The sequence below is a fragment of the Entelurus aequoreus genome, unplaced genomic scaffold (genome assembly GCF_033978785.1).
Source record: "Entelurus aequoreus isolate RoL-2023_Sb unplaced genomic scaffold, RoL_Eaeq_v1.1 HiC_scaffold_40, whole genome shotgun sequence".
Taxonomy (NCBI): Eukaryota; Metazoa; Chordata; class Actinopteri; order Syngnathiformes; family Syngnathidae; genus Entelurus; species Entelurus aequoreus.
Window position 1 is genome coordinate 158,817 of NW_026907972.1, and position 72,089 is coordinate 230,905.

Consider the following 72,089-nt stretch of genomic DNA (forward strand, 5'->3'; position numbering starts at 1 on the left):
CAAAAAATGTTTTTCGTAAAAAATGCATTTTCTTACATTTACGGGTTTAGTCGGGACTCCTGATGACGTTTTGAGACATCTCCTACAACTACAGCACCAGAATTGTGCTGCTGAAGCAAGTCTGTTTTTTGAATTTTTTTTTGCAAAAAAAAAGTTTTCCCAAAAAAAGCATTTCATGCCATTTTTAGGTTTTGTAGGGACTCCTGATGATGTTTTGAGACATCTCCTACAACTACAGCACCAGAATTGTACTGCTGAAGCAAGTCCGTTTTTTGGCATTTTTACGACAGGGTCCCCCCTTACGACATTTTAGCAAAAAATGTTTTTCGTAAAAAATGCATTTTCTTACATTTTCTTACATTTACGGGTTTAGTCGGGACTCCTGATGACGTTTTGAGACATCTCCTACAACTACAGCACCAGAATTGTGCTGCTGAAGCAAGTCTGTTTTTTGAATTTTTTTTTTGTAAAAAAAAAGTTTTCCCAAAAAAAGCATTTTATGCCATTTTTAGGTTTTGTAGGGACTCCTGATGACGTTTTGAGACATCTCCTACAACTACAGCACCAGAATTGTGCTGCTGAAGCAAGTCAGTTTTTTGGAATTTTTACGACAGGGTCCCCCCTTACGACATTTTAGCAAAAAATTTTTTTCTTAAAAAATGCATTTTCTTACATTTACGGGTTTAGTCGGGACTCCTGATGACGTTTTGAGACATCTCCTACAACTACAGCACCAGAATTGTGCTGCTGAAGCAAGTCCGTTTTTTGGAATTTTTTTTTGCAAAAAAAAAGTTTTCCCAAAAAAAGCATTTCATGCCATTTTTAGGTTTTGTAGGGACTCCTGATGACGTTTTGAGACATCTCCTACAACTACAGCACCAGAATTGTACTGCTGAAGCAAGTCGGTTTTTTGGCATTTTTACGACAGGGCCCCCCTTACGACATTTTAGCAAAAAATGTTTTTCGTAAAAAATGCATTTTCTTACATTTACGGGTTTAGTCGGGACTCCTGATGACGTTTTGAGACATCTCCTACAACTACAGCACCAGAATTGTGCTGCTGAAGCAAGTCTGTTTTTTGAATTTTTTTTTGTAAAAAAAAAGTTTTCCCAAAAAAAGCATTTCATGCCATTTTTAGGTTTTGTAGGGACTCCTGATGACGTTTTGAGACATCTCCTACAACTACAGCACCAGAATTGTACTGCTGAAGCAAGTCGGTTTTTTGGCATTTTTACGACAGGGTCCCCCCTTACGACGTTTTAGCAAAAAATGTTTTTCGTAAAAAATGCACTTTCTTACATTTTCTTACATTTAGGGGTTTAGTCGGGACTCCTGATGACGTTTTGAGACATCTCCTACAACTACAGCACCAGAATTGTGCTGCTGAAGCAAGTCTGATTTTTGAATTTTTTTTTGTAAAAAAAAAGTTTTCCCAAAAAAAGCATTTTATGCCATTTTTAGGTTTTGTAGGGACTCCTGATGACGTTTTGAGACATCTCCTACAACTACAGCACCAGAATTGTACTGCTGAAGCAAGTCGTTTTTTTGGCATTTTTACGACAGGGTCCCCCCTTACGACATTTTAGCAAAAAATGTTTTTCGTAAAAAATGCATTTTCTTACATTTACGGGTTTAGTCGGGACTCCTGATGACGTTTTGAGACATCTCCTACAACTACAGCACCAGAATTGTGCTGCTGAAGCAAGTCTGTTTTTTGAATTTTTTTTTGCAAAAAAAAAGTTTTCCCAAAAAAAGCATTTCATGCCATTTTTAGGTTTTGTAGGGACTCCTGATGATGTTTTGAGACATCTCCTACAACTACAGCACCAGAATTGTACTGCTGAAGCAAGTCCGTTTTTTGGCATTTTTACGACAGGGTCCCCCCTTACGACATTTTAGCAAAAAATGTTTTTCGTAAAAAATGCATTTTCTTACATTTTCTTACATTTACGGGTTTAGTCGGGACTCCTGATGACGTTTTGAGACATCTCCTACAACTACAGCACCAGAATTGTGCTGCTGAAGCAAGTCTGTTTTTTGAATTTTTTTTTTGTAAAAAAAAAGTTTTCCCAAAAAAAGCATTTTATGCCATTTTTAGGTTTTGTAGGGACTCCTGATGACGTTTTGAGACATCTCCTACAACTACAGCACCAGAATTGTGCTGCTGAAGCAAGTCAGTTTTTTGGAATTTTTACGACAGGGTCCCCCCTTACGACATTTTAGCAAAAAATTTTTTTCTTAAAAAATGCATTTTCTTACATTTACGGGTTTAGTCGGGACTCCTGATGACGTTTTGAGACATCTCCTACAACTACAGCACCAGAATTGTGCTGCTGAAGCAAGTCCGTTTTTTGGAATTTTTTTTTGCAAAAAAAAAGTTTTCCCAAAAAAAGCATTTCATGCCATTTTTAGGTTTTGTAGGGACTCCTGATGACGTTTTGAGACATCTCCTACAACTACAGCACCAGAATTGTACTGCTGAAGCAAGTCGGTTTTTTGGCATTTTTACGACAGGGCCCCCCTTACGACATTTTAGCAAAAAATGTTTTTCGTAAAAAATGCATTTTCTTACATTTACGGGTTTAGTCGGGACTCCTGATGACGTTTTGAGACATCTCCTACAACTACAGCACCAGAATTGTGCTGCTGAAGCAAGTCTGTTTTTTGAATTTTTTTTTGTAAAAAAAAAGTTTTCCCAAAAAAAGCATTTCATGCCATTTTTAGGTTTTGTAGGGACTCCTGATGACGTTTTGAGACATCTCCTACAACTACAGCACCAGAATTGTACTGCTGAAGCAAGTCGGTTTTTTGGCATTTTTACGACAGGGTCCCCCCTTACGACGTTTTAGCAAAAAATGTTTTTCGTAAAAAATGCACTTTCTTACATTTTCTTACATTTAGGGGTTTAGTCGGGACTCCTGATGACGTTTTGAGACATCTCCTACAACTACAGCACCAGAATTGTGCTGCTGAAGCAAGTCTGATTTTTGAATTTTTTTTTGTAAAAAAAAAGTTTTCCCAAAAAAAGCATTTTATGCCATTTTTAGGTTTTGTAGGGACTCCTGATGACGTTTTGAGACATCTCCTACAACTACAGCACCAGAATTGTACTGCTGAAGCAAGTCGTTTTTTTGGCATTTTTACGACAGGGTCCCCCCTTACGACATTTTAGCAAAAAATGTTTTTCGTAAAAAATGCATTTTCTTACATTTACGGGTTTAGTCGGGACTCCTGATGACGTTTTGAGACATCTCCTACAACTACAGCACCAGAATTGTGCTGCTGAAGCAAGTCTGATTTTTGAATTTTTTTTTGTAAAAAAAAAGTTTTCCCAAAAAAAGCATTTTATGCCATTTTTAGGTTTTGTAGGGACTCCTGATGACGTTTTGAGACATCTCCTACAACTACAGCACCAGAATTGTACTGCTGAAGCAAGTCCGTTTTTTGGCATTTTTACGACAGGGTCCCCCCTTACGACATTTTAGCAAAAAATGTTTTTCGTAAAAAATGCATTTTCTTACATTTTCTTACATTTACGGGTTTAGTCGGGACTCCTGATGACGTTTTGAGACATCTCCTACAACTACAGCACCAGAATTGTGCTGCTGAAGCAAGTCTGTTTTTTGGAAAAAAATTTTGTAAAAAAAAAGTTTTCCCAAAAAAAGCATTTTATGCCATTTTTAGGTTTTGTAGGGACTCCTGATGACGTTTTGAGACATCTCCTACAACTACAGCACCAGAATTGTACTGCTGAAGCAAGTCGGTTTTTTGGCATTTTTACGACAGGGTCTCCCCCCTTACGACATTTTAGCAAAAAATGTTTTTCGTAAAAAATGCATTTTCTTACATTTACGGGTTTAGTCGGGACTCCTGATGACGTTTTGAGACATCTCCTACAACTACAGCACCAGAATTGTGCTGCTGAAGCAAGTCTGTTTTTTGAACTTTTTTGTAAAAAAAAAGTTTTCCCAAAAAAAGCATTTTATGCCATTTTTAGGTTTTGTAGGGACTCCTGATGACGTTTTAAAGGCCTACTGAAACCCACTACTACCGACCACGCAGTCTGATAGTTTATATATCAATGATGAAATCTTAACATTATAACACATGCCAATACGGCCGGGTTAACTTATAAAGTGACATTTTAAATTTGCCGCTAAACTTCCGGTTCGAAACGCCTCTGCGGATGACGTATGCGCGTGACGTAGCCCGGCGAACACGGGTATGCCTTCCACATTGAAGCCGATACGAAAAAGCTCTGTTTTCATTTCATAATTCCACAGTATTCTGGACATCTGTGTTCGTGAATCTGTTTCAATCATGTTCATTGCATTATGGAGAAGGAAGCCAAGCAAGCAAAGAAGAAAGTTGTCGGTGCGAAATGGACGTATTTTTCGAACGTAGTCAGCCACAACAGTACACAGCCGGCGCTTCTTTGTTTACATTCCCGAAAGATGCAGTCAAGATGGAAGAACTCGGATAACAGAGACTCTAACCAGGAGGAATTTTGACTTCGATACACAGACGCCTGTAGAGAACTGGGACAACACAGACTCTTACCAGGATTACTTTGATTTGGATGACAAAGACGCAGACGTGCTACTGTGAGTATGCAGCTTTGGCTTTTTTTTGCGTATGTACGTAACTTTTTTAAAATATATAAGCTTTATGAACCTTGGGTTAGGTGAACGGTCTTTTGGGCTGAGTGATTGTGTGTGTTGATCATGTGTTTGAATTGTATTGGCGTGTTCTATGGAGCTAGGAGCTAGCAGAGGAGCTAGGAGCTAGCATAACACGTACCGTACCGTACGTGCGCGTCACGTACGTAACTTTTTAAAAATATATAAGCTTTATGAACCTTGGGTTAGGTGAACGGTCTTTTGGGCTGAGTGATTGTGTGTGTTGATCAGGTGTTTGAATTGTATTGGCGTGTTCTATGGAGCTAGGAGCTAGCAGAGGAGCTAGGAGCTAGCATAACAAACACGCAGGTGTTATTATGCAGGATTAATTTGTGGCATATTAAATATAAGCCTGGTTGTGTTGTGGCTAATAGAGTATATATATGTCTTGTGTTTATTTACTGTTGTAGTCATTCCCAGCTGAATATCAGGTACCGTGAGTATGCAGCCTTGGCTGCTAAACATTCGATAACTTGACCGTATGTGCGCGTCACGTACGTAACTTTTTAAAAATATATAAGCTTTATGAACCTTGGGTTAGGTAAACTGTCTTTTGGGCTGAGTGATTGTGTGTGTTGATCAGGTGTTTGAATTGTATTGGCGTGTTCTATGGAGCTAGGAGCTAGCAGAGGAGCTAGGAGCTAGCATAACAAACACGCAGGTGTTTTTATGCAGGATTAATTTGTGGCATATTAAATATAAGCCTGGTTGTGTTGTGGCTAATAGAGTATATATATGTCTTGTGTTTATTTACTGTTGTAGTCATTCCCAGCTGAATATCAGGTCACCCCCGGCTCTCACAGCATCTTCCCTATCTGAATAGCTTCAACTCCCCACTAGTCCTTCACTTGCACTTTACTCATCCACAAATCTTTCATCCTCGCTCAAATTAATGGGGAAATTGTCGCTTTCTCGGTCCGAATCTCTCTCACTTCATGCGGCCATCATTGTAAACAATAGGGAACTTTGCGTATATGTTCAACTGACTACGTCACGCTACTTCCGGTAGGTGCAAGCCTTTTTTTTATCAGATACCAAAAGTTGCAATCTTTATCGTCGTTGTTCTATACTAAATCCTTTCAGCAAAAATATGGCAATATCGCGAAATGATCAAGTATGACACATAGAATAGATCTGCTATCCCCGTTTAAATAAAAAAAATTCATTTCAGTAGGCCTTTAAGACATCTCCTACAACTACAGCACCAGAATTGTGCTGCTGAAGCAAGTCAATTTTTTGGAATTTTTACGACAGGGTCCCCCCTTACGACATTTTAGCAAAAAATGTTTTTCTTAAAAAATGCATTTTCTTACATTTTCTTACATTTACGGGTTTAGTCGGGACTCCTGATGACGTTTTGAGACATCTCCTACAACTACAGCACCAGAATTGTGCTGCTGAAGCAAGTCGGATTTTTGGCATTTTTACGACAGGGTCCCCCCTTACGACATTTTAGCAAAAAATGTTTTTCGTAAAAAATGCATTTTCTTACATTTACGGGTTTAGTCGGGACTCCTGATGACGTTTTGAGACATCTCCTACAACTACAGCACCAGAATTGTGCTGCTGAAGCAAGTCTGTTTTTTGAATTTTTTTTTGTAAAAAAAAAGTTTTCCCAAAAAAAGCATTTTATGCTATTTTTAGGTTTTGTAGGGACTCCTGGTGACGTTTTAAGACATCTCCTACAACTACAGCACCAGAATTGTGCTGCTGAAGCAAGTCAGTTTTTTGGCATTTTTACGACAGGGTCCCCCCTTACGACATTTTAGCAAAACATGTTTTTCTTAAAAAATGCATTTTCTTACATTTTCTTACATTTACGGGTTTAGTCGGGACTCCTGATGACGTTTTGAGACATCTCCTACAACTACAGCACCAGAATTGTGCTGCTGAAGCAAGTCTGTTTTTTGAATTTTTTTTTGTAAAAAAAAAGTTTTCCCAAAAAAAGCATTTTATGCCATTTTTAGGTTTTGTAGGGACTCCTGATGACGTTTTGAGACATCTCCTACAACTACAGCACCAGAATTGTGCTGCTGAAGAAAGTCCGTTTTTTGGCATTTTTACGACAGGGTCCCCCCTTACGACATTTTAGCAAAAAATGTTTTTCTTAAAAAATGCATTTTCTTACATTTACGGGTTTAGTCGGGACTCCTGATGACGTTTTGAGACATCTCCTACAACTACAGCACCAGAATTGGGCTGCTGAAGCATGTCCGGTTTTTGGAAAAAAATTTTGTAAAAAAAAAGTTTTCCCAAAAAAAGCATTTTATGCCATTTTTAGGTTTTGTAGGGACTCCTGATGACGTTTTGAGACATCTCCTACAACTACAGCACCAGAATTGTACTGCTGAAGCAAGTCGGTTTTTTGGCATTTTTACGACAGGGTCCCCCCTTACGACATTTTAGCAAAAAATGTTTTTCGTAAAAAATGCATTTTCTTACATTTACGGGTTTAGTCGGGACTCCTGATGACGTTTTGAGACATCTCCTACAACTACAGCACCAGAATTGTGCTGCTGAAGCAAGTCTGTTTTTTGAAAAAATTTTTGTAAAAAAAAAGTTTTCCCAAAAAAAGCATTTCATGCCATTTTTAGGTTTTGTAGGGACTCCTGATGACGTTTTGAGACATCTCCTACAACTACAGCACCAGAATTGTACTGCTGAAGCAAGTCGGTTTTTTGGCATTTTTACGACAGGGTCCCCCCTTACGACGTTTTAGCAAAAAATGTTTTTCGTAAAAAATGCATTTTCTTACATTTTCTCACATTTAGGGGTTTAGTCGGGACTCCTGATGACGTTTTGAGACATCTCCTACAACTACAGCACCAGAATTGTGCTGCTGAAGCAAGTCTGATTTTTGAATTTTTTTTTGTAAAAAAAAAGTTTTCCCAAAAAAAGCATTTTATGCCATTTTTAGGTTTTGTAGGGACTCCTGATGACATTTTGAGACATCTCCTACAACTACAGCACCAGAATTGTACTGCTGAAGCAAGTCCGTTTTTTGGCATTTTTACGACAGGGTCCCCCCTTACGACATTTTAGCCAAAAATGTTTTTCGTAAAAAATGCATTTTCTTACATTTTCTTACATTTACGGGTTTAGTCGGGACTCCTGATGACGTTTTGAGACATCTCCTACAACTACAGCACCAGAATTGTGCTGCTGAAGCATGTCCGTTTTTTGGAAAAAAAAATTTGTAAAAAAAAAGTTTTCCCAAAAAAAGCATTTTATGCCATTTTTAGGTTTTGTAGGGACTCCTGATGACGTTTTGAGACATCTCCTACAACTACAGCACCAGAATTGTACTGCTGAAGCAAGTCGGTTTTTTGGCATTTTTACGACAGGGTCCCCCCTTACGACATTTTAGCAAAAAATGTTTTTCTTAAAAAATGCATTTTCTTACATTTTCTTACATTTAGGGGTTTAGTCGGGACTCCTGATGACGTTTTGAGACATCTCCTACAACTACAGCACCAGAATTGTGCTGCTGAAGCAAGTCTGATTTTTGAATTTTTTTTTGTAAAAAAAAAGTTTTCCCAAAAAAAGCATTTTATGCCATTTTTAGGTTTTGTAGGGACTCCTGATGACGTTTTGAGACATCTCCTACAACTACAGCACCAGAATTGTACTGCTGAAGCAAGTCCGTTTTTTGGCATTTTTACGACAGGGTCCCCCCTTACGACATTTTAGCAAAAAATGTTTTTCTTAAAAAATGCATTTTCTTACATTTTCTTACATTTACGGGTTTAGTCGGGACTCCTGATGACGTTTTGAGACATCTCCTACAACTACAGCACCAGAATTGTGCTGCTGAAGCAAGTCTGTTTTTTGAAAATTTTTTTGTAAAAAAAAAGTTTTCCCAAAAAAAGCATTTTATGCCATTTGTAGGTTTTGTAGGGACTCCTGATGACATTTTGAGACATCTCCTACAACTACAGCACCAGAATTGTACTGCTGAAGCAAGTCCGTTTTTTGGCATTTTTACGACAGGGTCCCCCCTTACGACATTTTAGCCAAAAATGTTTTTCGTAAAAAATGCATTTTCTTACATTTTCTTACATTTACGGGTTTAGTCGGGACTCCTGATGACGTTTTGAGACATCTCCTACAACTACAGCACCAGAATTGTGCTGCTGAAGCATGTCCGTTTTTTGGAAAAAAAATTTGTAAAAAAAAAATTTTCCCAAAAAAAGCATTTTATGCCATTTTTAGGTTTTGTAGGGACTCCTGATGACGTTTTGAGACATCTCCTACAACTACAGCACCAGAATTGTACTGCTGAAGCAAGTCCGTTTTTTGGCATTTTTACGACAGGGTCCCCCCTTACGACATTTTAGCAAAAAATGTTTTTCTTAAAAAATGCATTTTCTTACATTTTCTTACATTTACGGGTTTAGTCGGGACTCCTGATGACGTTTTGAGACATCTCCTACAACTACAGCACCAGAATTGTGCTGCTGAAGCAAGTCTGTTTTTTGAAATTTTTTTTGTAAAAAAAAAGTTTTCCCAAAAAAAGCATTTTATGCCATTTTTAGGTTTTGTAGGGACTCCTGATGATGTTTTGAGACATCTCCTACAACTACAGCACCAGAATTGTACTGCTGAAGCAAGTCCGTTTTTTGGCATTTTTACGACAGGGTCCCCCCTTACGACGTTTTAGCAAAAAATGTTTTTCGTAAAAAATGCATTTTCTTACATTTTCTTACATTTAAGGGTTTAGTCGGGACTCCTGATGACGTTTTGAGACATCTCCTACAACTACAGCACCAGAATTGTGCTGCTGAAGCAAGTCTGATTTTTGAATTTTTTTTTGTAAAAAAAAAGTTTTCCCAAAAAAAGCATTTTATGCCATTTTTAGGTTTTGTAGGGACTCCTGATGACGTTTTGAGACATCTCCTACAACTACAGCACCAGAATTGTACTGCTGAAGCAAGTCCGTTTTTTGGCATTTTTACGACAGGGTCCCCCCTTACGACATTTTAGCAAAAAATGTTTTTTGTAAAAAATGCATTTTCTTACATTTTCTTACATTTACGGGTTTAGTCGGGACTCCTGATGACGTTTTGAGACATCTCCTACAACTACAGCACCAGAATTGTGCTGCTGAAGCAAGTCTGTTTTTTGGAAAAAAAATTTGTAAAAAAAAAGTTTTCCCAAAAAAAGCATTTTATGCCATTTTTAGGTTTTGTAGGGACTCCTGATGACGTTTTGAGACATCTCCTACAACTACAGCACCAGAATTGTACTGCTGAAGCAAGTCGGTTTTTTGGCATTTTTACGACAGGGTCCCCCCTTACGACATTTTAGCAAAAAATGTTTTTCGTAAAAAATGCATTTTCTTACATTTACGGGTTTAGTCGGGACTCCTGATGACGTTTTGAGGACATCTCCTACAACTACAGCACCAGAATTGTGCTGCTGAAGCAAGTCTGTTTTTTGAATTTTTTTTTGTAAAAAAAAAAGTTTTCCCAAAAAAAGCATTTCATGCCATTTTTAGGTTTTGTATGGACTCCTGATGACGTTTTGAGACATCTCCTACAACTACAGCACCAGAATTGTACTGCTGAAGCAAGTCAGTTTTTTGGCATTTTTACGACAGGGTCCCCCCTTACGACATTTTAGCAAAACATGTTTTTCTTAAAAAATGCATTTTCTTACATTTTCTTACATTTACGGGTTTAGTCGGGACTCCTGATGACGTTTTGAGACATCTCCTACAACTACAGCACCAGAATTGTGCTGCTGAAGCAAGTCTGTTTTTTGAATTTTTTTTTGTAAAAAAAAAGTTTTCCCAAAAAAAGCATTTTATGCCATTTTTAGGTTTTGTAGGGACTCCTGATGACGTTTTGAGACATTTCCTACAACTACAGCACCAGAATTGTGCTGCTGAAGCAAGTCAGTTTTTTGGAATTTTTACGACAGGGTCCCCCCTTACGACATTTTAGCAAAAAATGTTTTTTGTAAAAAATGCATTTTCTTACATTTTCTTACATTTAGGGGTTTAGTCGGGACTCCTGATGACGTTTTGAGACATCTCCTACAACTACAGCACCAGAATTGTGCTGCTGAAGCAAGTCTGTTTTTTGGAAAAAAAATTTGTAAAAAAAAAGTTTTCCCAAAAAAAGCATTTTATGCCATTTTTAGGTTTTGTAGGGACTCCTGATGACGTTTTGAGACATCTCCTACAACTACAGCACCAGAATTGTACTGCTGAAGCAAGTCGGTTTTTTGGCATTTTTACGACAGGGTCCCCCCTTACGACATTTTAGCAAAAAATGTTTTTCGTAAAAAATGCATTTTCTTACATTTACGGGTTTAGTCGGGACTCCTGATGACGTTTTGAGGACATCTCCTACAACTACAGCACCAGAATTGTGCTGCTGAAGCAAGTCTGTTTTTTGAATTTTTTTTTGTAAAAAAAAAAGTTTTCCCAAAAAAAGCATTTCATGCCATTTTTAGGTTTTGTATGGACTCCTGATGACGTTTTGAGACATCTCCTACAACTACAGCACCAGAATTGTACTGCTGAAGCAAGTCAGTTTTTTGGCATTTTTACGACAGGGTCCCCCCTTACGACATTTTAGCAAAACATGTTTTTCTTAAAAAATGCATTTTCTTACATTTTCTTACATTTACGGGTTTAGTCGGGACTCCTGATGACGTTTTGAGACATCTCCTACAACTACAGCACCAGAATTGTGCTGCTGAAGCAAGTCTGATTTTTGAATTTTTTTTTGTAAAAAAAAAGTTTTCCCAAAAAAAGCATTTTATGCCATTTTTAGGTTTTGTAGGGACTCCTGATGACATTTTGAGACATCTCCTACAACTACAGCACCAGAATTGTGCTGCTGAAGCAAGTATGATTTTTGAATTTTTTTTTGTAAAAAAAAAGTTTTCCCAAAAAAAGCATTTTATGCCATTTTTAGGTTTTGTAGGGACTCCTGATGACATTTTGAGACATCTCCTACAACTACAGCACCAGAATTGTACTGCTGAAGCAAGTCCGTTTTTTGGCATTTTTACGACAGGGTCCCCCCTTACGACATTTTAGCAAAAAATGTTTTTCTTAAAAAATGCATTTTCTTACATTTTCTTACATTTACGGGTTTAGTCGGGACTCCTGATGACGTTTTGAGACATCTCCTACAACTACAGCACCAGAATTGTGCTGCTGAAGCAAGTCTGTTTTTTGAAAAAAAATTTGTAAAAAAAAAGTTTTCCCAAAAAAAGCATTTTATGCCATTTTTAGGTTTTGTAGGGACTCCTGATGACGTTTTGAGACATCTCCTACAACTACAGCACCAGAATTGTACTGCTGAAGCAAGTCCGTTTTTTGGCATTTTTACGACAGGGTCCCCCCTTACGACATTTTAGCAAAAAATGTTTTTCGTAAAAAATGCATTTTCTTACATTTACGGGTTTAGTCGGGACTCCTGATGACGTTTTGAGACATCTCCTACAACTACAGCACCAGAATTGTGCTGCTGAAGCAAGTCTGTTTTTTGAAAAAATTTTTGTAAAAAAAAAGTTTTCCCAAAAAAAGCATTTCATGCCATTTTTAGGTTTTGTAGGGACTCCTGATGACGTTTTGAGACATCTCCTACAACTACAGCACCAGAATTGTACTGCTGAAGCAAGTCAGTTTTTTGGCATTTTTACGACAGGGTCCCCCCTTACGACATTTTAGCAAAACATGTTTTTCGTAAAAAATGCACTTTCTTACATTTTCTTACATTTAGGGGTTTAGTCGGGACTCCTGATGACGTTTTGAGACATCTCCTACAACTACAGCACCAGAATTGTACTGCTGAAGCAAGTCAGTTTTTTGGCATTTTTACGACAGGGTCCCCCCTTACGACATTTTAGCAAAACATGTTTTTCTTAAAAAATGCATTTTCTTACATTTTCTTACATTTACGGGTTTAGTCGGGACTCCTGATGACGTTTTGAGACATCTCCTACAACTACAGCACCAGAATTGTGCTGCTGAAGCAAGTCTGTTTTTTGAATTTTTTTTTGTAAAAAAAAAGTTTTCCCAAAAAAAGCATTTTATGCCATTTTTAGGTTTTGTAGGGACTCCTGATGACGTTTTGAGACATTTCCTACAACTACAGCACCAGAATTGTGCTGCTGAAGCAAGTCAGTTTTTTGGAATTTTTACGACAGGGTCCCCCCTTACGACATTTTAGCAAAAAATGTTTTTCGTAAAAAATGCATTTTCTTACATTTTCTTACATTTAGGGGTTTAGTCGGGACTCCTGATGACGTTTTGAGACATCTCCTACAACTACAGCACCAGAATTGTGCTGCTGAAGCAAGTATGATTTTTGAATTTTTTTTTGTAAAAAAAAAGTTTTCCCAAAAAAAGCATTTTATGCCATTTTTAGGTTTTGTAGGGACTCCTGATGACATTTTGAGACATCTCCTACAACTACAGCACCAGAATTGTACTGCTGAAGCAAGTCCGTTTTTTGGCATTTTTACGACAGGGTCCCCCCTTACGACATTTTAGCAAAAAATGTTTTTCTTAAAAAATGCATTTTCTTACATTTTCTTACATTTACGGGTTTAGTCGGGACTCCTGATGACGTTTTGAGACATCTCCTACAACTACAGCACCAGAATTGTGCTGCTGAAGCAAGTCTGTTTTTTGAAAAAAATTTTGTAAAAAAAAAGTTTTCCCAAAAAAAGCATTTTATGCCATTTTTAGGTTTTGTAGGGACTCCTGATGACGTTTTGAGACATCTCCTACAACTACAGCACCAGAATTGTACTGCTGAAGCAAGTCCGTTTTTTGGCATTTTTACGACAGGGTCCCCCCTTACGACATTTTAGCAAAAAATGTTTTTCGTAAAAAATGCATTTTCTTACATTTACGGGTTTAGTCGGGACTCCTGATGACGTTTTGAGGACATCTCCTACAACTACAGCACCAGAATTGTGCTGCTGAAGCAAGTCTGTTTTTTGAATTTTTTTTTGTAAAAAAAAAAGTTTTCCCAAAAAAAGCATTTCATGCCATTTTTAGGTTTTGTATGGACTCCTGATGACGTTTTGAGACATCTCCTACAACTACAGCACCAGAATTGTACTGCTGAAGCAAGTCAGTTTTTTGGCATTTTTACGACAGGGTCCCCCCTTACGACATTTTAGCAAAACATGTTTTTCTTAAAAAATGCATTTTCTTACATTTTCTTACATTTACGGGTTTAGTCGGGACTCCTGATGACGTTTTGAGACATCTCCTACAACTACAGCACCAGAATTGTGCTGCTGAAGCAAGTCTGATTTTTGAATTTTTTTTTGTAAAAAAAAAGTTTTCCCAAAAAAAGCATTTTATGCCATTTTTAGGTTTTGTAGGGACTCCTGATGACATTTTGAGACATCTCCTACAACTACAGCACCAGAATTGTGCTGCTGAAGCAAGTATGATTTTTGAATTTTTTTTTGTAAAAAAAAAGTTTTCCCAAAAAAAGCATTTTATGCCATTTTTAGGTTTTGTAGGGACTCCTGATGACATTTTGAGACATCTCCTACAACTACAGCACCAGAATTGTACTGCTGAAGCAAGTCCGTTTTTTGGCATTTTTACGACAGGGTCCCCCCTTACGACATTTTAGCAAAAAATGTTTTTCTTAAAAAATGCATTTTCTTACATTTTCTTACATTTACGGGTTTAGTCGGGACTCCTGATGACGTTTTGAGACATCTCCTACAACTACAGCACCAGAATTGTGCTGCTGAAGCAAGTCTGTTTTTTGAAAAAAAATTTGTAAAAAAAAAGTTTTCCCAAAAAAAGCATTTTATGCCATTTTTAGGTTTTGTAGGGACTCCTGATGACGTTTTGAGACATCTCCTACAACTACAGCACCAGAATTGTACTGCTGAAGCAAGTCCGTTTTTTGGCATTTTTACGACAGGGTCCCCCCTTACGACATTTTAGCAAAAAATGTTTTTCGTAAAAAATGCATTTTCTTACATTTACGGGTTTAGTCGGGACTCCTGATGACGTTTTGAGACATCTCCTACAACTACAGCACCAGAATTGTGCTGCTGAAGCAAGTCTGTTTTTTGAAAAAATTTTTGTAAAAAAAAAGTTTTCCCAAAAAAAGCATTTCATGCCATTTTTAGGTTTTGTAGGGACTCCTGATGACGTTTTGAGACATCTCCTACAACTACAGCACCAGAATTGTACTGCTGAAGCAAGTCAGTTTTTTGGCATTTTTACGACAGGGTCCCCCCTTACGACATTTTAGCAAAACATGTTTTTCGTAAAAAATGCACTTTCTTACATTTTCTTACATTTAGGGGTTTAGTCGGGACTCCTGATGACGTTTTGAGACATCTCCTACAACTACAGCACCAGAATTGTACTGCTGAAGCAAGTCAGTTTTTTGGCATTTTTACGACAGGGTCCCCCCTTACGACATTTTAGCAAAACATGTTTTTCTTAAAAAATGCATTTTCTTACATTTTCTTACATTTACGGGTTTAGTCGGGACTCCTGATGACGTTTTGAGACATCTCCTACAACTACAGCACCAGAATTGTGCTGCTGAAGCAAGTCTGTTTTTTGAATTTTTTTTTGTAAAAAAAAAGTTTTCCCAAAAAAAGCATTTTATGCCATTTTTAGGTTTTGTAGGGACTCCTGATGACGTTTTGAGACATTTCCTACAACTACAGCACCAGAATTGTGCTGCTGAAGCAAGTCAGTTTTTTGGAATTTTTACGACAGGGTCCCCCCTTACGACATTTTAGCAAAAAATGTTTTTCGTAAAAAATGCATTTTCTTACATTTTCTTACATTTAGGGGTTTAGTCGGGACTCCTGATGACGTTTTGAGACATCTCCTACAACTACAGCACCAGAATTGTGCTGCTGAAGCAAGTATGATTTTTGAATTTTTTTTTGTAAAAAAAAAGTTTTCCCAAAAAAAGCATTTTATGCCATTTTTAGGTTTTGTAGGGACTCCTGATGACATTTTGAGACATCTCCTACAACTACAGCACCAGAATTGTACTGCTGAAGCAAGTCCGTTTTTTGGCATTTTTACGACAGGGTCCCCCCTTACGACATTTTAGCAAAAAATGTTTTTCTTAAAAAATGCATTTTCTTACATTTTCTTACATTTACGGGTTTAGTCGGGACTCCTGATGACGTTTTGAGACATCTCCTACAACTACAGCACCAGAATTGTGCTGCTGAAGCAAGTCTGTTTTTTGAAAAAAATTTTGTAAAAAAAAAGTTTTCCCAAAAAAAGCATTTTATGCCATTTTTAGGTTTTGTAGGGACTCCTGATGACGTTTTGAGACATCTCCTACAACTACAGCACCAGAATTGTACTGCTGAAGCAAGTCCGTTTTTTGGCATTTTTACGACAGGGTCCCCCCTTACGACATTTTAGCAAAAAATGTTTTTCGTAAAAAATGCATTTTCTTACATTTACGGGTTTAGTCGGGACTCCTGATGACGTTTTGAGACATCTCCTACAACTACAGCACCAGAATTGTGCTGCTGAAGCAAGTCTGTTTTTTGAAAAAATTTTTGTAAAAAAAAAGTTTTCCCAAAAAAAGCATTTCATGCCATTTTTAGGTTTTGTAGGGACTCCTGATGACGTTTTGAGACATCTCCTACAACTACAGCACCAGAATTGTACTGCTGAAGCAAGTCAGTTTTTTGGCATTTTTACGACAGGGTCCCCCCTTACGACATTTTAGCAAAACATGTTTTTCGTAAAAAATGCACTTTCTTACATTTTCTTACATTTAGGGGTTTAGTCGGGACTCCTGATGACGTTTTGAGACATCTCCTACAACTACAGCACCAGAATTGTGCTGCTGAAGCAAGTCTGATTTTTGAAATTTTTTTTGTAAAAAAAAAGTTTTCCCAAAAAAAGCATTTTATGCCATTTTTAGGTTTTGTAGGGACTCCTGATGACGTTTTGAGACATCTCCTACAACTACAGCACCAGAATTGTGCTGCTGAAGCAAGTCAGTTTTTTGGAATTTTTACGACAGGGTCCCCCCTTACGACATTTTAGCAAAAAATGTTTTTCGTAAAAAATGCATTTTCTTACATTTACGGGTTTAGTCGGGACTCCTGATGACGTTTTGAGACATCTCCTACAACTACAGCACCAGAATTGTGCTGCTGAAGCAAGTCCGTTTTTTGGAATTTTTTTTTGTAAAAAAAAAGTTTTCCCAAAAAAAGCATTTTATGCCATTTTTAGGTTTTGTAGGGACTCCTGATGACGTTTTGAGACATTTCCTACAACTACAGCACCAGAATTGTGCTGCTGAAGCAAGTCTGTTTTTTGAAAAAAATTTTGTAAAAAAAAAGTTTTCCCAAAAAAAGCATTTTATGCCATTTTTAGGTTTTGTACGGACTCCTGATGACGTTTTGAGACATCTCCTACAACTACAGCACCAGAATTGTACTGCTGAAGCAAGTCCGTTTTTTGGCATTTTTACGACAGGGTCCCCCCTTACGACATTTTAGCAAAAAATGTTTTTCTTAAAAAATGCATTTTCTTACATTTTCTTACATTTACGGGTTTAGTCGGGACTCCTGATGACGTTTTGAGACATCTCCTACAACTACAGCACCAGAATTGTGCTGCTGAAGCAAGTCTGTTTTTTGAAAAAATTTTTGTAAAAAAAAAGTTTTCCCAAAAAAAGCATTTTATGCCATTTTTAGGTTTTGTAGGGACTCCTGATGACGTTTTGAGACATCTCCTACAACTACAGCACCAGAATTGTACTGCTGAAGCAAGTCCGTTTTTTGGCATTTTTACGACAGGGTCCCCCCTTACGACATTTTAGCAAAAAATGTTTTTCTTAAAAAATGCATTTTCTTACATTTTCTTACATTTACGGGTTTAGTCGGGACTCCTGATGACGTTTTGAGACATCTCCTACAACTACAGCACCAGAATTGTGCTGCTGAAGCAAGTCTGTTTTTTGAAATTTTTTTTGTAAAAAAAAAGTTTTCCCAAAAAAAGCATTTTATGCCATTTTTAGGTTTTGTAGGGACTCCTGATGATGTTTTGAGACATCTCCTACAACTACAGCACCAGAATTGTACTGCTGAAGCAAGTCCGTTTTTTGGCATTTTTACGACAGGGTCCCCCCTTACGACGTTTTAGCAAAAAATGTTTTTCGTAAAAAATGCATTTTCTTACATTTTCTTACATTTAGGGGTTTAGTCGGGACTCCTGATGACGTTTTGAGACATCTCCTACAACTACAGCACCAGAATTGTGCTGCTGAAGCAAGTCTGATTTTTGAAATTTTTTTTGTAAAAAAAAAGTTTTCCCAAAAAAAGCATTTTATGCCATTTTTAGGTTTTGTAGGGACTCCTGATGACGTTTTGAGACATCTCTTACAACTACAGCACCAGAATTGTACTGCTGAAGCAAGTCCGTTTTTTGGCATTTTTACGACAGGGTCCCCCCTTACGACATTTTAGCAAAAAATGTTTTTTGTAAAAAATGCATTTTCTTACATTTTCTTACATTTACGGGTTTAGTCGGGACTCCTGATGACGTTTTGAGACATCTCCTACAACTACAGCACCAGAATTGTGCTGCTGAAGCAAGTCTGTTTTTTGAATTTTTTTTTGTAAAAAAAAAGTTTTCCCAAAAAAAGCATTTCATGCCATTTTTAGGTTTTGTAGGGACTCCTGATGACGTTTTGAGACATCTCCTACAACTACAGCACCAGAATTGTACTGCTGAAGCAAGTCAGTTTTTTGGCATTTTTACGACAATTACGACATTTTAGCAAAACATGTTTTTCTTAAAAAATGCATTTTCTTACATTTTCTTACATTTACGGGTTTAGTCGGGACTCCTGATGACGTTTTGAGACATCTCCTACAACTACAGCACCAGAATTGTGCTGCTGAAGCAAGTCTGTTTTTTGAATTTTTTTTTGTAAAAAAAAAGTTTTCCCAAAAAAAGCATTTTATGCCATTTTTAGGTTTTGTAGGGACTCCTGATGACGTTTTAAGACATCTCCTACAACTACAGCACCAGAATTGTGCTGCTGAAGCAAGTCAGTTTTTTGGAATTTTTACGACAGGGTCCCCCCTTACGACATTTTAGCAAAAAATGTTTTTCGTAAAAAATGCATTTTCTTACATTTACGGGTTTAGTCGGGACTCCTGATGACGTTTTGAGACATCTCCTACAACTACAGCACCAGAATTGTGCTGCTGAAGCAAGTCCGTTTTTTGGAATTTTTTTTTGTAAAAAAAAAGTTTTCCCAAAAAAAGCATTTTATGCCATTTTTAGGTTTTGTAGGGACTCCTGATGACGTTTTGAGACATTTCCTACAACTACAGCACCAGAATTGTGCTGCTGAAGCAAGTCTGTTTTTTGAAAAAAATTTTGTAAAAAAAAAGTTTTCCCAAAAAAAGCATTTTATGCCATTTTTAGGTTTTGTAGGGACTCCTGATGACGTTTTGAGACATCTCCTACAACTACAGCACCAGAATTGTGCTGCTGAAGCAAGTCTGTTTTTTGAAAAAATTTTTGTAAAAAAAAAGTTTTCCCAAAAAAAGCATTTTATGCCATTTTTAGGTTTTGTAGGGACTCCTGATGACGTTTTGAGACATCTCCTACAACTACAGCACCAGAATTGTACTGCTGAAGCAAGTCCGTTTTTTGGCATTTTTACGACAGGGTCCCCCCTTACGACGTTTTAGCAAAAAATGTTTTTCGTAAAAAATGCATTTTCTTACATTTTCTTACATTTAGGGGTTTAGTCGGGACTCCTGATGACGTTTTGAGACATCTCCTACAACTACAGCACCAGAATTGTGCTGCTGAAGCAAGTCTGATTTTTGAATTTTTTTTTGTAAAAAAAAAGTTTTCCCAAAAAAAGCATTTTATGCCATTTTTAGGTTTTGTAGGGACTCCTGATGACGTTTTGAGACATCTCCTACAACTACAGCACCAGAATTGTACTGCTGAAGCAAGTCCGTTTTTTGGCATTTTTACGACAGGGTCCCCCCTTACGACGTTTTAGCAAAAAATGTTTTTCGTAAAAAATGCATTTTCTTACATTTTCTTACATTTACGGGTTTAGTCGGGACTCCTGATGACGTTTTGAGACATCTCCTACAACTACAGCACCAGAATTGTACTGCTGAAGCAAGTCGGTTTTTTGGCATTTTTACGACAGGGCCCCCCTTACGACATTTTAGCAAAAAATGTTTTTCGTAAAAAATGCATTTTCTTACATTTACGGGTTTAGTCGGGACTCCTGATGACGTTTTGAGACATCTCCTACAACTACAGCACCAGCATTGTGCTGCTGAAGCAAGTCTGTTTTTTGAATTTTTTTTTGTAAAAAAAAAGTTTTCCCAAAAAAAGCATTTCATGCCATTTTTAGGTTTTGTAGGGACTCCTGATGACGTTTTGAGACATCTCCTACAACTACAGCACCAGAATTGTACTGCTGAAGCAAGTCGGTTTTTTGGCATTTTTACGACAGGGTCCCCCCTTACGACGTTTTAGCAAAAAATGTTTTTCGTAAAAAATGCACTTTCTTACATTTTCTTACATTTAGGGGTTTAGTCGGGACTCCTGATGACGTTTTGAGACATCTCCTACAACTACAGCACCAGAATTGTGCTGCTGAAGCAAGTCTGATTTTTGAATTTTTTTTTGTAAAAAAAAAGTTTTCCCAAAAAAAGCATTTTATGCCATTTTTAGGTTTTGTAGGGACTCCTGATGACGTTTTGAGACATCTCCTACAACTACAGCACCAGAATTGTACTGCTGAAGCAAGTCCGTTTTTTGGCATTTTTACGACAGGGTCCCCCCTTACGACGTTTTAGCAAAAAATGTTTTTCGTAAAAAATGCATTTTCTTACATTTTCTTACATTTACGGGTTTAGTCGGGACTCCTGATGACGTTTTGAGACATCTCCTACAACTACAGCACCAGAATTGTGCTGCTGAAGCAAGTCTGTTTTTTGAAATTTTTTTTGTAAAAAAAAGTTTTCCCAAAAAAAGCATTTTATGCCATTTTTAGGTTTTGTAGGGACTCCTGATGATGTTTTGAGACATCTCCTACAACTACAGCACCAGAATTGTACTGCTGAAGCAAGTCCGTTTTTTGGCATTTTTACGACAGGGTCCCCCCTTACGACGTTTTAGCAAAAAATGTTTTTCGTAAAAAATGCATTTTCTTACATTTTCTTACATTTAGGGGTTTAGTCGGGACTCCTGATGACGTTTTGAGACATCTCCTACAACTACAGCACCAGAATTGTGCTGCTGAAGCAAGTCTGATTTTTGAATTTTTTTTTGTAAAAAAAAAGTTTTCCCAAAAAAAGCATTTTATGCCATTTTTAGGTTTTGTAGGGACTCCTGATGACGTTTTGAGACATCTCCTACAACTACAGCACCAGAATTGTACTGCTGAAGCAAGTCCGTTTTTTGGCATTTTTACGACAGGGTCCCCCCTTACGACGTTTTAGCAAAAAATGTTTTTCGTAAAAAATGCATTTTCTTACATTTTCTTACATTTACGGGTTTAGTCGGGACTCCTGATGACGTTTTGAGACATCTCCTACAACTACAGCACCAGAATTGTGCTGCTGAAGCAAGTCTGTTTTTTGAAATTTTTTTTGTAAAAAAAAAGTTTTCCCAAAAAAAGCATTTTATGCCATTTTTAGGTTTTGTAGGGACTCCTGATGATGTTTTGAGACATCTCCTACAACTACAGCACCAGAATTGTACTGCTGAAGCAAGTCCGTTTTTTGGCATTTTTACGACAGGGTCCCCCCTTACGACGTTTTAGCAAAAAATGTTTTTCGTAAAAAATGCATTTTCTTACATTTTCTTACATTTAGGGGTTTAGTCGGGACTCCTGATGACGTTTTGAGACATCTCCTACAACTACAGCACCAGAATTGTGCTGCTGAAGCAAGTCTGATTTTTGAATTTTTTTTTGTAAAAAAAAAGTTTTCCCAAAAAAAGCATTTTATGCCATTTTTAGGTTTTGTAGGGACTCCTGATGACGTATTGAGACATCTCCTACAACTACAGCACCAGAATTGTACTGCTGAAGCAAGTCCGTTTTTTGGCATGTTTACGACAGGGTCCCCCCTTACGACATTTTAGCAAAACATGTTTTTCTTAAAAAATGCATTTTCTTACATTTTCTTACATTTACGGTTTTAGTCGGGACTCCTGATGACGTTTTGAGACATCTCCTACAACTACAGCACCAGAATTGTGCTGCTGAAGCAAGTCTGTTTTTTGGAAAAAAAATTTGTAAAAAAAAAGTTTTCCCAAAAAAAGCATTTTATGCCATTTTTAGGTTTTGTAGGGACTCCTGATGACGTTTTGAGACATCTCCTACAACTACAGCACCAGAATTGTACTGCTGAAGCAAGTCGGTTTTTTGGCATTTTTACGACAGGGTCCCCCCTTACGACATTTTAGCAAAAAATGTTTTTCGTAAAAAATGCATTTTCTTACATTTACGGGTTTAGTCGGGACTCCTGATGACGTTTTGAGACATCTCCTACAACTACAGCACCAGAATTGTGCTGCTGAAGCAAGTCTGTTTTTTGAATTTTTTTTTGTAAAAAAAAAGTTTTCCCAAAAAAAGCATTTCATGCCATTTTTAGGTTTTGTAGGGACTCCTGATGACGTTTTGAGACATCTCCTACAACTACAGCACCAGAATTGTACTGCTGAAGCAAGTCAGTTTTTTGGCATTTTTACGACAGGGTCCCCCCTTATGACATTTTAGCAAAACATGTTTTTCTTAAAAAATGCATTTTCTTACATTTTCTTACATTTACGGTTTTAGTCGGGACTCCTGATGACGTTTTGAGACATCTCCTACAACTACAGCACCAGAATTGTGCTGCTGAAGCAAGTCAGTTTTTTGGAATTTTTACGACAGGGTCCCCCCTTACGACATTTTAGCAAAAAATGTTTTTCGTAAAAAATGCATTTTCTTACATTTACGGGTTTAGTCGGGACTCCTGATGACGTTTTGAGACATCTCCTACAACTACAGCACCAGAATTGTGCTGCTGAAGTAAGTCCGTTTTTTGGAATTTTTTTTTGTAAAAAAAAAGTTTTCCCAAAAAAAGCATTTTATGCCATTTTTAGGTTTTGTAGGGACTCCTGATGACGTTTTGAGACATTTCCTACAACTACAGCACCAGAATTGTACTGCTGAAGCAAGTCAGTTTTTTGGCATTTTTACGACAGGGTCCCCCCTTACGACATTTTAGCAAAACATGTTTTTCTTAAAAAATGCATTTTCTTACATTTTCTTACATTTACGGGTTTAGTCGGGACTCCTGATGACGTTTTGAGACATCTCCTACAACTACAGCACCAGCATTGTGCTGCTGAAGCAAGTCTGTTTTTTGAAAACATTTTTGTAAAAAAAAAGTTTTCCCAAAAAAAGCATTTTATGCCATTTTTAGGTTTTGTATGGACTCCTGATGACGTTTTGAGACATCTCCTACAACTACAGCACCAGAATTGTACTGCTGAAGCAAGTCCGTTTTTTGGCATTTTTACGACAGGGTCCCCCCTTACGACATTTTAGCAAAAAATGTTTTTCTTAAAAAATGCATTTTCTTACATTTTCTTACATTTACGGGTTTAGTCGGGACTCCTGATGACGTTTTGAGACATCTCCTACAACTACAGCACCAGAATTGTGCTGCTGAAGCAAGTCTGTTTTTTGAAAAATTTTTTGTAAAAAAAAAGTTTTCCCAAAAAAAGCATTTTATGCCATTTTTAAGTTTTGTAGGGACTCCTGATGACGTTTTGAGACATCTCCTACAACTACAGCACCAGAATTGTACTGCTGAAGCAAGTCCGTTTTTTGGCATTTTTTTGACAGGGTCCCCCCTTACGACGTTTTAGCAAAAAATGTTTTTCGTAAAAAATGCATTTTCTTACATTTTCTTACATTTAGGGGTTTAGTCGGGACTCCTGATGACGTTTTGAGACATCTCCTACAACTACAGCACCAGAATTGTGCTGCTGAAGCAAGTCTGATTTTTGAATTTTTTTTTGTAAAAAAAAAAGTTTTCCCAAAAAAAGCATTTTATGCCATTTTTAGGTTTTGTAGGGACTCCTGATGATGTTTTGAGACATCTCCTACAACTACAGCACCAGAATTGTACTGCTGAAGCAAGTCCGTTTAATGGCATTTTTACGACAGGGTCCCCCCTTACGACATTTTAGCAAAAAATGTTTTTCGTAAAAAATGCATTTTCTTACATTTTCTTACATTTACGGGTTTAGTCGGGACTCCTGATGACGTTTTGAGACATCTCCTACAACTACAGCACCAGAATTGTACTGCTGAAGCAAGTCCGTTTTTTGGCATTTTTACGACAGGGTCCCCCCTTACGACGTTTTAGCAAAAAATGTTTTTCGTAAAAAATGCATTTTCTTACATTTTCTTACATTTAGGGGTTTAGTCGGGACTCCTGATGACGTTTTGAGACATCTCCTACAACTACAGCACCAGAATTGTGCTGCTGAAGCAAGTCTGATTTTTGAATTTTTTTTTGTAAAAAAAAAGTTTTCCCAAAAAAAGCATTTTATGCCATTTTTAGGTTTTGTAGGGACTCCTGATGACGTTTTGAGACATCTCCTACAACTACAGCACCAGAATTGTACTGCTGAAGCAAGTCCGTTTTTTGGCATTTTTACGACAGGGTCCCTTACGACATTTTAGCAAAAAAGGTTTTTCGTAAAAAATGCATTTTCTTACATTTTCTTACATTTACGGGTTTAGTCGGGACTCCTGATGACGTTTTGAGACATCTCCTACAACTACAGCACCAGAATTGTGCTGCTGAAGCAAGTCCGTTTTTTGGAATTTTTTTTTGCAAAAAAAAAGTTTTCCCAAAAAAAGCATTTTATGCCATTTTTAGGTTTTGTAGGGACTCCTGATGACGTTTTGAGACATCTCCTACAACTACAGCACCAGAATTGTACTGCTGAAGCAAGTCGGTTTTTTGGCATTTTTACGACAGGGCCCCCCTTACGACATTTTAGCAAAAAATGTTTTTCGTAAAAAATGCATTTTCTTACATTTACGGGTTTAGTCGGGACTCCTGATGACGTTTTGAGACATCTCCTACAACTACAGCACCAGCATTGTGCTGCTGAAGCAAGTCTGTTTTTTGAATTTTTTTTTGTAAAAAAAAAGTTTTCCCAAAAAAAGCATTTCATGCCATTTTTAGGTTTTGTAGGGACTCCTGATGACGTTTTGAGACATCTCCTACAACTACAGCACCAGAATTGTACTGCTGAAGCAAGTCGGTTTTTTGGCATTTTTACGACAGGGTCCCCCCTTACGACGTTTTAGCAAAAAATGTTTTTCGTAAAAAATGCATTTTCTTACATTTTCTTACATTTAGGGGTTTAGTCGGGACTCCTGATGACGTTTTGAGACATCTCCTACAACTACAGCACCAGAATTGTGCTGCTGAAGCAAGTCTGATTTTTGAATTTTTTTTTGTAAAAAAAAAGTTTTCCCAAAAAAAGCATTTCATGCCATTTTTAGGTTTTGTAGGGACTCCTGATGACGTTTTGAGACATCTCCTACAACTACAGCACCAGAATTGTACTGCTGAAGCAAGTCGGTTTTTTGGCATTTTTACGACAGGGTCCCCCCTTACGACGTTTTAGCAAAAAATGTTTTTCGTAAAAAATGCATTTTCTTACATTTTCTTACATTTAGGGGTTTAGTCGGGACTCCTGATGACGTTTTGAGACATCTCCTACAACTACAGCACCAGAATTGTACTGCTGAAGCAAGTCCGTTTTTTGGCATTTTTACGACAGGGTCCCCCCTTACGACATTTTAGCAAAACATGTTTTTCTTAAAAAATGCATTTTCTTACATTTTCTTACATTTACGGTTTTAGTCGGGACTCCTGATGACGTTTTGAGACATCTCCTACAACTACAGCACCAGAATTGTGCTGCTGAAGCAAGTCAGTTTTTTGGAATTTTTACGACAGGGTCCCCCCTTACGACATTTTAGCAAAAAATGTTTTTCGTAAAAAATGCATTTTCTTACATTTACGGGTTTAGTCGGGACTCCTGATGACGTTTTGAGACATCTCCTACAACTACAGCACCAGAATTGTGCTGCTGAAGTAAGTCCGTTTTTTGGAATTTTTTTTTGTAAAAAAAAAAGTTTTCCCAAAAAAAGCATTTTATGCCATTTTTAGGTTTTGTAGGGACTCCTGATGACGTTTTGAGACATTTCCTACAACTACAGCACCAGAATTGTACTGCTGAAGCAAGTCAGTTTTTTGGCATTTTTACGACAGGGTCCCCCCTTACGACATTTTAGCAAAACATGTTTTTCTTAAAAAATGCATTTTCTTACATTTTCTTACATTTACGGGTTTAGTCGGGACTCCTGATGACGTTTTGAGACATCTCCTACAACTACAGCACCAGCATTGTGCTGCTGAAGCAAGTCTGTTTTTTGAAAACATTTTTGTAAAAAAAAAGTTTTCCCAAAAAAAGCATTTTATGCCATTTTTAGGTTTTGTATGGACTCCTGATGACGTTTTGAGACATCTCCTACAACTACAGCACCAGAATTGTACTGCTGAAGCAAGTCCGTTTTTTGGCATTTTTACGACAGGGTCCCCCCTTACGACATTTTAGCAAAAAATGTTTTTCTTAAAAAATGCATTTTCTTACATTTTCTTACATTTACGGGTTTAGTCGGGACTACTGATGACGTTTTGAGACATCTCCTACAACTACAGCACCAGAATTGTGCTGCTGAAGCAAGTCTGTTTTTTGAAAAATTTTTTGTAAAAAAAAAGTTTTCCCAAAAAAAGCATTTTATGCCATTTTTAAGTTTTGTAGGGACTCCTGATGACGTTTTGAGACATCTCCTACAACTACAGCACCAGAATTGTACTGCTGAAGCAAGTCCGTTTTTTGGCATTTTTTTGACAGGGTCCCCCCTTACGACGTTTTAGCAAAAAATGTTTTTCGTAAAAAATGCATTTTCTTACATTTTCTTACATTTAGGGGTTTAGTCGGGACTCCTGATGACGTTTTGAGACATCTCCTACAACTACAGCACCAGAATTGTGCTGCTGAAGCAAGTCTGATTTTTGAATTTTTTTTTGTAAAAAAAAAAGTTTTCCCAAAAAAAGCATTTTATGCCATTTTTAGGTTTTGTAGGGACTCCTGATGACGTTTTGAGACATCTCCTACAACTACAGCACCAGAATTGTACTGCTGAAGCAAGTCCGTTTAATGGCATTTTTACGACAGGGTCCCCCCTTACGACATTTTAGCAAAAAATGTTTTTCGTAAAAAATGCATTTTCTTACATTTTCTTACATTTACGGGTTTAGTCGGGACTCCTGATGACGTTTTGAGACATCTCCTACAACTACAGCACCAGAATTGTACTGCTGAAGCAAGTCCGTTTTTTGGCATTTTTACGACAGGGTCCCCCCTTACGACGTTTTAGCAAAAAATGTTTTTCGTAAAAAATGCATTTTCTTACATTTTCTTACATTTAGGGGTTTAGTCGGGACTCCTGATGACGTTTTGAGACATCTCCTACAACTACAGCACCAGAATTGTGCTGCTGAAGCAAGTCTGATTTTTGAATTTTTTTTTGTAAAAAAAAAGTTTTCCCAAAAAAAGCATTTTATGCCATTTTTAGGTTTTGTAGGGACTCCTGATGACGTTTTGAGACATCTCCTACAACTACAGCACCAGAATTGTACTGCTGAAGCAAGTCCGTTTTTTGGCATTTTTACGACAGGGTCCCTTACGACATTTTAGCAAAAAAGGTTTTTCGTAAAAAATGCATTTTCTTACATTTTCTTACATTTACGGGTTTAGTCGGGACTCCTGATGACGTTTTGAGACATCTCCTACAACTACAGCACCAGAATTGTGCTGCTGAAGCAAGTCCGTTTTTTGGAATTTTTTTTTGCAAAAAAAAAGTTTTCCCAAAAAAAGCATTTTATGCCATTTTTAGGTTTTGTAGGGACTCCTGATGACGTTTTGAGACATCTCCTACAACTACAGCACCAGAATTGTACTGCTGAAGCAAGTCGGTTTTTTGGCATTTTTACGACAGGGCCCCCCTTACGACATTTTAGCAAAAAATGTTTTTCGTAAAAAATGCATTTTCTTACATTTACGGGTTTAGTCGGGACTCCTGATGACGTTTTGAGACATCTCCTACAACTACAGCACCAGCATTGTGCTGCTGAAGCAAGTCTGTTTTTTGAATTTTTTTTTGTAAAAAAAAAGTTTTCCCAAAAAAAGCATTTCATGCCATTTTTAGGTTTTGTAGGGACTCCTGATGACGTTTTGAGACATCTCCTACAACTACAGCACCAGAATTGTACTGCTGAAGCAAGTCGGTTTTTTGGCATTTTTACGACAGGGTCCCCCCTTACGACGTTTTAGCAAAAAATGTTTTTCGTAAAAAATGCATTTTCTTACATTTTCTTACATTTAGGGGTTTAGTCGGGACTCCTGATGACGTTTTGAGACATCTCCTACAACTACAGCACCAGAATTGTGCTGCTGAAGCAAGTCTGATTTTTGAATTTTTTTTTGTAAAAAAAAAGTTTTCCCAAAAAAAGCATTTCATGCCATTTTTAGGTTTTGTAGGGACTCCTGATGACGTTTTGAGACATCTCCTACAACTACAGCACCAGAATTGTACTGCTGAAGCAAGTCGGTTTTTTGGCATTTTTACGACAGGGTCCCCCCTTACGACGTTTTAGCAAAAAATGTTTTTCGTAAAAAATGCATTTTCTTACATTTTCTTACATTTAGGGGTTTAGTCGGGACTCCTGATGACGTTTTGAGACATCTCCTACAACTACAGCACCAGAATTGTACTGCTGAAGCAAGTCCGTTTTTTGGCATTTTTACGACAGGGTCCCCCCTTACGACATTTTAGCAAAACATGTTTTTCTTAAAAAATGCATTTTCTTACATTTTCTTACATTTACGGTTTTAGTCGGGACTCCTGATGACGTTTTGAGACATCTCCTACAACTACAGCACCAGAATTGTGCTGCTGAAGCAAGTCAGTTTTTTGGAATTTTTACGACAGGGTCCCCCCTTACGACATTTTAGCAAAAAATGTTTTTCGTAAAAAATGCATTTTCTTACATTTACGGGTTTAGTCGGGACTCCTGATGACGTTTTGAGACATCTCCTACAACTACAGCACCAGAATTGTGCTGCTGAAGTAAGTCCGTTTTTTGGAATTTTTTTTTGTAAAAAAAAAGTTTTCCCAAAAAAAGCATTTTATGCCATTTTTAGGTTTTGTAGGGACTCCTGATGACGTTTTGAGACATTTCCTACAACTACAGCACCAGAATTGTACTGCTGAAGCAAGTCAGTTTTTTGGCATTTTTACGACAGGGTCCCCCCTTACGACATTTTAGCAAAACATGTTTTTCTTAAAAAATGCATTTTCTTACATTTTCTTACATTTACGGGTTTAGTCGGGACTCCTGATGACGTTTTGAGACATCTCCTACAACTACAGCACCAGCATTGTGCTGCTGAAGCAAGTCTGTTTTTTGAAAACATTTTTGTAAAAAAAAAGTTTTCCCAAAAAAAGCATTTTATGCCATTTTTAGGTTTTGTATGGACTCCTGATGACGTTTTGAGACATCTCCTACAACTACAGCACCAGAATTGTACTGCTGAAGCAAGTCCGTTTTTTGGCATTTTTACGACAGGGTCCCCCCTTACGACATTTTAGCAAAAAATGTTTTTCTTAAAAAATGCATTTTCTTACATTTTCTTACATTTACGGGTTTAGTCGGGACTCCTGATGACGTTTTGAGACATCTCCTACAACTACAGCACCAGAATTGTGCTGCTGAAGCAAGTCTGTTTTTTGAAAAATTTTTTGTAAAAAAAAAGTTTTCCCAAAAAAAGCATTTTATGCCATTTTTAAGTTTTGTAGGGACTCCTGATGACGTTTTGAGACATCTCCTACAACTACAGCACCAGAATTGTACTGCTGAAGCAAGTCCGTTTTTTGGCATTTTTTTGACAGGGTCCCCCCTTACGACGTTTTAGCAAAAAATGTTTTTCGTAAAAAATGCATTTTCTTACATTTTCTTACATTTAGGGGTTTAGTCGGGACTCCTGATGACGTTTTGAGACATCTCCTACAACTACAGCACCAGAATTGTGCTGCTGAAGCAAGTCTGATTTTTGAATTTTTTTTTGTAAAAAAAAAAGTTTTCCCAAAAAAAGCATTTTATGCCATTTTTAGGTTTTGTAGGGACTCCTGATGACGTTTTGAGACATCTCCTACAACTACAGCACCAGAATTGTACTGCTGAAGCAAGTCCGTTTAATGGCATTTTTACGACAGGGTCCCCCCTTACGACATTTTAGCAAAAAATGTTTTTCGTAAAAAATGCATTTTCTTACATTTTCTTACATTTACGGGTTTAGTCGGGACTCCTGATGACGTTTTGAGACATCTCCTACAACTACAGCACCAGAATTGTACTGCTGAAGCAAGTCCGTTTTTTGGCATTTTTACGACAGGGTCCCCCCTTACGACGTTTTAGCAAAAAATGTTTTTCGTAAAAAATGCATTTTCTTACATTTTCTTACATTTAGGGGTTTAGTCGGGACTCCTGATGACGTTTTGAGACATCTCCTACAACTACAGCACCAGAATTGTGCTGCTGAAGCAAGTCTGATTTTTGAATTTTTTTTTGTAAAAAAAAAGTTTTCCCAAAAAAAGCATTTTATGCCATTTTTAGGTTTTGTAGGGACTCCTGATGACGTTTTGAGACATCTCCTACAACTACAGCACCAGAATTGTACTGCTGAAGCAAGTCCGTTTTTTGGCATTTTTACGACAGGGTCCCTTACGACATTTTAGCAAAAAAGGTTTTTCGTAAAAAATGCATTTTCTTACATTTTCTTACATTTACGGGTTTAGTCGGGACTCCTGATGACGTTTTGAGACATCTCCTACAACTACAGCACCAGAATTGTGCTGCTGAAGCAAGTCCGTTTTTTGGAATTTTTTTTTGCAAAAAAAAAGTTTTCCCAAAAAAAGCATTTTATGCCATTTTTAGGTTTTGTAGGGACTCCTGATGACGTTTTGAGACATCTCCTACAACTACAGCACCAGAATTGTACTGCTGAAGCAAGTCGGTTTTTTGGCATTTTTACGACAGGGCCCCCCTTACGACATTTTAGCAAAAAATGTTTTTCGTAAAAAATGCATTTTCTTACATTTACGGGTTTAGTCGGGACTCCTGATGACGTTTTGAGACATCTCCTACAACTACAGCACCAGCATTGTGCTGCTGAAGCAAGTCTGTTTTTTGAATTTTTTTTTGTAAAAAAAAAGTTTTCCCAAAAAAAGCATTTCATGCCATTTTTAGGTTTTGTAGGGACTCCTGATGACGTTTTGAGACATCTCCTACAACTACAGCACCAGAATTGTACTGCTGAAGCAAGTCGGTTTTTTGGCATTTTTACGACAGGGTCCCCCCTTACGACGTTTTAGCAAAAAATGTTTTTCGTAAAAAATGCATTTTCTTACATTTTCTTACATTTAGGGGTTTAGTCGGGACTCCTGATGACGTTTTGAGACATCTCCTACAACTACAGCACCAGAATTGTGCTGCTGAAGCAAGTCTGATTTTTGAATTTTTTTTTGTAAAAAAAAAGTTTTCCCAAAAAAAGCATTTCATGCCATTTTTAGGTTTTGTAGGGACTCCTGATGACGTTTTGAGACATCTCCTACAACTACAGCACCAGAATTGTACTGCTGAAGCAAGTCGGTTTTTTGGCATTTTTACGACAGGGTCCCCCCTTACGACGTTTTAGCAAAAAATGTTTTTCGTAAAAAATGCATTTTCTTACATTTTCTTACATTTAGGGGTTTAGTCGGGACTCCTGATGACGTTTTGAGACATCTCCTACAACTACAGCACCAGAATTGTACTGCTGAAGCAAGTCCGTTTTTTGGCATTTTTACGACAGGGTCCCCCCTTACGACATTTTAGCAAAACATGTTTTTCTTAAAAAATGCATTTTCTTACATTTTCTTACATTTACGGTTTTAGTCGGGACTCCTGATGACGTTTTGAGACATCTCCTACAACTACAGCACCAGAATTGTGCTGCTGAAGCAAGTCTGTTTTTTGGAAAAAAAATTTGTAAAAAAAAAGTTTTCCCAAAAAAAGCATTTTATGCCATTTTTAGGTTTTGTAGGGACTCCTGATGACGTTTTGAGACATCTCCTACAACTACAGCACCAGAATTGTACTGCTGAAGCAAGTCGGTTTTTTGGCATTTTTACGACAGGGTCCCCCCTTACGACATTTTAGCAAAAAATGTTTTTCGTAAAAAATGCATTTTCTTACATTTACGGGTTTAGTCGGGACTCCTGATGACGTTTTGAGACATCTCCTACAACTACAGCACCAGAATTGTGCTGCTGAAGCAAGTCTGTTTTTTGAATTTTTTTTTGTAAAAAAAAAGTTTTCCCAAAAAAAGCATTTCATGCCATTTTTAGGTTTTGTAGGGACTCCTGATGACGTTTTGAGACATCTCCTACAACTACAGCACCAGAATTGTACTGCTGAAGCAAGTCAGTTTTTTGGCATTTTTACGACAAGGTCCCCCCTTATGACATTTTAGCAAAACATGTTTTTCTTAAAAAATGCATTTTCTTACATTTTCTTACATTTACGGTTTTAGTCGGGACTCCTGATGACGTTTTGAGACATCTCCTACAACTACAGCACCAGAATTGTGCTGCTGAAGCAAGTCAGTTTTTTGGAATTTTTACGACATTTTAGCAAAAAATGTTTTTCGTAAAAAATGCATTTTCTTACATTTACGGGTTTAGTCGGGACTCCTGATGACGTTTTGAGACATCTCCTACAACTACAGCACCAGAATTGTGCTGCTGAAGCAAGTCCGTTTTTTGGAAATTTTTTTTGTAAAAAAAAAGTTTTCCCAAAAAAAGCATTTTATGCCATTTTTAGGTTTTGTAGGGACTCCTGATGACGTTTTGAGACATTTCCTACAACTACAGCACCAGAATTGTACTGCTGAAGCAAGTCAGTTTTTTGGCATTTTTACGACAGGGTCCCCCCTTACGACATTTTAGCAAAACATGTTTTTCTTAAAAAATGCATTTTCTTACATTTTCTTACATTTACGGGTTTAGTCGGGACTCCTGATGACGTTTTGAGACATCTCCTACAACTACAGCACCAGAATTGTGCTGCTGAAGCAAGTCTGTTTTTTGAAATTTTTTTTTGTAAAAAAAAAGTTTTCCCAAAAAAAGCATTTTATGCCATTTTTAGGTTTTGTAGGGACTCCTGATGACGTTTTGAGACATCTCCTACAACTACAGCACCAGAATTGTACTGCTGAAGCAAGTCCGTTTTTTGGCATTTTTACGACAGGGTCCCCCCTTACGACGTTTTAGCAAAAAATGTTTTTCGTAAAAAATGCATTTTCTTACATTTTCTTACATTTAGGGGTTTAGTCGGGACTCCTGATGACGTTTTGAGACATCTCCTACAACTACAGCACCAGAATTGTGCTGCTGAAGCAAGTCTGATTTTTGAAATTTTTTTTGTAAAAAAAAAGTTTTCCCAAAAAAAGCATTTTATGCCATTTTTAGGTTTTGTAGGGACTCCTGATGACGTTTTGAGACATCTCCTACAACTACAGCACCAGAATTGTACTGCTGAAGCAAGTCCGTTTTTTGGCATTTTTACGACAGGGTCCCCCCTTACGACATTTTAGCAAAAAATGTTTTTCGTAAAAAATGCATTTTCTTACATTTTCTTACATTTACGGGTTTAGTCGGGACTCCTGATGACGTTTTGAGACATCTCCTACAACTACAGCACCAGAATTGTGCTGCTGAAGCAAGTCTGTTTTTTGGAAAAAAAATTTGTAAAAAAAAAGTTTTCCCAAAAAAAGCATTTTATGCCATTTTTAGGTTTTGTAGGGACTCCTGATGACGTTTTGAGACATCTCCTACAACTACAGCACCAGAATTGTACTGCTGAAGCAAGTCGGTTTTTTGGCATTTTTACGACAGGGTCCCCCCTTACGACATTTTAGCAAAAAATGTTTTTCGTAAAAAATGCATTTTCTTACATTTACGGGTTTAGTCGGGACTCCTGATGACGTTTTGAGACATCTCCTACAACTACAGCACCAGAATTGTGCTGCTGAAGCAAGTCTGTTTTTTGGAATTTTTTTTTGTAAAAAAAAAGGTTTCCCAAAAAAAGTATTTTATGCCATTTTTAGGTTTTGTAGGGACTCCTGATGACGTTTTGAGACATCTCCTACAACTACAGCACCAGAATTGGGCTGCTGAAGCAAGTCTGTTTTTTGAAAAAAATTTTGTAAAAAAAAAGTTTTCCCAAAAAAAGCATTTTATGCCATTTTTAGGTTTTGTAGGGACTCCTGATGACGTTTTGAGACATCTCCTACAACTACAGCACCAGAATTGTACTGCTGAAGCAAGTCCGTTTTTTGGCATTTTTACGACAGGGTCCCCCCTTACGACATTTTAGCAAAAAATGTTTTTCGTAAAAAATGCATTTTCTTACATTTTCTTACATTTACGGGTTTAGTCGGGACTCCTGATGACGTTTTGAGACATCTCCTACAACTACAGCACCAGAATTGTGCTGCTGAAGCAAGTCTGTTTTTTGAAAAAATTTTTGTAAAAAAAAAGTTTTCCCAAAAAAAGCATTTTATGCCATTTTTAGGTTTTGTAGGGACTCCTGATGACGTTTTGAGACATCTCCTACAACTACAGCACCAGAATTGTACTGCTGAAGCAAGTCCGTTTTTTGGCATTTTTACGACAGGGTCCCCCCTTACGACATTTTAGCAAAAAATGTTTTTCGTAAAAAATGCATTTTCTTACATTTTCTTAAATTTACGGGTTTAGTCGGGACTCCTGATGACGTTTTGAGACATCTCCTACAACTACAGCACCAGAATTGTACTGCTGAAGCAAGTCCGTTTTTTGGCATTTTTACGACAGGGTCCCCCCTTACGACGTTTTAGCAAAAAATGTTTTTCGTAAAAAATGCATTTTCTTACATTTAGGGGTTTAGTCGGGACTCCTGATGACGTTTTGAGACATCTCCTACAACTACAGCACCAGAATTGTGCTGCTGAAGCAAGTCTGATTTTTGAATTTTTTTTTGTAAAAAAAAAGTTTTCCCAAAAAAAGCATTTTATGCCATTTTTAGGTTTTGTAGGGACTCCTGATGACATTTTGAGACATCTCCTACAACTACAGCACCAGAATTGTACTGCTGAAGCAAGTCCGTTTTTTGGCATTTTTACGACAGGGTCCCCCCTTACGACATTTTAGCAAAAAATGTTTTTCTTAAAAAATGCATTTTCTTACATTTACGGGTTTAGTCGGGACTCCTGATGACGTTTTGAGACATCTCCTACAACTACAGCACCAGAATTGGGCTGCTGAAGCATGTCCGGTTTTTTGGCATTTTTACGACAGGGTCCCCCCTTACGACGTTTTAGCAAAAAATGTTTTTCGTAAAAAATGCATTTTCTTACATTTTCTTACATTTAGGGGTTTAGTCGGGACTCCTGATGACGTTTTGAGACATCTCCTACAACTACAGCACCAGAATTGTGCTGCTGAAGCAAGTATGATTTTTGAATTTTTTTTTGTAAAAAAAAAGTTTTCCCAAAAAAAGCATTTTATGCCATTTTTAGGTTTTGTAGGGACTCCTGGTGACATTTTGAGACATCTCCTACAACTACAGCACCAGAATTGTACTAATGAAGCAAGTCCGTTTTTTGGCATTTTTACGACAGGGTCCCCCCTTACGACATTTTAGCAAAAAATGTTTTTCGTAAAAAATGCATTTTCTTACATTTTCTTACATTTATGGGTTTAGTCGGGACTCCTGATGACGTTTTGAGACATCTCCTACAACTACAGCACCAGAATTGTGCTGCTGAAGCATGTCCGTTTTTTGGAAAAAAAAATTGTAAAAAAAAAGTTTTCCCAAAAAAAGCATTTTATGCCATTTTTAGGTTTTGTAGGGACTCCTGATGACGTTTTGAGACATCTCCTACAACTACAGCACCAGAATTGTACTGCTGAAGCAAGTCGGTTTTTTGGCATTTTTACGACAGGGTCCCCCCTTACGACATTTTAGCAAAACATGTTTTTCTTAAAAAATGCATTTTCTTACATTTTCTTACATTTACGGGTTTAGTCGGGACTCCTGATGACATTTTGAGACATCTCCTACAACTACAGCACCAGAATTGTGCTGCTGAAGCAAGTCAGTTTTTTTGGCATTTTTACGACAGGGTCCCCCCTTACGACATTTTAGCAAAAAATGTTTTTCGTAAAAAATGCATTTTCTTACATTTACGGGTTTAGTCGGGACTCCTGATGACGTTTTGAGACATCTCCTACAACTACAGCACCAGAAATGTGCTGCTGAAGCAAGTCCGTTTTTTGGAATTTTTTTTTGTAAAAAAAAAGTTTTCCCAAAAAAAGCATTTTATGCCATTTTTAGGTTTTGTAGGGACTCCTGATGACGTTTTGAGACATTTCCTACAACTACAGCACCAGAATTGTACTGCTGAAGCAAGTCCGTTTTTTGGCATTTTTACGACACGGTCCCCCCTTACGACATTTTAGCAAAAAATGTTTTTCTTAAAAAATGCATTTTCTTACATTTTCTTACATTTACGGGTTTAGTCGGGACTCCTGATGACGTTTTGAGACATCTCCTACAACTACAGCACCAGAATTGTACTGCTGAAGCAAGTCGTTTTTTTGGCATTTTTACGACAGGGTCCCCCCTTACGACATTTTAGCAAAAAATGTTTTTCGTAAAAAATGCATTTTCTTACATTTACGGGTTTAGTCGGGACTCCTGATGACGTTTTGAGACATCTCCTACAACTACAGCACCAGAATTGTGCTGCTGAAGCAAGTCTGTTTTTTGAATTTTTTTTTGTAAAAAAAAAGTTTTCCCAAAAAAAGCATTTCATGCCATTTTTAGGTTTTGTAGGGACTCCTGATGACGTTTTGAGACATCTCCTACAACTACAGCACCAGAATTGTACTGCTGAAGCAAGTCGGTTTTTTGGCATTTTTACGACAGGGTCCCCCCTTACGACGTTTTAGCAAAAAATGTTTTTCTTAAAAAATGCATTTTCTTACATTTTCTTACATTTACGGGTTTAGTCGGGACTCCTGATGACGTTTTGAGACATCTCCTATAACTACAGCACCAGAATTGTGCTGCTGAAGCAAGTCTGTTTTTTGAATTTTTTTTTGTAAAAAAAAAGTTTTCCCAAAAAAAGCATTTTATGCCATTTTTAGGTTTTGTAGGGACTCCTGATGATGTTTTGAGACATCTCCTACAACTACAGCACCAGAATTGTACTGCTGAAGCAAGTCCGTTTTTTGGCATTTTTACGACAGGGTCCCCCCTTACGACATTTTAGCAAAAAATGTTTTTCGTAAAAAATGCATTTTCTTACATTTACGGGTTTAGTCGGGACTCCTGATGACGTTTTGAGACATCTCCTACAACTACAGCACCAGAATTGTGCTGCTGAAGCAAGTCTGTTTTTTGAAAAAATTTTTGTAAAAAAAAAGTTTTCCCAAAAAAAGCATTTTATGCCATTTTTAGGTTTTGTAGGGTCTCCTGATGACGTTTTGAGACATCTCCTACAACTACAGCACCAAAATTGTGCTGCTGAAGCAAGTCTGTTTTTTGAATTTTTTTTTGTAAAAAAAAAGTTTTCCCAAAAAAAGCATTTCATGCCATTTTTAGGTTTTGTAGGGACTCCTGATGACGTTTTGAGACATCTCCTACAACTACAGCACCAGAATTGTACTGCTGAAGCAAGTCAGTTTTTTGGCATTTTTACGACAGGGTCCCTCCCCCCTTACGACATTTTAGCAAAACATGTTTTTCTTAAAAAATGCATTTTCTTACATTTTCTTACATTTACGGGTTTAGTCGGGACTCCTGATGACGTTTTGAGACATCTCCTACAACTACAGCACCAGAATTGTGCTGCTGAAGCAAGTCTGTTTTTTGAATTTTTTTTTGTAAAAAAAAAGTTTTCCCAAAAAAAGCATTTTATGCCATTTTTAGGTTTTGTAGGGACTCCTGATGACGTTTTAAGACATCTCCTACAACTACAGCACCAGAATTGTGCTGCTGAAGCAAGTCTGTTTTTTGAAAAAATTTTTATAAAAAAAAAGTTTTCCCAAAAAAAGCATTTTATGCCATTTTTAGGTTTTGTAGGGACTCCTGATGACGTTTTGAGACATCTCCTACAACTACAGCACCAGAATTGTACTGCTGAAGCAAGTCCGTTTTTTGGCATTTTTACGACAGGGTCCCCCCTTACGACGTTTTAGCAAAAAATGTTTTTCGTAAAAAATGCATTTTCTTACATTTAGGGGTTTAGTCGGGACTCCTGATGACGTTTTGAGACATCTCCTACAACTACAGCACCAGAATTGTGCTGCTGAAGCAAGTCTGATTTTTGAATTTTTTTTTGTAAAAAAAAAGTTTTCCCAAAAAAAGCATTTTATGCCATTTTTAGGTTTTGTAGGGACTCCTGATGACATTTTGAGACATCTCCTACAACTACAGCACCAGAATTGTACTGCTGAAGCAAGTCCGTTTTTTGGCATTTTTACGACAGGGTCCCCCCTTACGACATTTTAGCAAAAAATGTTTTTCTTAAAAAATGCATTTTCTTACATTTACGGGTTTAGTCGGGACTCCTGATGACGTTTTGAGACATCTCCTACAACTACAGCACCAGAATTGGGCTGCTGAAGCATGTCCGGTTTTTTGGCATTTTTACGACAGGGTCCCCCCTTACGACGTTTTAGCAAAAAATGTTTTTCGTAAAAAATGCATTTTCTTACATTTTCTTACATTTAGGGGTTTAGTCGGGACTTCTGATGACGTTTTGAGACATCTCCTACAACTACAGCACCAGAATTGTGCTGCTGAAGCAAGTATGATTTTTGAATTTTTTTTTGTAAAAAAAAAGTTTTCCCAAAAAAAGCATTTTATGCCATTTTTAGGTTTTGTAGGGACTCCTGGTGACATTTTGAGACATCTCCTACAACTACAGCACCAGAATTGTACTAATGAAGCAAGTCCGTTTTTTGGCATTTTTACGACAGGGTCCCCCCTTACGACATTTTAGCAAAAAATGTTTTTCGTAAAAAATGCATTTTCTTACATTTTCTTACATTTACGGGTTTAGTCGGGACTCCTGATGACGTTTTGAGACATCTCCTACAACTACAGCACCAGAATTGTGCTGCTGAAGCATGTCCGTTTTTTGGAAAAAAAAATTGTAAAAAAAAAGTTTTCCCAAAAAAAGCATTTTATGCCATTTTTAGGTTTTGTAGGGACTCCTGATGACGTTTTGAGACATCTCCTACAACTACAGCACCAGAATTGTACTGCTGAAGCAAGTCGGTTTTTTGGCATTTTTACGACAGGGTCCCCCCTTACGACATTTTAGCAAAAAATGTTTTTCGTAAAAAATGCATTTTCTTACATTTTCTTACATTTACGGGTTTAGTCGGGACTCCTGATGACGTTTTGAGACATCTCCTACAACTACAGCACCAGAATTGTGCTGCTGAAGCAAGTCTGTTTTTTGAATTTTTTTTTGTAAAAAAAAAGTTTTCCCAAAAAAAGCATTTCATGCCATTTTTAGGTTTTGTAGGGACTCCTGATGACGTTTTGAGACATCTCCTACAACTACAGCACCAGAATTGTACTGCTGAAGCAAGTCAGTTTTTTGGCATTTTTACGACAGGGTCCCCCCTTACGACATTTTAGCAAAACATGTTTTTCTTAAAAAATGCATTTTCTTACATTTTCTTACATTTACGGGTTTAGTCGGGACTCCTGATGACATTTTGAGACATCTCCTACAACTACAGCACCAGAATTGTGCTGCTGAAGCAAGTCAGTTTTTTTGGCATTTTTACGACAGGGTCCCCCCTTACGACATTTTAGCAAAAAATGTTTTTCGTAAAAAATGCATTTTCTTACATTTACGGGTTTAGTCGGGACTCCTGATGACGTTTTGAGACATCTCCTACAACTACAGCACCAGAAATGTGCTGCTGAAGCAAGTCCGTTTTTTGGAATTTTTTTTTGTAAAAAAAAAGTTTTCCCAAAAAAAGCATTTTATGCCATTTTTAGGTTTTGTAGGGACTCCTGATGACGTTTTGAGACATTTCCTACAACTACAGCACCAGAATTGTACTGCTGAAGCAAGTCCGTTTTTTGGCATTTTTACGACACGGTCCCCCCTTACGACATTTTAGCAAAAAATGTTTTTCTTAAAAAATGCATTTTCTTACATTTTCTTACATTTACGGGTTTAGTCGGGACTCCTGATGACGTTTTGAGACATCTCCTACAACTACAGCACCAGAATTGTACTGCTGAAGCAAGTCGTTTTTTGGCATTTTTACGACAGGGTCCCCCCTTACGACATTTTAGCAAAAAATGTTTTTCGTAAAAAATGCATTTTCTTACATTTACGGGTTTAGTCGGGACTCCTGATGACGTTTTGAGACATCTCCTACAACTACAGCACCAGAATTGTGCTGCTGAAGCAAGTCTGTTTTTTGAATTTTTTTTTGTAAAAAAAAAGTTTTCCCAAAAAAAGCATTTCATGCCATTTTTAGGTTTTGTAGGGACTCCTGATGACGTTTTGAGACATCTCCTACAACTACAGCACCAGAATTGTACTGCTGAAGCAAGTCGGTTTTTTGGCATTTTTACGACAGGGTCCCCCCTTACGACGTTTTAGCAAAAAATGTTTTTCTTAAAAAATGCATTTTCTTACATTTTCTTACATTTACGGGTTTAGTCGGGACTCCTGATGACGTTTTGAGACATCTCCTATAACTACAGCACCAGAATTGTGCTGCTGAAGCAAGTCTGTTTTTTGAATTTTTTTTTGTAAAAAAAAAGTTTTCCCAAAAAAAGCATTTTATGCCATTTTTAGGTTTTGTAGGGACTCCTGATGATGTTTTGAGACATCTCCTACAACTACAGCACCAGAATTGTACTGCTGAAGCAAGTCCGTTTTTTGGCATTTTTACGACAGGGTCCCCCCTTACGACATTTTAGCAAAAAATGTTTTTCGTAAAAAATGCATTTTCTTACATTTACGGGTTTAGTCGGGACTCCTGATGACGTTTTGAGACATCTCCTACAACTACAGCACCAGAATTGTGCTGCTGAAGCAAGTCTGTTTTTTGAAAAAATTTTTGTAAAAAAAAAGTTTTCCCAAAAAAAGCATTTTATGCCATTTTTAGGTTTTGTAGGGTCTCCTGATGACGTTTTGAGACATCTCCTACAACTACAGCACCAAAATTGTGCTGCTGAAGCAAGTCTGTTTTTTGAATTTTTTTTTGTAAAAAAAAAGTTTTCCCAAAAAAAGCATTTCATGCCATTTTTAGGTTTTGTAGGGACTCCTGATGACGTTTTGAGACATCTCCTACAACTACAGCACCAGAATTGTACTGCTGAAGCAAGTCAGTTTTTTGGCATTTTTACGACAGGGTCCCTCCCCCCTTACGACATTTTAGCAAAACATGTTTTTCTTAAAAAATGCATTTTCTTACATTTTCTTACATTTACGGGTTTAGTCGGGACTCCTGATGACGTTTTGAGACATCTCCTACAACTACAGCACCAGAATTGTGCTGCTGAAGCAAGTCTGTTTTTTGAATTTTTTTTTGTAAAAAAAAAGTTTTCCCAAAAAAAGCATTTTATGCCATTTTTAGGTTTTGTAGGGACTCCTGATGACGTTTTAAGACATCTCCTACAACTACAGCACCAGAATTGTGCTGCTGAAGCAAGTCTGTTTTTTGAAAAAAATTTTATAAAAAAAAAGTTTTCCCAAAAAAAGCATTTTATGCCATTTTTAGGTTTTGTAGGGACTCCTGATGACGTTTTGAGACATCTCCTACAACTACAGCACCAGAATTGTACTGCTGAAGCAAGTCCGTTTTTTGGCATTTTTACGACAGGGTCCCCCCTTACGACATTTTAGCAAAAAATGTTTTTCTTAAAAAATGCATTTTCTTACATTTTCTTACATTTACGTGTTTAGTCGGGACTCCTGATGACGTTTTGAGACATCTCCTACAACTACAGCACCAGAATTGTGCTGCTGTGGAAAGTCTGTTGTTTGAAAAATTTTTTGTAAAAAAAAAGTTTTCCCAAAAAAAGCATTTTATGCCATTTTTAGGTTTTGTAGGGTCTCCTGATGACGTTTTAAGACATCTCCTACAACTACAGCACCAGAATTGTGCTGCTGAAGCAAGTCAGTTTTTTGGAATTTTTACGACAGGGTCCCCCCTTACGACATTTTAGCAAAAAATGTTTTTCGTAAAAAATGCATTTTCTTACATTTTCTTACATTTACGGGTTTAGTCGGGACTCCTGATGACGTTTTGAGACATCTCCTACAACTACAGCACCAGAATTGTGCTGCTGAAGCAAGTCTGTTTTTTGAAAAAATTTTTGTAAGAAAAAAGTTTTCCCAAAAAAAGCATTTTATGCCATTTTTAGGTTTTGTAGGGACTCCTGATGACGTTTTGAGACATCTCCTACAACTACAGCACCAGAATTGTACTGCTGAAGCAAGTCGGTTTTTTGGCATTTTTACGACAGGGTCCCCCCTTACGACATTTTAGCAAAAAATGTTTTTCGTAAAAAATGCATTTTCTTACATTTTCTTACATTTACGGGTTTAGTCGGGACTCCTGATGACGTTTTGAGACATCTCCTACAACTACAGCACCAGAATTGTGCTGCTGAAGCAAGTCCGTTTTTTGGAATTTTTTTTTGTAAAAAAAAAGTTTTCCCAAAAAAAGCATTTTATGCCATTTTTAGGTTTTGTAGGGACTCCTGATGACGTTTTGAGACATCTCCTACAACTACAGCACCAGAATTGTACTGCTGAAGCAAGTCAATTTTTTGGCATTTTTACGACAGGGTCCCCCATTACGACATTTTAGCAAAAAATGTTTTTCGTAAAAAATGCATTTTCTTACATTTTATTACATTTACGGGTTTAGTCGGGACTCCTGATGACGTTTTGAGACATCTCCTACAACTACAGCACCAGAATTGTGCTGCTGAAGCAAGTCTGTTTTTTGGCATTTTTACGACAGGGTCCCCCGTTACGACATTTTAGCAAAAAATGTTTTTCGTAAAAAATGCATTTTCTTACATTTTCTTACATTTACGGGTTTAGTTGGGACTCCTGATGACGTTTTCAGACATCTCCTACAACTACAGCACCAGAATTGTGCTGCTGAAGCAAGTCAGTTTTTTGAATTTTTTTTTGTAAAAAAAAAGTTTTCCCCAAAAAAGCATTTTATGCCATTTTTAGGTTTTGTAGGGACTCCTGATGACGTTTTAAGACATCTCCTACAACTACAGCACCAGAATTGTGCTGCTGAAGCAAGTCAGTTTTTTGGAATTTTTACGACAGGGTCCCCCCTTACGACATTTTAGCAAAAAATGTTTTTCGTAAAAAATTCATTTTCTTACATTTACCGGTTTGGTCGGGACTCCTGATGACGTTTAGAGACATCTCCTACAACTACAGCACCAGAATTGTGCTGCTGTAGCAAGTCTGTTGTTTGAAAAAAATTTTGTAAAAAAAAAGTTTTCCCAAAAAAAGCATTTTATGCCATTTTTAGGTTTTGTAGGGACTCCTGATGACGTTTTGAGACATCTCCTACAACTACAGCACCAGAATTGTACTGCTGAAGCAAGTCCGTTTTTTGGCATTTTTACGACAGGGTCCCGCCTTACGACATTTTAGCAAAAAATGTTTTTCTTAAAAAATGCATTTTCTTACATTTACGGGTTTAGTCGGGACTCCTGATGACGTTTTGAGACATCTCCTACAACTACAGCACCAGAATTGTGCTGCTGAAGCAAGTCCGTTTTTTGGAATTTTTTTTTGTAAAAAAAAAGTTTTCCCAAAAAAAGCATTTTATGCCATTTTTAGGTTTTGTAGGGACTCCTGATGACGTTTTGAGACATTTCCTACAACTACAGCACCAGAATTGTACTGCTGAAGCAAGTCCGTGTTTTTGGCATTTTTACGACATTTTAGCAAAAAATGTTTTTCTTAAAAAAATGCATTTTCTTACATTTTCTTACATTTACGGGTTTAGTCGGGACTCCTGATGACGTTTTGAGACATCTCCTACAACTACAGCACCAGAATTGTGCTGCTGAAGCAAGTCTGTTTTTTGAAATTTTTTTTGTAAAAAAAAAGTTTTCCCCAAAAAAACATTTTATGCCATTTTTAGGTTTTGTAGGGACTCCTGATGATGTTTTGAGACATCTCCTACAACTACAGCACCAGAATTGTACTGCTGAAGCAAGTCCGTTTTTTGGCATTTTTACGACATTTTAGCAAAAAATGTTTTTCGTGAAAAATGCATTTTCTTACATTTTCTTACATTTACGTGTTTAGTCGGGACTCCTGATGATGTTTTGAGACATCTCCTACAACTACAGCACCAGAATTGTGCTGCTGAAGCAAGTCTGTTTTTTGAAAAAATTTTTATAAAAAAAAAGTTTTCCCAAAAAAAGCATTTTATGCCATTTTTAGGTTTTGTAGGGACTCCTGATGACGTTTTGAGACATCTCCTACAACTACAGCACCAGAATTGTACTGCTGAAGCAAGTCGGTTTTTTGGCATTTTTACGACAGGGTCCCCCCCTTACGACGTTTTAGCAAAAAATGTTTTTCGTAAAAAATGCATTTTCTTACATTTAGGGGTTTAGTCGGGACTCCTGATGACGTTTTGAGACATCTCCTACAACTACAGCACCAGAATTGTGCTGCTGAAGCAAGTCCGTTTTTTGGAAAATTTTTTTGTAAATAAAAGTTTTCCCCAAAAAAGCATTTTATGCCATTTTTAGGTTTTGTAGGGACTCCTGATGACGTTTTGAGACATCTCCTACAACTACAGCACCAGAATTGTGCTGCTGAAGCAAGTCAGTTTTTTGGAATTTTTACGACAGGGTCCCCCCTTACGACATTTTAGCAAAAAATGTTTTTCGTAAAAAATGCATTTTCTTACATTTTCTTACATTTACGGGTTTAGTCGGGACTCCTGATGACGTTTTGAGACATCTCCTACAACTACAGCACCAGAATTGTGCTGCTGAAGCAAGTCTGTTTTTTGAAAAAATTTTTATAAAAAAAAAGTTTTCCCAAAAAAAGCATTTTATGCCATTTTTAGGTTTTGTAGGGACTCCTGATGACGTTTTGAGACATCTCCTACAACTACAGCACCAGAATTGTGCTGCTGAAGCAAGTCAGTTTTTTGGAATTTTTACGACAGGGTCCCCCCTTACGACATTTTAGCAAAAAATGTTTTTCGTAAAAAATGCATTTTCTTACATTTTCTTACATTTACGGGTTTAGTCGGGACTCCTGATGACGTTTTGAGACATCTCCTACAACTACAGCACCAGAATTGTGCTGCTGAAGCAAGTCTGTTTTTTGAAAAAATTTTTGTAAAAAAAAAGTTTTCCCAAAAAAAGCATTTTATGCCATTTTTAGGTTATGTAGGGACTCCTGATGACGTTTTGAGACATCTCCTACAACTACAGCACCAGAATTGTACTGCTGAAGCAAGTCGGTTTTTTGGCATTTTTACGCCGTTTTAGCAGAAAATGTTTTTCGTAAAAAATGCATTTTCTTACATTTTCTTACATTTAGGGGTTTAGTCGGGACTCCTGATGACGTTTTGAGACATCTCCTACAACTACAGCACCAGAATTGTGCTGCTGAAGCAAGTCTGATTTTTGAATTTTTTTTTGTAAAAAAAAAGTTTTCCCAAAAAAAGCATTTTATGCCATTTTTAGGTTTTGTAGGGACTCCTGATGACGTTTTGAGACATCTCCTACAACTACAGCACCAGAATTGTACTGCTGAAGCAAGTCCGTTTTTTGGCATTTTTACGACAGGGTCCCCCCTTACGACATTTTAGCAAAAAATGTTTTTCTTAAAAAATGCATTTTCTTACATTTTCTTAAATTTACGGGTTTAGTCGGGACTCCTGATGACGTTTTGAGACATCTCCTACAACTACAGCACCAGAATTGTGCTGCTGAAGCAAGTCTGTTTTTTGAAATTTCTTTTATAAAAAAAAAGTTTTCCCAAAAAAAGCATTTTATGCCATTTTTAGGTTTTGTAGGGACTCCTGATGACGTTTTGAGACATCTCCTACAACTACAGCACCAGAATTGTACTGCTGAAGCAAGTCGGTTTTTTGGCATTTTTACGACATTTTAGCAAAAAATGTTTTTCGTAAAAAATGCATTTTCTTACATTTACGGGTTTAGTCGGGACTCCTGATGACGTTTTGAGACATCTCCTACAACTACAGCACCAGAATTGTGCTGCTGAAGCAAGTCTGTTTTTTGAATTTTTTTTTGTAAAAAAAAAGTTTTCCCAAAAAAAGCATTTTATGCCATTTTTAGGTTTTGTAGGGACTCCTGATGACGTTTTAAGACATCTCCTACAACTACAGCACCAGAATTGTGCTGCTGAAGCAAGTCAGTTTTTTGGAATTTTTACGACAGGGTCCCCCCTTACGACATTTTAGCAAAAAATCTTTTTCGTAAAAAATGCATTTTCTTACATTTTCTTACATTTACGGGTTTAGTCTGGACTCCTGATGACGTTTTGAGACATCTCCTACAACTACAGCACCAGAATTGTGCTGCTGAAGCAAGTCCGTTTTTTGGAATTTTTTTTTGTAAAAAAAAAGTTTTCCCAAAAAAAGCATTTTATGCCATTTTTAGGTTTTGTAGGGACTCCTGATGACGTTTTGAGACATCTCCTACAACTACAGCACCAGAATTGTACTGCTGAAGCAAGTCCGTTTTTTGGCATTTTTACGACAGGGTCCCCCCTTACGACATTTTAGCAAAAAATGTTTTTCTTAAAAAATGCATTTTCTTACATTGTCTTACATTTAGGGGTTTAGTCGGGACTCCTGATGACGTTTTGAGACATCTCCTACAACTACAGCACCAGAATTGTGCTGCTGAAGCAAGACTGTTTTTTGAAAAATTTTTTGTAAAAAAAAAGTTTTCCCCAAAAAAGCATTTTATGCCATTTTTAGGTTTTGTAGGGACTCCTGATGATGTTTTGAGACATCTCCTACAACTACAGCACCAGAATTGTACTGCTGAAGCAAGTCCGTTTTTTGGCATTTTTACGACAGGGTCCCCCCTTACGACATTTTAGCAAAAAATGTTTTTCGTAAAAAATGCATTTTCTTACATTTTCTTACATTTACGTGTTTAGTCGGGACTCCTGATGACGTTTTGAGACATCTCCTACAACTACAGCACCAGAATTGTGCTGCTGAAGCAAGTCTGACTTTTGAATTTTTTTTTGTAAAAAAAAAGTTTTCCCAAAAAAAGCATTTTATGCCATTTTTAGGTTTTGTAGGGACTCCTGATGACGTTTTGAGACATCTCCTACAACTACAGCACCAGAATTGTACTGCTGAAGCAAGTCCGTTTTTTGGCATTTTTACGACAGGGTCCCCCCTTACGACATTTTAGCAAAAAATGTTTTTCGTAAAAAATGCATTTTCTTACATTTTCTTACATTTACGGGTTTAGTCGGGACTCCTGATGACGTTTTGAGACATCTCCTACAACTACAGCACCAGAATTGTGCTGCTGAAGCAAGTCTGTTTTTTGAATTTTTTTTTATAAAAAAAAAGTTTTCCCAAAAAAAGCATTTTATGCCATTTTTAGGTTTTGTAGGGACTCCTGATGACATTTTGAGATATCTCCTACAACTACAGCACCAGAATTGTACTGCTGAAGCAAGTCGGTTTTTTGGCATTTTTACGACAGGGTCCCCCCTTACGACATTTTAGCAAAAAATGTTTTTCTTAAAAAATGCATTTTCTTACATTTACGTGTTTAGTCGGGACTCCTGATGACGTTTTGAGACATCTCCTACAACTACAGCACCAGAATTGTGCTGCTGAAGCAAGTCTGTTTTTTGAAAAAAATTTTATAAAAAAAAAGTTTTCCCAAAAAAAGCATTTTATGCCATTTTTAGGTTTTGTAGGGACTCCTGATGACGTTTTGAGACATCTCCTACAACTACAGCACCAGAATTGTACTGCTGAAGCAAGTCCGTTTTTTGGCATTTTTACGACAGGGTCCCCCCTTACGACATTTTAGCAAAAAATGTTTTTCTTAAAAAATGCATTTTCTTACATTTTCTTACATTTACGTGTTTAGTCGGGACTCCTGATGACGTTTTGAGACATCTCCTACAACTACAGCACCAGAATTGTGCTGCTGTAGCAAGTCTGTTGTTTGAAAAAAATTTTCTAAAAAAAAAGTTTTCCCAAAAAAAGCATTTTATGCCATTTTTAGGTTTTGTAGGGTCTCCTGATGACGTTTTAAGACATCTCCTACAACTACAGCACCAGAATTGTGCTGCTGAAGCAAGTCAGTTTTTTGGAATTTTTACGACAGGGTCCCCCCTTACGACATTTGAGCAAAAAATGTTTTTCGTAAAAAATGCATTTTCTTACATTTTCTTACATTTACGGGTTTAGTCGGGACTCCTGATGACGTTTTGAGACATCTCCTACAACTACAGCACCAGAATTGTGCTGCTGAAGCAAGTCTGTTTTTTGAAAACATTTTTGTAAAAAAAAAGTTTTCCCAAAAAAAGCATTTTATGCAATTTTTAGGTTTTGTAGGGACTCCTGATGACGTTTTGAGACATCTCCTACAACTACAGCACCAGAATTGTACTGCTGAAGCAAGTCCGTTTTTTGGCATTTTTACGACAGGGTCCCTCCCCCCTTACGACATTTTAGCAAAAAATGTTTTTCTTAAAAAATGCATTTTCTTACATTTACGGGTTTATTCGGGACTCCTGATGACGTTTTGAGACATCTCCTACAACTACAGCACCAGAATTGTGCTGCTGAAGCAAGTCCGTTTTTTGGAATTTTTTTTTGTTAAAAAAAAGTTTTCCCAAAAAAAGCATTTTATGCCATTTTTAGGTTTTGTAGGGACTCCTGATGACGTTTTGAGACATTTCCTACAACTACAGCACCAGAATTGTACTACTGAAGCAAGTCCGTGTTTTTGGCATTTTTACGACATTTTAGCAAAAAATGTTTTTCTTAAAAAATGCATTTTCTTACATTTTCTTACATTTACGGGTTTAGTCGGGACTCCTGATGACGTTTTGAGACATCTCCTACAACTACAGCACCAGAATTGTGCTGCTGAAGCAAGTCTGTTTTTTGAAACATTTTTTGTAAAAAAAAAGTTTTCCCAAAAAAAGCATTTTATGCCATTTTTAGGTTTTGTAGGGACTCCTGATGACGTTTTGAGACATCTCCTACAACTACAGCACCAGAATTGTACTGCTGAAGCAAGTCGGTTTTTTGGCATTTTTACGCCAGGGTCCCCCCTTACGACGTTTTAGCAAAAAATGTTTTTCGTAAAAAATGCATTTTCTTACATTTTCTTACATTTAGGGGTTTAGTCGGGACTCCTGATGACGTTTTGAGACATCTCCTACAACTACAGCACCAGAATTGTGCTGCTGAAGCAAGTCTGATTTTTGAATTTTTTTTTGTAAAAAAAAAGTTTTCCCAAAAAAAGCATTTTATGCCATTTTTAGGTTTTGTAGGGACTCCTGATGACGTTTTGAGACATCTCCTACAACTACAGCACCAGAATTGTACTGCTGAAGCAAGTCCGTTTTTTGGCATTTTTACGACAGGGTCCCCCCTTACGACATTTTAGCAAAAAATGTTTTTCTTAAAAAAAGCATTTTCTTACATTTTCTTACATTTACGGGTTTAGTCGGGACTCCTGATGACGTTTTGAGACATCTCCTACAACTACAGCACCAGAATTGTGCTGCTGAAGCAAGTCTGTTTTTTGAAAAAATTTTTATAAAAAAAAAGTTTTCCCAAAAAAAGCATTTTATGCCATTTTTAGGTTTTGTAGGGACTCCTGATGACGTTTTGAGACATCTCCTACAACTACAGCACCAGAATTGTACTGCTGAAGCAAGTCGGTTTTTTGGCATTTTTACGACATTTTAGCAAAAAATGTTTTTCGTAAAAAATGCATTTTCTTACATTTTCTTACATTTACGGGTTTAGTCGGGACTCCTGATGACGTTTTGAGACATCTCCTACAACTACAGCACCAGAATTGTGCTGCTGAAGCAAGTCTGTTTTTTGAATTTTTTTTTGTAAAAAAAAAGTTTTCCCAAAAAAAGCATTTTATGCCATTTTTAGGTTTTGTAGGGACTCCTGATGACATTTTAAGACATCTCCTACAACTACAGCACCAGAATTGTGCTGCTGAAGCAAGTCAGTTTTTTGGAATTTTTACGACAGGGTCCCCCCTTACGACATTTTAGCAAAAAATCTTTTTCGTAAAAAATGCATTTTCTTACATTTTCTTACATTTACGGGTTTAGTCTGGACTCCTGATGACGTTTTGAGACATCTCCTACAACTACAGCACCAGAATTGTGCTGCTGAAGCAAGTCCGTTTTTTGGAATTTTTTTTTGTAAAAAAAAAGTTTTCCCAAAAAAAGCATTTTATGCCATTTTTAGGTTTTGTAGGGACTCCTGATGACGTTTTGAGGCATCTCCTACAACTACAGCACCAGAATTGTACTGCTGAAGCAAGTCCGTTTTTTGGCATTTTTACGACAGGGTCCCCCCTTACGACATTTTAGCAAAAAATGTTTTTCTTAAAAAATGCATTTTCTTACATTTTCTTACATTTACGGGTTTAGTCGGGACTCCTGATGACGTTTTGAGACATCTCCTACAACTACAGCACCAGAATTGTGCTGCTGAAGCAAGACTGTTTTTTGAAAAAATTTTTGTAAAAAAAAAGTTTTCCCCAAAAAAGCATTTTATGCCATTTTTAGGTTTTGTAGGGACTCCTGATGATGTTTTGAGACATCTCCTACAACTACAGCACCAGAATTGTACTGCTGAAGCAAGTCCGTTTTTTGGCATTTTTACGACAGGGTCCCCCCTTACGACATTTTAGCAAAAAATGTTTTTCGTAAAAAATGCATTTTCTTACATTTTCTTACATTTACGGGTTTAGTCGGGACTCCTGATGACGTTTTGAGACATCTCCTACAACTACAGCACCAGAATTGTGCTGCTGAAGCAAGTCTGTTTTTTGAATTTTTTTTTATAAAAAAAAAGTTTTCCCAAAAAAAGCATTTTATGCCATTTTTAGGTTTTGTAGGGACTCCTGATGACATTTTGAGACATCTCCTACAACTACAGCACCAGAATTGTACTGCTGAAGCAAGTCGGTTTTTTGGCATTTTTACGACAGGGTCCCCCCTTACGACGTTTTAGCAAAAAATGTTTTTCGTAAAAAATGCATTTTCTTACATTTTCTTACATTTAGGGGTTTAGTCGGGACTCCTGATGACGTTTTGAGACATCTCCTACAACTACAGCACCAGAATTGTGCTGCTGAAGCAAGTCCGTTTTTTGGAATTTTTTTTTGTAAAAAAAAAGTTTTCCCAAAAAAAGCATTTTATGCCATTTTTAGGTTTTGTAGGGACTCCTGATGACGTTTTGAGACATTTCCTACAACTACAGCACCAGAATTGTACTGCTGAAGCAAGTCCGTGTTTTTGGCATTTTTACGACATTTTAGCAAAAAATGTTTTTCGTAAAAAATGCATTTTCTTACATTTTATTACATTTACGGGTTTAGTCGGGACTCCTGATGACGTTTTGAGACATCTCCTACAACTACAGCACCAGAATTGTACTGCTGAAGCAAGTCCGTTTTTTGGCATTTTTACGACATTTTAGCAAAAAATGTTTTTCGTGAAAAATGCATTTTCTTACATTTTCTTACATTTACGTGTTTAGTCGGGACTCCTGATGACGTTTTGAGACATCTCCTACAACTACAGCACCAGAATTGTGCTGCTGAAGCAAGTCTGTTTTTTGAAAAAATTTTTATAAAAAAAAAGTTTTCCCAAAAAAAGCATTTTATGCCATTTTTAGGTTTTGTAGGGACTCCTGATGACGTTTTGAGACATCTCCTACAACTACAGCACCAGAATTGTACTGCTGAAGCAAGTCGGTTTTTTGGCATCTTTACGACAGGGTCCCCCCCCTTACGACGTTTTAGCAAAAAATGTTTTTTGTAAAAAATGCATTTTCTTACATTTTCTTACATTTAGGGGTTTAGTCGGGACTCCTGATGACGTTTTGAGACATCTCCTACAACTACAGCACCAGAATTGTGCTGCTGAAGCAAGTCCGTTTTTTGGAATTTTTTTTTGTAAAATAAAAGTTTTCCCCAAAAAAGCATTTTATGCCATTTTTAGGTTTTGTAGGGACTCCTGATGATGTTTTGAGACATCTCCTACAACTACAGCACCAGAATTGTACTGCTGAAGCAAGTCCGTTTTTTGGCATTTTACGACAGGGTCCCCCCTTACGACATTTTAGCAAAAAATGTTTTTCGTAAAAAATGCATTTTCTTACATTTACGTGTTTAGTCGGGACTCCTGATGACGTTTTGAGACATCTCCTACAACTACAGCACCAGAATTGTGCTGCTGAAGCAAGTCTGTTTTTTGAAAAAATTTTTATAAAAAAAAAGTTTTCCCAAAAAAAGCATTTTATGCCATTTTTAGGTTTTGTAGGGACTCCTGATGACGTTTTGAGACATCTCCTACAACTACAGCACCAGAATTGTACTGCTGAAGCAAGTCCGTTTTTTGGCATTTTTACGACAGGGTCCCCCCTTACGACATTTTAGCAAAAAATGTTTTTCGGAAAAAATGCATTTTCTTACATTTTCTTACATTTACGGGTTTAGTCGGGACTCCTGATGACGTTTTGAGACATCTCCTACAACTACAGCACCAGAATTGTGCTGCTGTAGCAAGTCTGTTGTTTGAAAAAAATTTTCTAAAAAAAAAGTTTTCCCAAAAAAAGCATTTTATGCCATTTTTAGGTTTTGTAGGGTCTCCTGATGACGTTTTAAGACATCTCCTACAACTACAGCACCAGAATTGTGCTGCTGAAGCAAGTCAGTTTTTTGGAATTTTTACGACAGGGTCCCCCCTTACGACATTTGAGCAAAAAATGTTTTTCGTAAAAAATGCATTTTCTTACATTTTCTTACATTTACGGGTTTAGTCGGGACTCCTGATGACGTTTTGAGACATCTCCTACAACTACAGCACCAGAATTGTGCTGCTGAAGCAAGTCTGTTTTTTGAAAAAATTTTTGTAAAAAAAAAGTTTTCCCAAAAAAAGCATTTTATGCCATTTTTAGGTTTTGTAGGGACTCCTGATGACGTTTTGAGACATCTCCTACAACTACAGCACCAGAATTGTACTGCTGAAGCAAGTCCGTTTTTTGGCATTTTTACGACAGGGTCCCCCCTTACGACATTTTAGCAAAAAATGTTTTTCTTAAAAAATGCATTTTCTTACATTTACGGGTTTATTCGGGACTCCTGATGACGTTTTGAGACATCTCCTACAACTACAGCACCAGAATTGTGCTGCTGAAGCAAGTCCGTTTTTTGGAATTTTTTTTTGTTAAAAAAAAGTTTTCCCAAAAAAAGCATTTTATGCCATTTTTAGGTTTTGTAGGGACTCCTGATGACGTTTTGAGACATTTCCTACAACTACAGCACCAGAATTGTACTGCTGAAGCAAGTCCGTGTTTTTGGCATTTTTACGACATTTTAGCAAAAAATGTTTTTCTTAAAAAATGCATTTTCTTACATTTTCTTACATTTACGGGTTTAGTCGGGACTCCTGATGACGTTTTGAGACATCTCCTACAACTACAGCACCAGAATTGTGCTGCTGAAGCAAGTCTGTTTTTTGAAACATTTTTTGTAAAAAAAAAGTTTTCCCAAAAAAAGCATTTTATGCCATTTTTAGGTTTTGTAGGGACTCCTGATGACGTTTTGAGACATCTCCTACAACTACAGCACCAGAATTGTACTGCTGAAGCAAGTCGGTTTTTTGGCATTTTTACGCCAGGGTCCCCCCTTACGACGTTTTAGCAAAAAATGTTTTTCGTAAAAAATGCATTTTCTTACATTTTCTTACATTTAGGGGTTTAGTCGGGACTCCTGATGACGTTTTGAGACATCTCCTACAACTACAGCACCAGAATTGTGCTGCTGAAGCAAGTCTGATTTTTGAATTTTTTTTTGTAAAAAAAAAGTTTTCCCAAAAAAAGCATTTTATGCCATTTTTAGGTTTTGTAGGGACTCCTGATGACGTTTTGAGACATCTCCTACAACTACAGCACCAGAATTGTACTGCTGAAGCAAGTCCGTTTTTTGGCATTTTTACGACAGGGTCCCCCCTTACGACATTTTAGCAAAAAATGTTTTTCTTAAAAAAAGCATTTTCTTACATTTTCTTACATTTACGGGTTTAGTCGGGACTCCTGATGACGTTTTGAGACATCTCCTACAACTACAGCACCAGAATTGTGCTGCTGAAGCAAGTCTGTTTTTTGAATTTTTTTTTATAAAAAAAAAGTTTTCCCAAAAAAAGCATTTTATGCCATTTTTAGGTTTTGTAGGGACTCCTGATGACGTTTTGAGACATCTCCTACAACTACAGCACCAGAATTGTACTGCTGAAGCAAGTCGGTTTTTTGGCATTTTTACGACATTTTAGCAAAAAATGTTTTTCGTAAAAAATGCATTTTCTTACATTTTCTTACATTTACGGGTTTAGTCGGGACTCCTGATGACGTTTTGAGACATCTCCTACAACTACAGCACCAGAATTGTGCTGCTGAAGCAAGTCTGTTTTTTGAATTTTTTTTTGTAAAAAAAAAGTTTTCCCAAAAAAAGCATTTTATGCCATTTTTAGGTTTTGTAGGGACTCCTGATGACGTTTTAAGACATCTCCTACAACTACAGCACCAGAATTGTGCTGCTGAAGCAAGTCAGTTTTTTGGAATTTTTACGACAGGGTCCCCCCTTACGACATTTTAGCAAAAAATCTTTTTCGTAAAAAATGCATTTTCTTACATTTTCTTACATTTACGGGTTTAGTCTGGACTCCTGATGACGTTTTGAGACATCTCCTACAACTACAGCACCAGAATTGTGCTGCTGAAGCAAGTCCGTTTTTTGGAATTTTTTTTTGTAAAAAAAAAGTTTTCCCAAAAAAAGCATTTTATGCCATTTTTAGGTTTTGTAGGGACTCCTGATGACGTTTTGAGACATCTCCTACAACTACAGCACCAGAATTGTACTGCTGAAGCAAGTCCGTTTTTTGGCATTTTTACGACAGGGTCCCCCCTTACGACATTTTAGCAAAAAATGTTTTTCTTAAAAAATGCATTTTCTTACATTTTCTTACATTTACGGGTTTAGTCGGGACTCCTGATGACGTTTTGAGACATCTCCTACAACTACAGCACCAGAATTGTGCTGCTGAAGCAAGTCTGTTTTTTGAATTTTTTTTTATAAAAAAAAAGTTTTCCCAAAAAAAGCATTTTATGCCATTTTTAGGTTTTGTAGGGACTCCTGATGACGTTTTGAGACATCTCCTACAACTACAGCACCAGAATTGTACTGCTGAAGCAAGTCGGTTTTTTGGCATTTTTACGACATTTTAGCAAAAAATGTTTTTCGTAAAAAATGCATTTTCTTACATTTTCTTACATTTACGGGTTTAGTCGGGACTCCTGATGACGTTTTGAGACATCTCCTACAACTACAGCACCAGAATTGTGCTGCTGAAGCAAGTCTGTTTTTTGAATTTTTTTTTGTAAAAAAAAAGTTTTCCCAAAAAAAGCATTTTATGCCATTTTTAGGTTTTGTAGGGACTCCTGATGACGTTTTAAGACATCTCCTACAACTACAGCACCAGAATTGTGCTGCTGAAGCAAGTCAGTTTTTTGGAATTTTTACGACAGGGTCCCCCCTTACGACATTTTAGCAAAAAATCTTTTTCGTAAAAAATGCATTTTCTTACATTTTCTTACATTTACGGGTTTAGTCTGGACTCCTGATGACGTTTTGAGACATCTCCTACAACTACAGCACCAGAATTGTGCTGCTGAAGCAAGTCCGTTTTTTGGAATTTTTTTTTGTAAAAAAAAAGTTTTCCCAAAAAAAGCATTTTATGCCATTTTTAGGTTTTGTAGGGACTCCTGATGACGTTTTGAGACATCTCCTACAACTACAGCACCAGAATTGTACTGCTGAAGCAAGTCCGTTTTTTGGCATTTTTACGACAGGGTCCCCCCTTACGACATTTTAGCAAAAAATGTTTTTCTTAAAAAATGCATTTTCTTACATTTTCTTACATTTACGGGTTTAGTCGGGACTCCTGATGACGTTTTGAGACATCTCCTACAACTACAGCACCAGAATTGTGCTGCTGAAGCAAGTCTGTTTTTTGAAAAAATTTTTATAAAAAAAAAGTTTTCCCAAAAAAAGCATTTTATGCCATTTTTAGGTTTTGTAGGGACTCCTGATGACGTTTTGAGACATCTCCTACAACTACAGCACCAGAATTGTACTGCTGAAGCAAGTCCGTGTTTTTGGCATTTTTACGACATTTTAGCAAAAAATGTTTTTCGTAAAAAATGCATTTTCTTACATTTTATTACATTTACGGGTTCAGTCGGGACTCCTGATGACGTTTTGAGACATCTCCTACAACTACAGCACCAGAATTGTACTGCTGAAGCAAGTCCGTTTTTTGGCATTTTTACGACATTTTAGCAAAAAATGTTTTTCGTGAAAAATGCATTTTCTTACATTTTCTTACATTTACGTGTTTAGTCGGGACTCCTGATGACGTTTTGAGACATCTCCTACAACTACAGCACCAGAATTGTGCTGCTGAAGCAAGTCTGTTTTTTGAAAAAATTTTTATAAAAAAAAAGTTTTCCCAAAAAAAGCATTTTATGCCATTTTTAGGTTTTGTAGGGACTCCTGATGACGTTTTGAGACATCTCCTACAACTACAGCACCAGAATTGTACTGCTGAAGCAAGTCGGTTTTTTGGCATTTTTACGACAGGGTCCCCCCCTTACGACGTTTTAGCAAAAAATGTTTTTTGTAAAAAATGCATTTTCTTAGATTTTCTTACATTTAGGGGTTTAGTCGGGACTCCTGATGACGTTTTGAGACATCTCCTACAACTACAGCACCAGAATTGTGCTGCTGAAGCAAGTCCGTTTTTTGGAATTTTTTTTTGTAAAATAAAAGTTTTCCCCAAAAAAGCATTTTATGCCATTTTTAGGTTTTGTAGGGACTCCTGATGATGTTTTGAGACATCTCCTACAACTACAGCACCAGAATTGTACTGCTGAAGCAAGTCCGTTTTTTGGCATTTTTACGACAGGGTCCCCCCTTACGACATTTTAGCAAAAAATGTTTTTCGTAAAAAATGCATTTTCTTACATTTACGTGTTTAGTCGGGACTCCTGATGACGTTTTGAGACATCTCCTACAACTACAGCACCAGAATTGTGCTGCTGAAGCAAGTCTGTTTTTTGAAAAATTTTTTATAAAAAAAAAGTTTTCCCAAAAAAAGCATTTTATGCCATTTTTAGGTTTTGTAGGGACTCCTGATGACGTTTTGAGACATCTCCTACAACTACAGCACCAGAATTGTACTGCTGAAGCAAGTCCGTTTTTTGGCATTTTTACGACAGGGTCCCCCCTTACGACATTTTAGCAAAAAATGTTTTTCGTAAAAAATGCATTTTCTTACATTTTCTTACATTTACGGGTTTAGTCGGGACTCCTGATGACGTTTTGAGACATCTCCTACAACTACAGCACCAGAATTGTGCTGCTGAAGCAAGTCTGTTTTTTGGAAAAAAAAATTTGTAAAAAAAAAGTTTTCCCAAAAAAAGCATTTTATGCCATTTTTAGGTTTTGTAGGGACTCCTGATGACGTTTTGAGACATCTCCTACAACTACAGCACCAGAATTGTACTGCTGAAGCAAGTCGGTTTTTTGGCATTTTTACGACAGGGTCCCCCCTTACGACATTTTAGCAAAAAATGTTTTTCGTAAAAAATGCATTTTCTTACATTTACGGGTTTAGTCGGGACTCCTGATGACGTTTTGAGACATCTCCTACAACTACAGCACCAGAATTGTGCTGCTGAAGCAAGTCTGTTTTTTGGAATTTTTTTTTGTAAAAAAAAAGTTTTCCCAAAAAAAGCATTTTATGCCATTTTTAGGTTTTGTAGGGACTCCTGATGACGTTTTGAGACATCTCCTACAACTACAGCACCAGAATTGGGCTGCTGAAGCAAGTCTGTTTTTTGAAAAATTTTTTGTAAAAAAAAAGTTTTCCCAAAAAAAGTATTTTATGCCATTTTTAGGTTTTGTAAGGACTCCTGATGACGTTTTGAGACATCTCCTACAACTACAGCACCAGAATTGTACTGCTGAAGCAAGTCCGTTTTTTGGCATTTTTACGACAGGGTCCCCCCTTACGACATTTTAGCAAAAAATGTTTTTCGTAAAAAATGCATTTTCTTACATTTTCTTACATTTACGGGTTTAGTCGGGACTCCTGATGACGTTTTGAGACATCTCCTACAACTACAGCACCAGAATTGTGCTGCTGAAGCAAGTCTGTTTTTTGAAAAAAAATTTGTAAAAAAAAAGTTTTCCCAAAAAAAGCATTTTATGCCATTTTTAGGTTTTGTAGGGACTCCTGATGACGTTTTGAGACATCTCCTACAACTACAGCACCAGAATTGTACTGCTGAAGCAAGTCCGTTTTTTGGCATTTTTACGACAGGGTCCCCCCTTACGACATTTTAGCAAAAAATGTTTTTCGTAAAAAATGCATTTTCTTACATTTTCTTACATTTACGGGTTTAGTCGGGACTCCTGATGACGTTTTGAGACATCTCCTACAACTACAGCACCAGAATTGTACTGCTGAAGCAAGTCCGTTTTTTGGCATTTTTACGACAGGGTCCCCCCTTACGACATTTTAGCAAAAAATGTTTTTCTTAAAAAATGCATTTTCTTACATTTACGGGTTTAGTCGGGACTCCTGATGACGTTTTGAGACATCTCCTACAACTACAGCACCAGAATTGTGCTGCTGAAGCAAGTCCGTTTTTTGGAAAAATTTTTTGTAAAAAAAAAGTTTTCCCAAAAAAAGCATTTTATGCCATTTTTAGGTTTTGTAGGGACTCCTGATGACGTTTTGAGACATTTCCTACAACTACAGCACCAGAATTGTACTGCTGAAGCAAGTCCGTGTTTTTGGCATTTTTACGACATTTTAGCAAAAAATGTTTTTCGTAAAAAATGCATTTTCTTACATTTTCTTACATTTACGGGTTCAGTCGGGACTCCTGATGACGTTTTGAGACATCTCCTACAACTACAGCACCAGAATTGTACTGCTGAAGCAAGTCCGTTTTTTGGCATTTTTACGACATTTTAGCAAAAAATGTTTTTCGTGAAAAATGCATTTTCTTACATTTTCTTACATTTACGTGTTTAGTCGGGACTCCTGATGACGTTTTGAGACATCTCCTACAACTACAGCACCAGAATTGTGCTGCTGAAGCAAGTCTGTTTTTTGAAAAAATTTTTATAAAAAAAAAGTTTTCCCAAAAAAAGCATTTTATGCCATTTTTAGGTTTTGTAGGGACTCCTGATGACGTTTTGAGACATCTCCTACAACTACAGCACCAGAATTGTACTGCTGAAGCAAGTCGGTTTTTTGGCATTTTTACGACAGGGTCCCCCCTTACGACATTTTAGCAAAAAATGTTTTTCGTAAAAAATGCATTTTCTTACATTTACGGGTTTAGTCGGGACTCCTGATGACGTTTTGAGACATCTCCTACAACTACAGCACCAGAATTGTGCTGCTGAAGCAAGTCTGTTTTTTGGAATTTTTTTTTGTAAAAAAAAAGTTTTCCCAAAAAAAGCATTTTATGCCATTTTTAGGTTTTGTAGGGACTCCTGATGACGTTTTGAGACATCTCCTACAACTACAGCACCAGAATTGGGCTGCTGAAGCAAGTCTGTTTTTTGAAAAAAATTTTGTAAAAAAAAAGTTTTCCCAAAAAAAGCATTTTATGCCATTTTTAGGTTTTGTAGGGACTCCTGATGACGTTTTGAGACATCTCCTACAACTACAGCACCAGAATTGTACTGCTGAAGCAAGTCCGTTTTTTGGCATTTTTACGACAGGGTCCCCCCTTACGACATTTTAGCAAAAAATGTTTTTCGTAAAAAATGCATTTTCTTACATTTTCTTACATTTACGGGTTTAGTCGGGACTCCTGATGACGTTTTGAGACATCTCCTACAACTACAGCACCAGAATTGTGCTGCTGAAGCAAGTCTGTTTTTTGAAAAAAATTTTGTAAAAAAAAAGTTTTCCCAAAAAAAGCATTTTATGCCATTTTTAGGTTTTGTAGGGACTCCTGATGACGTTTTGAGACATCTCCTACAACTACAGCACCAGAATTGTACTGCTGAAGCAAGTCCGTTTTTTGGCATTTTTACGACAGGGTCCCCCCTTACGACAGTTTAGCAAAAAATGTTTTTCGTAAAAAATGCATTTTCTTACATTTTCTTACATTTACGGGTTTAGTCGGGACTCCTGATGACGTTTTGAGACATCTCCTACAACTACAGCACCAGAATTGTACTGCTGAAGCAAGTCCGTTTTTTGGCATTTTTACGACAGGGTCCCCCCTTACGACGTTTTAGCAAAAAATGTTTTTCGTAAAAAATGCATTTTCTTACATTTAGGGGTTTAGTCGGGACTCCTGATGACGTTTTGAGACATCTCCTACAACTACAGCACCAGAATTGTGCTGCTGAAGCAAGTCTGATTTTTGAATTTTTTTTTGTAAAAAAAAAGTTTTCCCAAAAAAAGCATTTTATGCCATTTTTAGGTTTTGTAGGGACTCCTGATGATGTTTTGAGACATCTCCTACAACTACAGCACCAGAATTGTACTGCTGAAGCAAGTCCGTTTTTTGGCATTTTTACGACAGGGTCCCCCCTTACGACGTTTTAGCAAAAAATGTTTTTTGTAAAAAATGCATTTTCTTACATTTTCTTACATTTAGGGGTTTAGTCGGGACTCCTGATGACGTTTTGAGACATCTCCTACAACTACAGCACCAGAATTGTGCTGCTGAAGCAAGTCCGTTTTTTGGAATTTTTTTTTGTAAAATAAAAGTTTTCCCCAAAAAAGCATTTTATGCCATTTTTAGGTTTTGTAGGGACTCCTGATGATGTTTTGAGACATCTCCTACAACTACAGCACCAGAATTGTACTGCTGAAGCAAGTCCGTTTTTTGGCATTTTTACGACAGGGTCCCCCCTTACGACATTTTAGCAAAAAATGTTTTTCGTAAAAAATGCATTTTCTTACATTTACGTGTTTAGTCGGGACTCCTGATGACGTTTTGAGACATCTCCTACAACTATAGCACCAGAATTGTGCTGCTGAAGCAAGTCTGTTTTTTGAAAAAAATTTTATAAAAAAAAAGTTTTCCCAAAAAAAGCATTTTATGCCATTTTTAGGTTTTGTAGGGACTCCTGATGACGTTTTGAGACATCTCCTACAACTACAGCACCAGAATTGTACTGCTGAAGCAAGTCCGTTTTTTGGCATTTTTACGACAGGGTCCCCCCTTACGACATTTTAGCAAAAAATGTTTTTCGTAAAAAATGCATTTTCTTACATTTTCTTACATTTACGGGTTTAGTCGGGACTCCTGATGACGTTTTGAGACATCTCCTACAACTACAGCACCAGAATTGTGCTGCTGAAGCAAGTCTGTTTTTTGGAAAAAAAATTTGTAAAAAAAAAGTTTTCCCAAAAAAAGCATTTTATGCCATTTTTAGGTTTTGTAGGGACTCCTGATGACGTTTTGAGACATCTCCTACAACTACAGCACCAGAATTGTACTGCTGAAGCAAGTCGGTTTTTTGGCATTTTTACGACAGGGTCCCCCCTTACGACATTTTAGCAAAAAATGTTTTTCGTAAAAAATGCATTTTCTTACATTTACGGGTTTAGTCGGGACTCCTGATGACGTTTTGAGACATCTCCTACAACTACAGCACCAGAATTGTGCTGCTGAAGCAAGTCTGTTTTTTGGAATTTTTTTTTGTAAAAAAAAAGTTTTCCCAAAAAAAGCATTTTATGCCATTTTTAGGTTTTGTAGGGACTCCTGATGACGTTTTGAGACATCTCCTACAACTACAGCACCAGAATTGTACTGCTGAAGCAAGTCCGTTTTTTGGCATTTTTACGACAGGGTCCCCCCTTACGACATTTTAGCAAAAAATGTTTTTCGTAAAAAATGCATTTTCTTACATTTTCTTACATTTACGGGTTTAGTCGGGACTCCTGATGACGTTTTGAGACATCTCCTACAACTACAGCACCAGAATTGTGCTGCTGAAGCAAGTCTGTTTTTTGAAAAAAATTTTGTAAAAAAAAAGTTTTCCCAAAAAAAGCATTTTATGCCATTTTTAGGTTTTGTAGGGACTCCTGATGACGTTTTGAGACATCTCCTACAACTACAGCACCAGAATTGTACTGCTGAAGCAAGTCCGTTTTTTGGCATTTTTACGACAGGGTCCCCCCTTACGACATTTTAGCAAAAAATGTTTTTCGTAAAAAATGCATTTTCTTACATTTTCTTACATTTACGGGTTTAGTCGGGACTCCTGATGACGTTTTGAGACATCTCCTACAACTACAGCACCAGAATTGTACTGCTGAAGCAAGTCCGTTTTTTGGCATTTTTACGACAGGGTCCCCCCTTACGACGTTTTAGCAAAAAATGTTTTTCGTAAAAAATGCATTTTCTTACATTTAGGGGTTTAGTCGGGACTCCTGATGACGTTTTGAGACATCTCCTACAACTACAGCACCAGAATTGTGCTGCTGAAGCAAGTCTGATTTTTGAATTTTTTTTTGTAAAAAAAAAGTTTTCCCAAAAAAAGCATTTTATGCCATTTTTAGGTTTTGTAGGGACTCCTGATGACATTTTGAGACATCTCCTACAACTACAGCACCAGAATTGTACTGCTGAAGCAAGTCCGTTTTTTGGCATTTTTACGACAGGGTCCCCCCTTACGACATTTTAGCAAAAAATGTTTTTCGTAAAAAATGCATTTTCTTACATTTACGGGTTTAGTCGGGACTCCTGATGACGTTTTGAGACATCTCCTACAACTACAGCACCAGAATTGTGCTGCTGAAGCAAGTCGGTTTTTTGGCATTTTTACGACAGGGTCCCCCCTTACGACATTTTAGCAAAAAATAATTTTCGTAAAAAATGCATTTTCTTACATTTACGGGTTTAGTCGGGACTCCTGATGACGTTTTCAGACATCTCCTACAACTACAGCACCAGAATTGTGCTGCTGAAGCAAGTCTGTTTTTTGAATTTTTTTTTGTAAAAAAAAAGTTTTCCCAAAAAAAGCATTTTATGCTATTTTTAGGTTTTGTAGGGACTCCTGATGACGTTTTAAGACATCTCCTACAACTACAGCACCAGAATTGTGCTGCTGAAGCAAGTCAGTTTTTTGGCATTTTTACGACAGGGTCCCCCCTTACGACATTTTAGCAAAACATGTTTTTCTTAAAAAATGCATTTTCTTACATTTTCTTACATTTACGGGTTTAGTCGGGACTCCTGATGACGTTTTGAGACATCTCCTACAACTACAGCACCAGAATTGTGCTGCTGAAGCAAGTCTGTTTTTTGAATTTTTTTTTGTAAAAAAAAAGTTTTCCCAAAAAAAGCATTTTATGCCATTTTTAGGTTTTGTAGGGACTCCTGATGACGTTTTGAGACATCTCCTACAACTACAGCACCAGAATTGTGCTGCTGAAGCAAGTCCGTTTTTTGGCATTTTTACGACAGGGTCCCCCCTTACGACATTTTAGCAAAAAATGTTTTTCTTAAAAAATGCATTTTCTTACATTTACGGGTTTAGTCGGGACTCCTGATGACGTTTTGAGACATCTCCTACAACTACAGCACCAGAATTGTACTGCTGAAGCAAGTCCGTTTTTTGGCATTTTTACGACAGGGTCCCCCCTTACGACATTTTAGCAAAAAATGTTTTTCGTAAAAAATGCATTTTCTTACATTTACGGGTTTAGTCGGGACTCCTGATGACGTTTTGAGACATCTCCTACAACTACAGCACCAGAATTGTGCTGCTGAAGCATGTCCGTTTTTTGGAAAAAAAATTTGTAAAAAAAAAGTTTTCCCAAAAAAAGCATTTTATGCCATTTTTAGGTTTTGTAGGGACTCCTGATGACGTTTTGAGACATCTCCTACAACTACAGCACCAGAATTGTACTGCTGAAGCAAGTCGGTTTTTTGGCATTTTTACGACAGGGTCCCCCCTTACGACATTTTAGCAAAAAATGTTTTTCGTAAAAAATGCATTTTCTTACATTTTCTTACATTTACGGGTTTAGTCGGGACTCCTGATGACGTTTTGAGACATCTCCTACAACTACAGCACCAGAATTGTGCTGCTGAAGCAAGTCTGTTTTTTGAATCTTTTTTTGTAAAAAAAAAGTTTTCCCAAAAAAAGCATTTCATGCCATTTTTAGGTTTTGTAGGGACTCCTGATGACGTTTTGAGACATCTCCTACAACTACAGCACCAGAATTGTACTGCTGAAGCAAGTCAGTTTTTTGGCATTTTTACGACAGGGTCCCCCCTTACGACATTTTAGCAAAAAATGTTTTTCGTAAAAAATGCATTTTCTTACATTTACGGGTTTAGTCGGGACTCCTGATGACGTTTTGAGACATCTCTTACAACTACAGCACCAGAAATGTGCTGCTGAAGCAAGTCCGTTTTTTGGAATTTTTTTTTGTAAAAAAAAAGTTTTCCCAAAAAAAGCATTTTATGCCATTTTTAGGTTTTGTAGGGACTCCTGATGACGTTTTGAGACATCTCCTACAACTACAGCACCAGAATTGTACTGCTGAAGCAAGTCGGTTTTTTGGCATTTTTACGACAGGGTCCCCCCTTACGACATTTTAGCAAAAAATGTTTTTCTTAAGAAATGCATTTTCTTACATTTTCTTACATTTACGGGTTTAGTCGGGACTCCTGATGACGTTTTGAGACATCTCCTACAACTACAGCACCAGAATTGTGCTGCTGAAGCAAGTCTGTTTTTTGAAATTTTTTTTGTAAAAAAAAAGTTTTCCCCAAAAAAGCATTTTATGCCATTTTTAGGTTTTGTAGGGACTCCTGATGATGTTTTGAGACATCTCCTACAACTACAGCACCAGAATTGTACTGCTGAAGCAAGTCCGTTTTTTGGCATTTTTACGACATTTTAGCAAAAAATGTTTTTCGTGAAAAATGCATTTTCTTACATTTTCTTACATTTACGTGTTTAGTCGGGACTCCTGATGACGTTTTGAGACATCTCCTACAACTACAGCACCAGAATTGTGCTGCTGAAGCAAGTCTGTTTTTTGAAAAAATTTTTATAAAAAAAAAGTTTTCCCAAAAAAAGCATTTTATGCCATTTTTAGGTTTTGTAGGGACTCCTGATGACGTTTTGAGACATCTCCTACAACTACAGCACCAGAATTGTACTGCTGAAGCAAGTCGTTTTTTTGGCATTTTTACGACAGGGTCCCCCCCTTACGACGTTTTAGCAAAAAATGTTTTTCGTAAAAAATGCATTTTCTTACATTTTCTTACATTTAGGGGTTTAGTCGGGACTCCTGATGACGTTTTGAGACATCTCCTACAACTACAGCACCAGAATTGTGCTGCTGAAGCAAGTCCGTTTTTTGGAATTTTTTTTTGTAAAATAAAAGTTTTCCCCAAAAAAGCATTTTATGCCATTTTTAGGTTTTGTAGGGACTCCTGATGATGTTTTGAGACATCTCCTACAACTACAGCACCAGAATTGTACTGCTGAAGCAAGTCCGTTTTTTGGCATTTTTACGACAGGGTCCCCCCTTACGACATTTTAGCAAAAAATGTTTTTCGTAAAAAATACATTTTCTTACATTTACGGGTTTAGTCGGGACTCCTGATGACGTTTTGAGACATCTCCTACAACTACAGCACCAGAATTGTGCTGCTGAAGCAAGTCTGTTTTTTGAATTTTTTTTTATAAAAAAAAAGTTTTCCCAAAAAAAGCATTTTATGCCATTTTTAGGTTTTGTAGGGACTCCTGATGACGTTTTGAGACATCTCCTACAACTACAGCACCAGAATTGTGCTGCTGAAGCAAGTCAGTTTTTTGGAATTTTTACGACAGGGTCCCCCCTTACGACATTTTAGCAAAAAATGTTTTTCGTAAAAAATGCATTTTCTTACATTTTCTTACATTTACGGGTTTAGTCGGGACTCCTGATGACGTTTTGAGACATCTCCTACAACTACAGCACCAGAATTGTGCTGCTGAAGCAAGTCCGTTTTTTGGAAAAAATTTTTGTAAAAAAAAAGTTTTCCCAAAAAAAGCATTTTATGCCATTTTTAGGTTTTGTAGGGACTCCTGATGACGTTTTGAGACATCTCCTACAACTACAGCACCAGAATTGTACTGCTGAAGCAAGTCCGTTTTTTGGCATTTTTACGACAGGGTCCCCCCTTACGACATTTTAGCAAAAAATGTTTTTCGTAAAAAATGCATTTTCTTACATTTTCTTACATTTACGGGTTTAGTCGGGACTCCTGATGACGTTTTGAGACATCTCCTACAACTACAGCACCAGAATTGTGCTGCTGAAGCAAGTCTGTTTTTTGAATTTTTTTTTGTAAAAAAAAAGTTTGCCCAAAAAAAGTATTTTATGCCATTTTTAGGTTTTGTAGGGATTCCTGATGACGTTTTGAGACATCTCCTACAACTACAGCACCAGAATTGTGCTGCTGAAGCAAGTCCGTTTTTTGGAAAAAAAATTTGTAAAAAAAAAGTTTTCCCAAAAAAAGCATTTTATGCCATTTTTAGGTTTTGTAGGGACTCCTGATGACGTTTTGAGACATCTCCTACAACTACAGCACCAGAATTGTACTGCTGAAGCAAGTCGGTTTTTTGGCATTTTTACGACAGGGTCCCCCCTTACGACGTTTTAGCAAAAAATGTTTTTCGTAAAAAATGCATTTTCTTACATTTTCTTACATTTACGGGTTTAGTCGGGACTCCTGATGACGTTTTGAGACATCTCCTACAACTACAGCACCAGAATTGTGCTGCTGAAGCCAGTCTGTTTTTTGAATTTTTTTTTGTAAAAAAAAAGTTTTCCCAAAAAAAGCATTTTATGCCATTTTTAGGTTTTGTAGGGACTCCTGATGACGTTTTAACACATCTCCTACAACTACAGCACCAGAATTGTGCTGCTGAAGCAAGTCAGTTTTTTGGAATTTTTACGACAGGGTCCCCCCTTACGACATTTTAGCAAAAAATGTTTTTCGTAAAAAATGCATTTTCTTACATTTTCTTACATTTACGTGTTTAGTCGGGACTCCTGATGACGTTTTGAGACATCTCCTACAACTACAGCACCAGAATTGTGCTGCTGAAGCAAGTCTGTTTTTTGAAATTTTTTTTATAAAAAAAAAGTTTTCCCAAAAAAAGCATTTTATGCCATTTTTAGGTTTTGTAGGGACTCCTGACGACGTTTTGAGACATCTCCTACAACTACAGCACCAGAATTGTACTGCTGAAGCAAGTCCGTTTTTTGGCATTTTTACGACAGGGTCCCCCCTTACGACATTTTAGCAAAAAATGTTTTTCTTAAAAAATGCATTTTCTTACATTTACGGGTTTAGTCGGGACTCCTGATGACGTTTTGAGACATCTCCTACAACTACAGCACCAGAATTGTGCTGCTGAAGCAAGTCCGTTTTTTGGAATTTTTTTTTGTAAAAAAAAAGTTTTCCCAAAAAAAGCATTTTATGCCATTTTTAGGTTTTGTAGGGACTCCTGATGACGTTTTGAGACATTTCCTACAACTACAGCACCAGAATTGTACTGCTGAAGCAAGTCCGTGTTTTTGGCATTTTTACGACATTTTAGCAAAAAATGTTTTTCGTAAAAAATGCATTTTCTTACATTTTATTACATTTACGGGTTTAGTCGGGACTCCTGATGACGTTTTGAGACATCTCCTACAACTACAGCACCAGAATTGTGCTGCTGAAGCAAGTCTGTTTTTTGGCATTTTTACGACAGGGTAAAAAAGTTTTCCCAAAAAAAGCATTTCATGCCATTTTTAGGTTTTGTAGGGACTCCTGATGACGTTTTGAGACATTTCCTACAACTACAGCACCAGAATTGTACTGCTGAAGCAAGTCCGTGTTTTTGGCATTTTTACGACATTTTAGCAAAAAATGTTTTTCGTAAAAAATTCATTTTCTTACATTTTCTTACATTTACCGGTTTGGTCGGGACTCCTGATGACGTTTAGAGACATCTCCTACAACTACAGCACCAGAATTGTGCTGCTGTAGCAAGTCTGTTGTTTGAAAAATTTTTTGTAAAAAAAAAGTTTTCCCAAAAAAAGCATTTTATGCCATTTTTAGGTTTTGTAGGGTCTCCTGATGACGTTTTAAGACATCTCCTACAACTACAGCACCAGAATTGTGCTGCTGAAGCAAGTCAGTTTTTTGGAATTTTTACGACAGGGTCCCCCCTTACGACATTTTAGCAAAAAATGTTTTTCGTAAAAAATGCATTTTCTTACATTTTCGTACATTTACGGGTTTAGTCGGGACTCCTGATGACGTTTTGAGACATCTCCTACAACTACAGCACCAGAATTGTGCTGCTGAAGCAAGTCTGTTTTTTGAAAAAAATTTTGTAAAAAAAAAGTTTTCCCAAAAAAAGCATTTTATGCCATTTTTAGGTTTTGTAGGGACTCCTGATGACGTTTTGAGACATCTCCTACAACTACAGCACCAGAATTGTACTGCTGAAGCAAGTCCGTTTTTTGGCATTTTTACGACAGGGTCCCCCCTTACGACATTTTAGCAAAAAATGTTTTTCTTAAAAAATGCATTTTCTTACATTTACGGGTTTAGTCGGGACTCCTGATGACGTTTTGAGACATCTCCTACAACTACAGCACCAGAATTGTGCTGCTGAAGCAAGTCCGTTTTTTGGAAAAATTTTTTGTAAAAAAAAAGTTTTCCCAAAAAAAGCATTTTATGCCATTTTTAGGTTTTGTAGGGACTCTTGATGACGTTTTGAGACATTTCCTACAACTACAGCACCAGAATTGTACTGCTGAAGCAAGTCCGTGTTTTTGGCATTTTTACGACATTTTAGCAAAAAATGTTTTTCTTAAAAAATGCATTTTCTTACATTTTCTTACATTTACGGGTTTAGTCGGGACTCCTGATGACGTTTTGAGACATCTCCTACAACTACAGCACCAGAATTGTGCTGCTGAAGCAAGTCTGTTTTTTGAAATTTTTTTTGTAAAAAAAAAGTTTTCCCCAAAAAAGCATTTTATGCCATTTTTAGGTTTTGTAGGGACTCCTGATGATGTTTTGAGACATCTCCTACAACTACAGCACCAGAATTGTACTGCTGAAGCAAGTCCGTTTTTTGGCATTTTTACGACAGGGTCCCCCCTTACGACATTTTAGCAAAAAATGTTTTTCGTAAAAAATGCATTTTCTTACATTTACGTGTTTAGTCGGGACTCCTGATGACGTTTTGAGACATCTCCTACAACTACAGCACCAGAATTGTGCTGCTGAAGCAAGTCTGTTTTTTGAAAAAAATTTTATAAAAAAAAAGTTTTCCCAAAAAAAGCATTTTATGCCATTTTTAGGTTTTGTAGGGACTCCTGATGACGTTTTGAGACATCTCCTACAACTACAGCACCAGAATTGTACTGCTGAAGCAAGTCCGTTTTTTGGCATTTTTACGACAGGGTCCCCCCTTACGACATTTTAGCAAAAAATGTTTTTCTTAAAAAATGCATTTTCTTACATTTTCTTACATTTACGTGTTTAGTCGGGACTCCTGATGACGTTTTGAGATATCTCCTACAACTACAGCACCAGAATTGTGCTGCTGTAGCAAGTCTGTTGTTTGAAAAAAATTTTGTAAAAAAAAAGTTTTCCCAAAAAAAGCATTTTATGCCATTTTTAGGTTTTGTAGGGTCTCCTGATGACGTTTTAAGACATCTCCTACAACTACAGCACCAGAATTGTGCTGCTGAAGCAAGTCAGTTTTTTGGAATTTTTACGACAGGGTCCCCCCTTACGACATTTTAGCAAAAAATGTTTTTCGTAAAAAATGAATTTTCTTACATTTTCTTACATTTACGGGTTTAGTCGGGACTCCTGATGACGTTTTGAGACATCTCCTACAACTACAGCACCAGAATTGTACTGCTGAAGCAAGTCGTTTTTTTGGCATTTTTACGACATTTTAGCAAAAAAAATTTTTCGCAAAAAATGCATTTTCTTACATTTTCTTACATTTACGGGTTTAGTCGGGACTCCTGATGACGTTTTGAGACATCTCCTACAACTACAGCACCAGAATTGTGCTGCTGAAGCAAGTCTGTTTTTTGAATTTTTTTTTGTAAAAAAAAAGTTTTCCCAAAAAAAGCATTTTATGCCATTTTTAGGTTTTGTAGGGACTCCTGATGACGTTTTAAGACATCTCCTACAACTACAGCACCAGAATTGTGCTGCTGAAGCAAGTCAGTTTTTTGGAATTTTTACGACAGGGTCCCCCCTTACGACATTTTAGCAAAAAATCTTTTTCGTAAAAAATGCATTTTCTTACATTTTCTTACATTTACGGGTTTAGTCTGGACTCCTGATGACGTTTTGAGACATCTCCTACAACTACAGCACCAGAATTGTGCTGCTGAAGCAAGTCCGTTTTTTGGAATTTTTTTTTGTAAAAAAAAAGTTTTCCCAAAAAAAGCATTTTATGCCATTTTTAGGTTTTGTAGGGACTCCTGATGACGTTTTGAGACATCTCCTACAACTACAGCACCAGAATTGTACTGCTGAAGCAAGTCGGTTTTTTGGCATTTTTACGACAGGGTCCCCCCTTACGACATTTTAGCAAAAAATGTTTTTCGTAAAAAATGCATTTTCTTACATTTAGGTGTTTAGTCGGGACTCCTGATGACGTTTTGAGACATCTCCTACAACTACAGCACCAGAATTGTGCTGCTGAAGCAAGTCTGTTTTTTGAACAAAATTTTATAAAAAAAAAGTTTTCCCAAAAAAAGCATTTTATGCCATTTTTAGGTTTTGTAGGGACTCCTGATGACGTTTTGAGACATCTCCTACAACTACAGCACCAGAATTGTACTGCTGAAGCAAGTCCGTTTTTTGGCATTTTTACGACAGGGTCCCCCCTTACGACATTTTAGCAAAAAATGTTTTTCTTAAAAAATGCATTTTCTTACATTTTCTTACATTTACGTGTTTAGTCGGGACTCCTGATGACGTTTTGAGATATCTCCTACAACTACAGCACCAGAATTGTGCTGCTGTAGCAAGTCTGTTGTTTGAAAAAATTTTTGTAAAAAAAAAGTTTTCCCAAAAAAAGCATTTTATGCCATTTTTAGGTTTTGTAGGGTCTCCTGATGACGTTTTAAGACATCTCCTACAACTACAGCACCAGAATTGTGCTGCTGAAGCAAGTCAGTTTTTTGGAATTTTTACGACAGGGTCCCCCCTTACGACATTTTAGCAAAAAATGTTTTTCGTAAAAAATGAATTTTCTTACATTTTCTTACATTTACGGGTTTAGTCGGGACTCCTGATGACGTTTTGAGACATCTCCTACAACTACAGCACCAGAATTGTACTGCTGAAGCAAGTCGGTTTTTTGGCATTTTTACGACATTTTAGCAAAAAATGTTTTTCGTAAAAAATGCATTTTCTTACATTTTCTTACATTTACGGGTTTAGTCGGGACTCCTGATGACGTTTTGAGACATCTCCTACAACTACAGCACCAGAATTGTGCTGCTGAAGCAAGTCTGTTTTTTGAATTTTTTTTTGTAAAAAAAAAGTTTTCCCAAAAAAAGCATTTTATGCCATTTTTAGGTTTTGTAGGGACTCCTGATGACGTTTTAAGACATCTCCTACAACTACAGCACCAGAATTGTGCTGCTGAAGCAAGTCAGTTTTTTGGAATTTTTACGACAGGGTCCCCCCTTACGACATTTTAGCAAAAAAT